At 43.4% G+C, this 72,089-nt stretch overlaps 1 protein-coding gene across 1 annotated transcript; it reads right to left on the bottom strand.

Moving 5' to 3' along the window:
* Positions 1-41,242: 41,242 nt before the first annotated feature.
* UGCG (UDP-glucose ceramide glucosyltransferase) lies at positions 41,243-71,672 on the bottom strand. Its single transcript, XM_059833947.1, has 9 exons — positions 71,575-71,672; positions 51,186-51,327; positions 47,482-47,584; positions 46,484-46,585; positions 45,989-46,101; positions 43,942-44,120; positions 43,432-43,518; positions 42,813-43,002; positions 41,243-41,447 (listed from the first exon to the last, which is right to left on the bottom strand). Exons 1-9 carry the CDS (start codon positions 71,670-71,672, stop codon positions 41,277-41,279), a joined length of 1,185 nt encoding a protein of 394 aa, XP_059689930.1. The 3' UTR covers positions 41,243-41,276.
* Positions 71,673-72,089: the final 417 nt, after the last annotated feature.

The raw sequence follows: 72,089 nt of genomic DNA, 5'->3' as shown, positions 1-72,089 counted from the left end.
GAAAACCCTCTTTTCGTTTGCCTGTTGCTGTAAATGCAGGCACTGAGAACAGCAGCACTGAATCTTCACTGGAACTGAGCATAACAGGCTCTGCATAAAGTGAAAATCAGCCAAACTAAAAATTACCTTAGGGCACAGAGCTAATGCATCAAAAAATAATTGTGTGCATTCAGATCAGTGTGTTTCGTATTCAAAAATTACATGTATAGGTTGAGAACCATTTACCTTTTAACAAAATCCTGGTTTGCTTAACCCCTGCCTGTAATTAAACATTATATATGATGATGATATTTCCCACTAGGCTGGACTTTTTCCTGGTCCGCATAAGGAAATTTGTAAATATTTGCTGAGCTTCCTAGCCTGAGGACCCAGACTTCAGGTCTTCAGCAGAAAATGATACCCAGATTTGCCTTGAGATAGAGGTCTTCAAGATGTTCTGGCTTCCAGAGAGGAAAGGATAGAATTAGTGCAGGAATCAGTCTTGAGTTTACTTACCATTGATACAGCCTAAGAGATAGATCTAAATCGGTCCGGCTTCATGCTGATTGTTAACCACTTTCATGCACCTCTGCACCACTATTTGGAAATTTCTTTTTGTTAAATCATTGTTTCATTTGTGAAAGTCTTTGTAATATACATTAAGAATGGAAAGGATATATAGTATACATCAGAAACTGAAAGGAGTTAATTCCTTGTCAAACTGTTTCTTTAATGCAATTTAGAAAACGGTTTCCTTTTGGAAAAGCCTGGTCCAATACACAACCAAAGGGTTCTGAATTGCAAATGTACTCAAGGACAGGATTCTCAGAAAAGAGAACTTAATGTACAAGCACATAAATATTCATCTTTGTGCCAGTGTGCACATATTAAACCAGTGTTTTCATGCAAAAGAAATGTAAAAAATGCACATGCACATTCAGGTTCCAATATGCTTTTTCTTTTGCAAAGAAATGTTGTGTTTTGTAGTGTAGTATGTAAGGGAACTGCTTGGGGTTTACTGTCTGTGCACAAAGCCATTTCAAGGGGCTGCTAACTGTAGCCATTTGTGAGGGAAGATTAACTGACTAAAATTGGGGAAATAAAGTGTCTTCTATGCTTTTTCCAGAGAGGTAGTCACTACCTTCTTTGTTTTTTGATTTGCTTCCTTTCTCTCAACCCAAATCAAAAATCATTCAGACGGAAGATCTTACAAATTGCCTTGCTGTGATTTCTGGGCACCAGAACTTGCATAGCTATTCTGTGGTTTTGTGCTCCTTCCACGTGTTTCTGTATTTTCAATTGCTGTCCTCCGAGTTTGGCCCACGCATGCCTGAACTCGCGTTACCTTGGCACAGCGCAGCCCTGTGGTGAGGGTAACAGGGACTCTGCAGTGAGCTGTTTATCTGCCCTCTATTCTTGCCAGATTATATTGAATCTGGCACCTGTAAATGGTAACGTGAAACTGCTGAACACTGCGACTGCATCATGGCTGCTGTCGTAGTCCTTCCTTCAACTGAAAAAACACAGAGTGGCGACAGCTCTGAGGTACACAGCCTGGACATCATCCTGAGCATGTTTCTGTCTCACACAAAATTTGTTGGTTTGTTTATCCGTTTTATAGTTGATTAATAATGTGGAGATAGGTCACAGAGCACAAAAAAATCCTTACTCAAGTCAGCTGGGGCATGGAAAAAAAGTCCCTGTCCATTTCTTGACCTCTGTGGCTCTTCCTGCCCTCGGGGATGAGTGTTTCTCCCGTGGACGGGTTTGCAGAGCTGGAAGCCACCCATCCAGGCAGGCAATCCTTGCACAGCCCGGCTGTGTTTCCCTCTGGGACCTGTACAGGTTTCCTCTAGCTGCTGACTGCAGAGCTGCTGTAGATGTGGTGTAAATACAAACTGGTAATCCCTGCTGGTGGATGGAGCTGCAGAAAATTCAATGCTTTTTCAGGCTGTCTGAATGCATCTGGCACAAGTGGAGCCAGGCAAGCCCTATGCTCATGCTTTGGCTTTCCATTCCCAAAATCAGGGCACGATGACCTTGGCCCAGGTGAGTGGGTGATCATGGTTTCGACAGAACATGTGGGCTGTGGTGAGCAGGTAATCCCGGCAAACCTTGGAGTGCAGGAAGCATCTTCAATCTCTTGATGTCACAAAAAATCCCAGTTAAAGCCCTGCGGGTCGTGTGACCTGTGCAGGTGGAAAGCCCAGATGGTGTGAGAGCAGCAACCTTGAGATGCCAGTCCATATTCAGAGCAGGACGTTGCAAAGCCTGCAGGCTTCTGAGCAGGGGGAAAAAAGGTCTCTGTGAAGCTGTGAAGCCCTCTTTATCCACTTGTCACCGGCAGCCCCCACTTTTCATGTCAAGGTAGAACAACCAGTCCCAAGCACTGAGAAACTGGCATAAGAGGGACAGAGAGGGCTGATGGTAGCCGTCACAGAAAGTTAAAATTCTGGTTAAAAATAGCAGCTTTGGTTGAGTTTCCACTTAAAGAACTTGAAGTCAAGCCTGATAGAAGCAGACACTCTCTGGAGTTAAATAGGGAATATAGGAAGAGCTTTCATGCCACCATAGAAAAAATAAACCATACTAGGGTTTGCTAGTAACAACTCTGATGAGGGTGATAGGGCCAGCTGGAGTCCTCTGGCCATTGCCATTTTCCCATGGTGCTTGACACCAGCTGTCACATTTGGCCAAACCATGACCTGATGCAAGTCAGTGTTGCCCCATCACTTCAGTGGCAATAAATGGCTTCGATCAGCAGATGGCCAGGGTCGGAGGCAAAGAGCTTGTGCTTTCCCTGTAAATCAAAGGTTTACCCTGGGGTATTGGACCAGCTCCTAGAAAACAGGTGAGAAAGCCAAACCTGAATGCAACTTTCTAAGACCCCTATTATGTTTCAGCCTTTGCACGGCTACCTCTCTGATCGGTACGCTGCACATACCAGTGCATGAAGTGAATGCAGAGTGGACTTTACGTGGCATGTTCCAGTGCACAGGTTTCTCTGGCAGAGGCAGATAGGATCACAGGGCAATTCAGGTTGGGACATCCTTGTAACACAGCTATAGCGTTCCTCCTCTCCTAGCTGTCTGAGCATAAACAATTTCAGTGTGATCCTGTGGGGCTCTCATTCCCAGAAGGACTGTAACCCAACATCACACAAACACTTTTTGTGTAGTCTGGGCTAAACCAGAGCTGGATGGCACACAGCCCTTGTTCACCGCAGGGGATTCCCTGCTCTGCCAGATGCACTTATGCTCCAGAGACCTGCTAACAACAGCTCTTGTTCATGCTGTCTGAGTGGAGCTGGGTCTTCCACAGCCCTGTCCACCCTCAGACATCACTGGATGAGTTTCATACCATGCTTACAACAGTGACACAGCAAAGGGGTGGCAGGAACTGGGTCCGTGCCAGGCCTATGCTCCCTGAGCAGCAGTCACCAGCCATCAGGATGGTGAAGTTAATTGTTGCTGTTTGCTCGCTTTCTCCGTGCTGGAAATTTTAGGAGCAGATGGATGATCTGGGCAGGCTTCCAGACCTGTCCATGCTCTGACCCTCAGGCTCTTGCAAGTGCTATGGGAAACATGGGAAGTATAATGTGCATCTCAAAACCATCCAAAAGAAAAGTAGGAGCCTCTCCAAGGAGCCTGCAGAGCCCCACACGCTGAGTGGCCCAGCTCTTTGCACTTGTTTGCCTTAAGGATTTCACCAGGAGGATGCTGCATGGAACTGACCAGTTTGGGTGCCACTGCAATACTGGAAGTGCTGGGTTTGTTCTCCCCAGGAAAACTGGGCTTGCTGCCTCCTTGGGTCACCCACAGTCATTGCCCCATTGCAGATACCGGTGGCTGTAGGCACATGCAGCAATGGTTTTCCCAGACCATTGGAGACGACCTCAGCATGGAGCCCTGGCTTGCTCTGGGCTGGATGAGAAGCACTGATCTGGAGCTGACAGGGCCATTCCCAGTTCTCTGATCTGTTCATTCCCCTCCAGTCCCATAATCAACCAGCTACGAACCTCCTCCTTGCAGTACAGCCCTGTGAGAGTAAGACATATGCTTTTGAAGCACTTTGCTTTTGCCTTCCTCCATTGCTATTTTTCAGCAAACAGACAGCTGCAGATATGCTGGGAAAAAAGGACTTTTTTCCCCCAGCACGTTTGGTTTTATTTCTAAATTTCTAAATTCAAGAGGATGCCTAAGTTAAGAGCACACTAATGCAGCTCTCATAAACTCTGTTGTCCTTTGTAGGCTTCAAAACCTGAAACCTTGAAGTATACAAGAAAAAGAAAATTAACTGCAACCGTCATGTCTGAGGGCAGGAGTGTCCTCTGCTTGCTCACACTGTTCAGGCTTGCCAGTTAATAACGTGAATTGAACCCATTGCTTGCATTCCTGATACTTCCACAAACACTTGCTGTATTTGGCAGGTCACTGTCGTTATCCTTCATGCCAAGGGGGCAGGGGAGAGAGCAGGCAGGATGCCTCCCCATTGTGCTCACTGTGCGGAAAGTCTTCAGAGAAAAAGGAAAGTAGTAACAAAGCAATTAAAAGAAACAGCCAAGTGAGAAAAGTCGTTGGGGAGAAAACAAGCAAGAGAAGCAAATCAGTGATCGGAAAACTGCAGCAAGCACATGCTGGTTCACAGCGTCCCAGGCCAGGGTGCGTCTGTTGCAAATGTTGGCTTTCAGCCCCCCAAAAAACCACATTATTGGCAGATCTAGAAAAGTAACTGAGTGAAAATCCCAAGACAATGAAAACTTTGTTTACTGGCACGTTTAAATAAAAGACAGCTCATGGTAATGGCAGCTGGCTTAGCAGAGCAGTTTATGGATTCAGTGTTGAGCATGTGGTCAGATGTTTTGCTGAAAGAGACCAGTGCTAACCTCTCTCCTGAGGTCTCAGCCACAGCAGCGTCGGCAGTTTGGAGATGACTGTTTTGTCCCTTCCTGTGATATACTAGTTCTGTGGCTAAAGTGGGGACTTCCCTCTGCAGGGCCAGCAGCTGCAATGAGCAGTAATACACAGATGTAACATGCATTATCTGCTGTAAGAGTGAAACAGCACTCAAAATACATCAACGTGACTGTCTATGAGGAACACGGTCCCTACTCTGCTTTGCTCAGCTCAACATAATTCGGCATAAAGTATTTCAAAAGCTGTATAAGGTAGCCTGCTTAGACAGGCAAGTTAAGGAAGGGCAGGATCTGGAATTCCCGTGGATTTGCATGCAGCAGATGAAAGCAGAAGTGAGTCCTGCTGAATTCCCGTTAAAATGGTTCAGCCAGAGAGGAAAGATTAACCTTTTTCTGTTGTTCAGCACTGATGATGGAAATTGATCTCTACTGTTTGCAGGGACTGGGTTTATTCAGCTGTTGCTAAAGCTGTTAAGAAAGTGATACCTTTCACACCCAAAATGCCCTACCACCCCAGGCAAACGGCCGGCTGTGTGGAAGCCCATAGAGCATTTTTCACAGAGGGGGCATTCTCCTGAAGTCCACAGCAGGTCTAACCAAATGTAAAGCATTTGCTTATCATCCTGGCCTGTATCAGAAATAGTGTGGCCATGAGGAGTAGGGAGGTGATCGTGCCCCTGTACTCGGCGCTGGTGAGGCCACACCTCGAATACTGTGTTCAGTTTTGGGCCCCTCACTACAAGAAGGACATTGAGGTGCTGGAGTGTGTCCAGAGAAGGGCGACGAAGCTGGTGAGGGGTCTGGAGCACAAGTCTGATGAGGAGTGGCTGAGGGAACTGGGGTTGTTCAGTCTGGAGAAGAGGAGGCTGAGGGGAGACCTCATCGCTCTCTACAATTACCTGAAAGGGGGTTGCAGAGAGGTGGGTGTTGGTCTCTTCTCCCAAGTGCCGAGTGACAGGACAAGAGGAAATGGCCTCAAGTTGCGCCAGGGGAGGTTCAGGCTGGATATTAGGAAAAACTTCTTCACCGAAGGGGTTGTCAGGCATTGAAAGAGGCTGCCCAGGGAGGTGGTTGAGTCACCATCCCTGGAGGTATTTGAAAGCCGTGTGGATGAGGCTCTTTAGTGGTTTAGTGGTGGACTTAGCAGTGTTAGGTAAATGGTTGGACTTGATGATCTTAAAGGCCTTTTCCAACCTAAAGGATTCTATGGTTCTCTGATTCTCTGATTCTCTGATTCTGTGATTCTGTGATTCTATGATAAAGTCATTGCCCTTGACAGGCCTCAGCGGAATGACCCCTGCATCGCAGCAGCATGCCCTGGCGACTTGCTGGGGATGGGAAAAGGGTGTGCTCAGTGGGAAAGGTGGGTGCAGAGAAGGCAGAGGGGGGCTGCTGCTTTGCTGCAAGTAGGCATGGGCAGCAAGGGTGTGTGCCAGGCAAGGGAAGGGGTTGTCTGGGGGAGCAAGCATGTCCAGGGGCTGCACTGGTTGGTACACACCCCACCCTTGTGTATCCGTGCTTACCAGGCACCTCCTCGAGGGAGCAGCCATGGGAGGGGGTTTCCAGCTGTATTTGTGTTCCTGGCTCCCTGCAGGAATTCGCTTACAATTGAGAATGAGCAATGAGGATCTGTACCACATCACTGCCTGAGAGAGGGAAAGGCTCGCCAGAAAGTAGCCGTGCCGGACAAGTGCCTGAGCTGAACAGGCAGTGGAGAGACGGAGAAGCCCACACCTGTCCTCTGCCCCAAAGGCAGCTATTCATGGCTGTGCTGTGACTTACCTTTCCTGCAGCCCCGCAGGCTCTGGCTGTGTGCTGCAAAGAGCCTCTGCGGTCAGACTTGCATAGTTTTGCCTGTGTCAAGCTTGCTCACCAGGTACTGCTGTCCTGCACTGGTAGCCACCAAATGCTTGACAGGGATAACAGTGTTGGGCTCTGCAGCCTTCCTATCACTGTTTCACACAGCAGAGCCTGGACTGGTATCCTCACAAGGAAAATAACAATTTGCAGGCAGTCCACGCTCTGTGGCAGGGAGGGAATCCTGCCTCGCTGAGGATGGGGAGACGTGCGTGCCCCGAGATGCTGTGTCCCCCCTTCCACCTCATTCACCTGTAAAAGCATCTTGTCCATCGCCTTGGCCCCAGCAGCATTGCTGAGGGTCAGGGTGGGGGTGCCAAGGAGCTGCTGTCTGCCCGTGGTGGCACAAGGGGACCCCGGGGAGCCGGCATTGCTCCTGCCACCCCTTCCACCTTCCTCCTCCTCCCCAGGTTAGCAACCCCAGCCAGCACAGCTTGCTGCCCTCCCTGGACCCCGCTCCCTGCTGCCCCATCCATCAGGGAGGAGGTGCACATAGAAGAGCAGCGACAGGGAGGGGAGCCAGGGAGCTCCAAAAAGCACAGAAATACATACATGAAATAGCTCAAGTGAATCCTGAAATGCTGAAGATTTATTTCCCAGTTTCTTCCAAGCCTTTTTGTTCTTTCAACCTCCCTCCCTCACCGGGGTAAATCAGGGGCTTTATGTTTGTATTTGTGAAGAAAAAGCCCGATCATTCCCTCTCAACCCAGTTTTCAAACACAACATAACGAAAAAAAATCTCTTGCGCTGATCCTGGGACACATGTTTGTGAAGGGAGGTGTGTGTGGGAGACAAGGAAAGCAAATAAGTACAAAAGGAGAAAGAGGACGACGTGAGGAAATGTGTCATGAACTGTTTCCTCTTGGTCCCCTCACAGATCCTTTCTTTTCTCTTTTTCTGTCCCTTATAATTTGAAAAATCTCATCACAATAATGGATTGGGGCTTAGTCAAGAAAAGGGGCCTTGGAAAAAACAATAAGCAGTTTTAGAAAGATCAGGTCTTTCTCGTTAACACAATAATTCACATTTCTTTCAGGCTAATAAACTCTCAATCTTTTGGCCTTAAAATCTGTTTTGTACTGCATGCATTAGAAACAGGAAGTTAAAATTTGGCAGATAACAATACTGAGAAAAACCATATAGGTAGGAAAATCAGAAATATGACAGGCAGAAAGGTTTGCTAGCCAATCCATGGTATAACTCAGGACGGACTTCTGAATATTTAGCATTGTCTAGACCAGTTGAGATAAAACTTGTGTGCTTTAAAGAATGAGAGGACATTCGCTACCCCCAAAAGTTTTCAGGTGAAATCAGAAACCTGACGCAAGCTAACCCCTGACTATGGAAAATGGCACTGTTGCTAAGCTTGTAAGCCTCTCCCTCTTTTTTGTCAGTGTTTGTGTTTCCTTTGAGTCATGCCTGCAACTCACAGTGAAGCATCTACACGCTTGTGAATCACAGCAATAAAAATAAATGACCAGGAAGAAAAATTACCAATGCAGCACGGCCACCGGCATTGGCACGGAAAATGGTCTGTTCTCCTAAGGGTAAGCTAGCACAGTGCTTTAAAATCTCTGTAGAGATACCAGAGCTGTTTGACCCCACTGCAAGAAATCCCTGCTCATTTGCTCGTGCCTGCAAAGCACCGTGCACGAAGGCGGTGTGGGGACGGGGTGGGCAGCAGGTGGGCACGCGCTGGCCAAGCAGAGCGGGTGCATCCTGCCCAGTTCACCCGACACTCCCTGCTCGCTGGCTCCGAACCCAAAAATACTATCCTTCCAGGGTCGTCTTTTCCTTGGGCTTTCAAAACTCCAGCCACGGTCCCTCCGCAGCTCAAATGCTTAACTGGCAGACAGTGTTGTGTCAAAAACCTTGTGGTTATGTGGCATTGCCCCTTAGCATGTGTAAAACTGCTACCTTGCTGTTCGGCGCTGGCAAAAGCTGCCTGATAACCTTCTTGCAGAGGTTCAACCTCTTGGGATCTCCACGCATGGGAACACAGCTAATTTCACGGGGTGGTGTTTACATACCACATCAGAATGATTTAAGCAAGCCTCCTTGTCTGTTTGAAAGTCAAATAGTTTCATTTCATAACACTTGTCATTTTATATAAATAGAATTGATTACCAACTATTAATGCGTATTTTTTTCTCCCCCTCTTTGGACGCTTTTCAGCAAAGGCACAGATGACTTGGTGTCCCCCCCCCCCCCCCCCCCCCCCAACAACAACTTAGCTGGTTGATGGACAGAGCTAGAAATAATTTTTCAGCAGCAATCTGGCAGATAAGACCCATACCTCACTTTGGAAAGCTGATGCACACAGGACAGGCACCCTAGGAAGCCAGTGCCTGGAAATGGTGAATGATGTCACTGATGTGCCCAGCACACACTGCAAACCCAGGGTGCTGGCACCCAAGTCTGTGCTCCTTGATGTGGAGTATGAAGTCCCCAGGTTCCTAGCAGCATCAGGTGTGGACCAGCTGCAGCAGAACATGTTGCAGAGCTATGCATACACATCTGTGTAAATAATGCCATGCAACCCTTTGCTGACACCATCAAGCTGGGCTGATGGTTTCGCTGCGCTCCCTGGGGGACATCTCCATTATTCCCCTGGACCAGTCGTGCTCTCCATGTCAGGCAGCTTTGCCCCAGCTGGAGAAGCTCATCCTCTCTTCCCCTAAAAGGTTTCATCCTCTCAGGACACTGTCCTGGGGCACTTCTGCCATGGTGCATGATCGAGCTTTCCCTCTGGAGATCTGCCCATGCACCTCAGGCATGCTACCCCCAGCCAGGCAGCCAACAGCAGAGCTGGTCCGGCAGGAAGGTGTTCGCTCACTCTGCACCAGCTGCTCCGCTTTGCATTTCTTTTCCACAATTCTGAATACATGTTGACTGAAGTCCTTGCTGAAAACACCATTTGCCAGTGGAAGATGCTCATGCCCATTTTGGTATCTTTTCTGATAAAACTGCTGATAAATATGGACAGGGAGAGGCTCAGTTTTTCATACATGGGAACTGATTATATTTCAGCCCAGTCCTGAAAACACTACGGAGGAGGAGGGGAAAGAGGGGCAACTGAGCCCCCATGCCCACCTTTGCAGCACCAGTGAACATGTGAGGACATATGTAGTCGGTCTCAAACTCAGCATAGTTTGTGCTGTGAAATTGCCAGGCATGTAAGTGCTGCACGCTGTCACGGCATGTCAGCAAGCCTTGTTATTTCAGATCATCTGGGCAGTCATTTTTATTTTAGCTGCTTCTTTAAAATCAGTTTTAAACGTCTTCATGTCTATTGTGTTTATACAAGGAAGCAGCTCTGCAAAATACTGGTGCTTCATAGAAACAGCTAAAAGCTGGTGTTTCTGTGAAATGCTGAGGAAGATTAATGGGGCAGGCCCCAAGCTGTTTATTACAGGGCCTGATGGTTCTCCTAAACTTTAGCTATCCATTTGACATCTCCTGTGTACGTGGCATTTGTGTATTTTAAAAAATTCATCGGGCAACAGGAAAAAAAAAGCTTTGCAAGTAATTGTTTTCTGAACACACTCCATAACCATTCTCTAAATAACTATATTTGTGGTGAGCTATCAGTGAGCACTCCCTCCCTGAATCTAAAACACAGCTTACTACTGATACCAGAGAAGGAGGAGGGTACCATGTTATAGTTCATAGTGTTTTAGGAATGACAAAGATTATTATTGAGCTTTTTTCCTTCCTCTGCCTCTCCCTTCTTCCATTTTTCTCAGCTTGCAGGAACCTTCTAGGTGAAAACAACCAAAATCTGAACTACTTCTGACAGAGAAACTTCTCCCAGCCTCCCACACTGCTGCTGCAGGCACCAAAGAGGTGGAAAATAACCTCAGTGAGTAATCAAAGGATTGACAGAAGAAGAAATCACAAGTAGGAAGGTCAGAAGCCAGGCTGGGATGAGTGCATCCGGCTCAATAAATCTCCACCAAAACAAAAGAGTGGCCTGCTTGGTTTGTTTGTTTGTTTGTTTGTTTGTTTCTTTCTTTCTTTCTTTCTTTCTTTTGTTCTTTCTTTTCCTTCCTTCCTTCCTTCCTTCCTTCCTTCCTTCTTTCTTTCTTTTCCTTCCTTCCTTCCTTCCTTCCTTCCTTCCTTCCTTCCTTCCTTCCTTCCTTCCTTCCTTCCTTCCTTCCTTCCTTCCTTCCTTCCTTCCTTTCCTTCTTTCTTCTGTTCCTTCTTTCCTTCTTTCCTCCTTTCTTTCTTTCTCTTTCTCCCCCCCCCCCCCGCCCCCCCCCCCCCCAGCACCCTGAATCAAAGATGGGCTCAAATTCTCTGGAGAAATTTGTCTTTCTGTTTTGATTCAAGCTCCTGGTTTTGAAGCAATAGTAACACAAAGTATTCCCACAACAAGAGTGCACGGTCTAGTACTAATTTTTCTAAATGGTAACTGCTGAGACTTACTATGTTCTTGGCACTGCTTTATGCATAAAGTCAACACTGAGGTTCCTGTTGGCCCAAGTCCCTTTCTCTGAGCGTGGTTTTAGTTCATCAATATCCCAATGCTGAGCAACGAGCCCACCAGTAGGACTCTGTCATACGTTCAAAAGACACTTTGGAGGTTTAAGGAAGTTTCAAAAAATTTTTTGAAGGAACACAAGTGGAAGTCATCAGGTAAACCCTTGGTAACTTGGTGCTAGCAAGGAAGCAGTGCTGTGAGAGGAGGTACAGGGGTTCGGGCAGAGGTGTACCTCCTTTTCTAGGGTTTGCTGTATCAGAGCAAGCCCTAGCCACCCATCCAGAACTCCAAGTATCTCTTTTGGGAAGGAAGGGCAACACCTGGGAGCTGACTAATGGGAGCCAGGACCAAAACTCCACCTGGATTGCCAGAGCCTGCTCCATTTTACCACTCTCCTGTAACGTACAGAGATTGAACAAGCCACGAGCCCCGACTCTTCCCAACCTGATCACCGGCTGAGCATGTGTTTGAAGGCTGGACTTCACAGCAGTACGGGGGCAGGCCAGGGGTTTTCTTACTGACACAGAAACATCCAGGCAGGTGACGAAATGCCAGCACTCATCTGACGCCATTCCAGCGTAATGGTTATTGCACAGCTCTGACACAATGCTATCTGCCTGCCAAGGTGCTGTTTTTTCAGGATTACTTGGAAGACACCTTTGCTGTGGTATATTGTTGCTCTAGAAAACTGCTTCAAAACACCTGTGAATAGGGAAGATGACTTGGGATGAAGGGCCCATGAGGTAAGCACACCGTACTGCTGCTTGTAGCTTTGCTGGAAAATCACTTAAGCCTACTTCAGGGAAGGGACACAAAAGCAGCGTTTGTTCAGCCACTGTGACAGGAAAGATGGGCAAAGTGTGTGACAGAGACAGCCAGGAAAACTCCCTTGCTTGGATAAGAGTGTCAGTGCAATTACTCTTTATTATTCCATCTAAAAAATTATCCCTTTTTCCTACAACGTGACTTCTCTCTCTCTCTCTCCATCCCTCTGACATATGTTCTTCCTGCTTCAGCAGAGTTACCGTGACTTCAGCTGCCGCCTCTGACCTGATTTGAATCATGAGGCCTTTAGCTGGTAGTCTGCCGTGACTGTTTTGCATCCTTCACCCCTTTGCAGACCACAGGGGCCATACTAGCTCAAAGCACAAGCTGGAGCAGCTCTGTGATCGCTCCAGCTTGCAGTGGTGAAGCCACCTCACCAAAAAGGCACTGCACTGCTACAGCACACAGCCTTACCTGGCCCCAGGACACAAACAGCAGGACGGTCAGGGAGAAGTGGCAGATGACCCACAGCAATACCTCTGGAGCCACTGGGAATGCTGCAACACCAGAAAATTCCTGCCTTGCTGCTTAAAAACACTTCCAGACACTCCTCCTGCACCACACGTCTCTTAAGCCTCCAGTGCATAAACCCACAAAAGGGAAAGTCGAAACAAAAAAACCCATCGAAACTTGCGAAAAATCCACCATGTGAAGTTCAGCGTTTCCCAACAGATATTAAGAAACATTTGTCTGATGAAAGGACTGAACAAAAGCATGGTGAGGCCTTCAGGATTGATTTAGGGAGCACTTTTAATTAAGCAATTTTACTGACATCCCGGCACAGGCTTCCAGACCTGGGTCTCTCGTAGTTTTTCGTAAGAACTGGCTGCAAGCCACAAGCCCGGGATCCTGCACTTGTGCAAGCAAGAGGTTTCTGTGTTGGCACAGTTCCGAGGCCAGAGCTTACGGTTTTCCTGAGGCAGGGAGCCCTCCGGTGAGCAGACCCCAAGCAAACGGGTGGGTGAGACTCCCAGGAGGTTCAGGGCCAAAGGACAGGCACCGAGGCATCATGTTTTCAAGGGGAAGTTTGCTCTTGTTATTGCTTCTCAAGTGGTCGGTGTATTGGTAAGGATGGGAAAGGATGGGTGGGAAAGGATGCGCGGGTGTTGTCCGCACAGCAGCAGTGCTGGAACACAGGTCGGGCACACTGTGGCTTTGGTCTGTGCTGTGGAGGGGCTGCAGGGATGGTCACAGGAGGCTGCTGAGAGCCAGCATGCACCCACCCGCTCCGCAGTCAGCTGCCCCCCTGCGAACAGCCAAAATCCCCCTTGTACCCTCTTGCTTTTCTCCCTGACCATCCTGCTTCTCTGCCTCCACATCACTGCAGTGACACGAGCTTCCCATGTGTGGAAAGGAGGTCAGTTGGGCAAACTTGTTCATGCACAGGCCCCAAAACCCAGACACGGTAAAAATGGTTGCTGATGTCTGGGGACAGGGAGGAAAGCACTGATACGTCGTACAGCTGAGTGCTGTGTGCCCTCAAAGCGTGGCACAGGTATTTCCTGCTGCTTAGCCTCCTGCAGTCCAATAACCAAAGGAGATCATCTGAGCACTAGTGGTCTTCCACAAGAGTTGAAATGAAGGCAACCTGGGACCTCAGCATTACTGTTGGCTGTTGCAGATTGGTGATGCTGTATGAGCTGTGCTGCCAGTAACAGTCCTGGTTTCTTGGTGCTGAAACAGACTGTGCTGATCTCCAGTCTCCCTCATCCGTCTGATACACCAGGGCCCATAACATCGTGGCTATCTCAGGAGATCTCAAAGGATTATTTTTGCTGCTGTTCCTTGAGAGATCTTCAAGCTGTCAGTCCTTCTTTGGTAACCCAGTGCTTGGAGGAAAATAGAGTATTTCTTGGGCTGCAGACACACCAAGGACTGAAAATGGGTGGCAATACCGTTATTGCTTCTGCCAAGGCTGCACCGTCCCGCCCCCATGGTATTGGGCCATGGCACTGAGCCGTGCTGGGGAGGTGTTAAGCCAGTACAGAGGTTGTGCCACTGATAATCTGTTCTTGTGAGAGAGGCGTCCAGAGGCATATGCAAAATGTTGATGCTGAAAAAAAATAAAGTGAGGAGGAAGGGATAACGTCAAAGTGCAGCAACTCACCTTTCCATGAAGTCAGCTAGTCTGAGTCAGGTAAGTCCTTTTTCCAGGTGGGGCTTTCCTCCAGTGTGCCAATTGCGCATCTGCTGGGTTGCATCAGTTCAAGCAGTGGGGACAAGGGTGTCCATATAGGGCGCTACCAAAGTAATGGGAAAAAAGGCATCATTATTGTAATGAGTTGTAGGCAAACTCATTATCCATGGTGGGAGGTTAAGTGATGTTGTACAGAGACCAGAAATATGGGCTTTGTACATCTTTTCAGACTGTTTTAAAATGTTTTGCCTGCTTAAAGTGATACGGAATTTCCTGTTTTCAGTACTCTGGTGTGTGCTGACTCACAGGTATGTGGACTTGGCATCATCTGTTTCTGCATTAAAGAAAGACTTTTTTCTCACAGCCAGGTAAGATGCTGAGGAAAGATTGTGGGAGAGATACAGAGCAAAGCAATGTTTTGCCAGATTTCCTTTTTCAAGGCATGTTGGAGTGATAGTTACAGAGAGGCAGCCCAGCCAAAAAAACCCCCAAACACCTATTTTTCACCTTACTGCTCATCTTCTACAACAGACTTCCTAGGTACCCTGGGATGGCATTTGACAATGTGATCACATGCAGATGGTTGCAAGGAGGCGGGAGCGCAGTGCTCCCCGAACTCCAGTCCCCAAGGCCACAGCACAGCATACCAATGAAAGGCTGGGAATGGGACTTCAGGGGGACAGCTCACTCACAGGTCTGTGTCACAGCCCCACCGTGCGAAGGCACCTGGAAAGGTGGAAAGAGGTATGGTGTACGAGAAGAGCAGGGCAAGCGGTAAGCCACAGCAGGGTCCAGGTTTGTATGGGGACTGGCAGAGGGAAGGTAAGGGTCCTGTGGCCAGGAAGGAAGGTTGGGGTGCAGGTGGTGACAAGTCTCTCCTTTCCGCCTGTGTGGATGTTGTCACCCGAGCCCATTGCTGCCACCCATCTTCCTTCTCTGCCACAGATGCCGGGGCATGGGGCACTGCATCCCTTCCCCGAGTGCCACCAGACTGGGGGTGCACCTCTTCCACTGATCTGCAGGCAGGTGCTTTAGCAGCTAAGCTGAAGTGAGTCCTTTGGCTACAAACACCCAGATCCAGGGATCTATTTTCCCTCCTGTTTTATTTCTACTGTTTATTTCCACTGCCTTACCATTTAGAAGGAAAGTTTTTGATTCATTAGAAAGAAAGAAAGAAGGAAAAAGAAAGAAAGAAAGAAAGAAAGAAAGAAAGAAAGAAAGAAAGAAAGAAAGAAAGAAAGAAAGAAAGGAAGGAAGAAAGGAAGAAAGGAAGAAAGGAAGAAAGGAAGAAAGGAAGAAAGGAAGAAAGGAAGAAAGAAAGAAAGAAAGAAAGAAAGAAAGAAAGAAAGAAAAGCCTTCACTTCAGAAGTCCTCAGATTGCTTCTGTATGCTGAAAAAGAAAACAGTAGGAAAAACTCATATTTACTCAGTGGTCCCTTTTCTTCAGTTCCAAGAAGCTCCTTGTGCAAACAGGTACCCAGTGTGAGAACGGGACGAACTGATGAGCTTCTGAATTGCTGAGAGCTATCATCATTGCTGCTGACAAGTATCATGAGCTGTGAATAACTCCTGGATGCTGTGAGCCCAATTCTCATTTGCATTAAGGATACCTGAAGCCATTTTGTTGGCACATACATTTTTTTCTGTGGACATTCATCACATACATGCCCAGTTTGCCATCTCCTTATGCTGTCAAAGCGGTGGAAATAGTAGGCACATAAATCAGGCTTATAGGCTCCAAGATTCATTCATGGCTTTCACTGTGTCGGAATCAATGCGGACTGACAAATGCAGTAACTCCCTGAGCAAAAAAAAAAAAATAAATAAAAGGAATAACCTAGTTTGTCTTCACCCATCTCTGGAGTTTTCTCAGAGAGGACAGAAAAAAGGGAGTCACATTGCTCCAAAGGTTAAATAAATAACCCGCACCTTACTTTCCTGGTCAAGTGCTTACGTTTGTTATACCAGTGGGTATAAACTTCTCACCCTAAACACGGTGACAGTGGTGAAGTGGTGAAGTTTCCAGTGGTGAAGGCTGATCCTTGATTGTTAGCTCAGAGGTGGTTTGCAGTGAGCGGTCTTCCTCCGTTCATGGAGGTATCTGGCTGTGCAAGAGGGCAGTCTTGGAAACAGCAATGAAAGGCATTTTTCTCCAGATTTCCACAGGCTGAGATCTTCTCCCAGACCCACATATACCCTGGCAAGGTGAGATGTCAGGCCATTAAAACAAGTTTAAGAAATCAAAGAACAGAGAATTAATACTGTAAAATACTCTGTTTACAGGTTCTCCTGCCTGCTAGGCAGAGTAAGGCAGAAACTGATCTGAAACCAATTTTCATGTTGTGCTATGAATGCTCCTAATTTCAAAGTCCATTAAGGTGCTTGTAAGTAATGCCAGTATTGCCAGGAGAGCACAATGTGTTTGATACTTCCTACTGTAAGTCCAAGCAAAATCAGGCAGAGCCTCTGTGAAAGCTGCTCTCTGCCTCTAGAGAGCAGTTGTTCTGACCGAAGGCCAGATGGGATCACACTGCAGTGCAGTGGGAGTCTGTGTGCATGCATCTGGCTGGTGGAAATGTGAGATAATCTGTTATTATCTTGACCTGTAATAAAAGGACATTACACAATGTCGTTCTTATCACAGGCGGCGTGTGTTCTCTGACATTCACAGCAGCTTGGCTTATGCTCAGCGATTCCAAGCAAATGTTGCAATTGACTTAGTTCATTTTTGTGCTCAATCTCAGAAACAGCAAGAGGGCTTAGTCAGTTGTTGATGACTTGTGCAGTGTCCAGGTTCATGCTATCCAGGCTCCTAGCGTGGCTGTTCTTATTAATAATAGTATTACTTTGGTAAGGAAAGTACAATAAATGAAGAACCAAATGCTCTGAATTGTGCCACCTGTGATACAGCCATGAAGTAATAGATGCACCCTGCCTCCAAAATGCATCAGACTAAAAAGATAGCATGGAAATGCAATAGTGGCAGAGAAGATCAGCAGAATGAAGTATGCTTTGGTTTGTCTGAACATGAGAGAAATAAAGCAATAGGCACCAGGGGCTAGAGAGGCAGAGGAGAGAAGAAGAACTATTTCTCCAGAGTAATACAAGGTTACGCCTGCTGCTAATGCAGTAAGGTTTATCCCGCTGGAGTTTCTGTGAAGTCATGGGGCATCCTAGAAAAAACAGGGATTATTGCAAAGGGAAGAGGAGTCTCAAACAAAACCTATAGAAGATCCCAGAGGTGCAGAGCAGCCTGACAAGACAGTCTCACAACATATACAGCTGCTGCAGTAGTCTGAGTCTCTCTCCCTTCTAGGTCTGGTCCATGTGCCCTTGTCCAGAGCTACCACAGCTGCAGACTTGGCTGCATTTTCGCAATAGCTCCCGTCTCGTATTTGCGATTTTTGTAAAAACAGCCACTGCATGTGTCAAGTTAATCTTAGGGACCGCCTCAGGTCAGGTCTGGTTGGAGGTTGAGAAGTGGAAGAAGAGTTATGCAAAAATGCTATCTGAGCAAAAGGTGGTTTTGGAGCACGACTCCAATTAGCCCAAAAGAAGGGGTATGTTTTCCCAGGTGCAGGAAATGCTCGGAGGATGGTGGTAGTCTGTTATGGAAATAATTTCACTTTGTGCTGGTTTGATGTCTCAACAGGTAAGGTAAAATTATGCCTTGTTCAGGTTGATAATGGTCTCTTGTAATTTCAATCAATAATTCATTCTAAATGAATGCTAAAATAAATATTACCTATTTTAGTCTCATTTCCCCTCAGAAGACATTTCTTCAGCTTTATGGAGTTTGGATTCGTGACCCTTATTTGCTTCAGATGCATAGGAATTTTTTCACTTTGCATTTTGCCCTCAACTAAAAAGCCCTCCCTCCTGAGACTGCAGAGGGTCACGGGCAAATAGCAATCAAGTTCATGCAATATTTATCACACCTGCATTGCTTCTGGTGTGCTCTAATGTTTTTGCCTGTTAGCTGTAACCAGACACTTCTGTCTTTCTGCATGCAGACAGTAATCTCTGCCTGCTGGGAGAGAGAAACGCCCAGAGAAACGCTACGCCACCTGAGCTGCTGGGACTATTATTTTCCAAGGCTAGTGTTAGGTAAATAACAAATGCAGGTGCCCATTTCTGTAGGGGCTGAGGATCCTTCTTGTAGCCATGGAAGCATCATCTTGCTTTTTCGTGCTCCTGGCAGCCTCTGTGCAGGTGGGCGGTGGGACCAGCAGAAAGCAGTCTTGCAGAAGGCAGATGTTGGCAGCTGGCAAGGTGTGGGGAGGATAAAGGCCATCCCAGCTCACTGTAAATGGAGGAGAGGAAATGTACCCATAGCTAACACTGCCTTGCCTGAAAAAAAGACTGCAGAGCGCAATTGTTAAAGGTCACACATCACATGTTGGTCTTTCATCATGACCAGAGGAGCTGGCAAGCCCCAAAGCACAGAAGGGCAGGTGCTGAACGGAATGTTTATAAGCATATGATGGCAGGGTTGGTTAATTGCTTCAGTAATGACAGCAAAGCCCACAGCCACGTGAGGAGGGATCCTGAAGCACGCACAGACAGATGCATGTCCATCACCAGTCCCCACACAGGACTGTGCTCACTGCTGCTTCTACGTGGGTAGCTCTCCCCTGCTGCTCACACCCATCCCCATGGAAAGGAGGATGCAGTCAGCACTGTGACATGCAGCAAGGTTAGTCTCTGAAAGCCAGAACCATGCCATGGGCAGAAGCTACTGGAAGAAACAAGAGGTGGGGTAAGGTAGTTTGCAAAGCCAAAGCCCATGGCTTCATCCCTGGGAGTCCCACCTCCTTTGCACTCGCTGTTAAAACTAGTAAAGCAGCTCCACCATCAACCTGGTCTCTGAGGGACTGCTCTCCAACAATGGACGTAACCCTGAAGATCACTGTGTGCCTGTCTCAGCTCCTCCTGCTTCTGATTCAGCACACACTTCCCTTCTGCGCCTACCACGAGATGCCAAAGGATCCCCTGCCCAGAAAACCAGGGGCTTAATTTCCCCAGTAAGCCTGGCAAGCATGCCCAGATTTCCATTAGTTGACAGTAAGTCGTCATTGCAGAAAAATCAGTACAGGACTGTGATGAGGATTCAAATGTCCATGACTTAAGCATCGGCTTGTTACGGAAAGACTGAGATTACTTGGTGGAAATTATACCCAAACTCTCCATTGATTGCCAGCTGAAAAAAAACTGTGATTCTCCTCTGAACTGCAGCAATACCTAAACAGCAGACAGGGCAGATAAGGCCTAAACCTTGCAACTTCATGTGAAGAACATTAACATTTGCCAGCTGTACATGATCCCTATTAACCTTTGCCAGCTGTACAGAAAGGAGCTGCATTCATGGCAGCGATATGTGACAACGTTATCACTTACAGGAAAAAAAGGAACTGACTGATTTATACTGAAAGCATCTTGTTGAAATAAAAATGGCTTTCAACAGAAGATAACAAGATTTCTATCATAATGAGTACAACACCCAGATTGAGTCTTAAGGTCAGCAAGCCAATGCCTTTCTGTCCTGGAGCTGGGTCCTCAGAGGAGCAGCAGGCAAACATAGGCACTTGCAGGTGGTATTTTGGAGGACTCCATAGAAAAAACAGCAGAGAACAAGGGAGCACAGGAACACCAGGGAGACCACAGCACAGGGAGACAAAAGTCCCTGCCACCACAGAAGAAAAGCCTGCAGTGATATGATTTGCAAACTACCTTACCACTCTGCAAAAGGCTCGGGTGACAGTCACTACCTGGATTGTGTCAAAGGTTAGAGGAGGCAGCTCTGGGAATAAAAATTACGTGAGGGCAACTGCTGTCATTGCTCTATCACATCAGGGCACATGATCTCAAAGGTGAAGATAAGGTTTAACTAAACTGTGAAATGCATGAATCCAAATAGTTGTGCAGTCTAACCAGGCAATAAGGAAAGCTGCAGCCTGTGCAAACAGGGTATGACATTTCTATCATCTCTCCTGTCCCAAGCACATAATGAGCACAACACCCGTCTGAGTCTTAAGGTCACCAAGCCGATACATCTGGAGCAAAGTTATCTCTAGGGTAAGTTCTTCTTCTTGTACCAAAACACAGCCCCCCCAGATTCCCTGGCTACTCAGCCAACGAAGTTCAGCTATGCTGACCACCACGTCACAGCTTCTGGTTGCTCCACCTTTACCACTGACCCTTCCATCCCTGTCCATCTATTCCAAACTTTTTTTCCCTTGTTCCAACTTACATACTGACTTCCCACCTCTTTCCCCTTCTAGATCCACTCGGCAGCCCCCTTCAGCTTAATCTGCAGTGTTACTTCCCTCTGAGTAGTATCAGACCCAGCTATCACGTTTCCTTGCAACTACATGATAAATCATCTTGAAACTCTAACATACAGAAAAAAGTAAAGGAGAATAGAACACTACTGAGACATAAACTCAACAGAAACACAACACAGTCATCCAGAATATCAGTGGGCTGGATCCTAGCACCATTGGTGTTATGTACAGCAGGGCTAAACCTAATACTGTGAAAGTTTCAGAGGAAATAAAAGGAAAATCAGACCTTGCTTTACACTCTTATGACCAAGTGCTCGTTTTCCCACCCTTTGAGCTACCTCCCACCATGCAAACTGAAGGAAAGAGAAGGCTGAATGCTCTTGCCTCTCTCTGGCCAAGAATCAAGTAAACCCTCCAGATCAGATCCTTTAGTTGAGAGGAGGAATTCAGGGAATTACTATGCTCACTGAACTAAAATAAACATATGTGAGCATATATATATAAGTATATATGTATGCCTCTCTGTGCTGGTGCAGGTCTAAGACCTGAAGTTTATTTTTCACAGTGTTTAGTGTCACCCATCAAGTGCCAAATGAAGTTGTTTTAAATTTGAAGTTTAAAACAGCTGTCATGAATTACCCTGGTGTAAATGGCACTGGAGCATTGCCACTCCAGAGCAGACAAGGCAGCCCATCAACCTCCAGTGAGTGCATTTAGACAAGCAAAACACAGTGCAGCACACAGCCAAGCTGGCTTCATTGTCAGCCTCTCTTGTTTTTTTTTTTTTTATTGTGAAAGCTAATCCAGCACACATGTGACGTATTCTAAAGGAACACAATGAAAATGTGTAAATTCTGCTTAGACAAAACACTCGTTCTTGAATCAGACAAAGGGCTGTCATTTAAACCATTGTTACGGCAGCCTGCAAATACATTCCTGACTGTTTAAAGGCAAAATGCGAGGCACTGAAGGCAAGCGCTTTCCTGAAATGAACCAAATGACATCTGTGGTCACAAAATTAGCAAATCAGCTACCACCCCATGATTTTTGTGAGGAACGTTAGACGCTATGCTCAGAGACAGAATTGCAAATTCAGACGTCAGCTGTGAAAGATACATTTTCCTGAGGCTTTTTTTTTTCCCAAGGAGATTGCACTGTCTCCAGCCCTGTGTGTTCTACGTTTCCAGATATCAGACGTGGTGTTTTCAGTTTGCCCTTTGGCTTCTCACGACAGAAGATCTAAGCCCTTCTTTTATTCCAAGTCACTGCAGATTAAAAAAAGGTGTGATTTAAATATCACATAACTAAATCAGTGCAAGACTCCCAAACTGACATTGTGGAACAGACATAAAGCTTCCTTAAACCCACAAAATCAAAATGAGCCGAAACCTTGATTTACACTGAATTCAGAGCATTCAGCTTCTTAACCACACTCAAGTACATTAGAGCGAGCTTGAGCAGACGAGGTCCAAGCCTGAAAGCATGCGATTTAGCTTTTGACAGGAGGATATTTAGTGTGCATCTCTGTAAGGTAGGTCAGCTGCTGTAGTGACAACCAGCCTTGCTGCTCCTGGCAGCCCTGTTCTGGACGACAGCTGACACTTCAAAGGCAATAACCGGTTGCAATAAAGTGAATTGAAACCAATCCCTTTAAGTACAAAATTGGCTACACCTGCACAGGTGTGTCCCAAGTTAGGCTAGCTATGATAATCTTCACAAGTGGCTTATAGCTGCAGCCAGGCTGGTAGCTATGTCAATACGGCTGCATCAGCTAATTGCAAAAATAATTTTTGTTTCAGTTGCGCATTCTACAGGAGCTCCTCAAAAGTGAGGGGCTGCATTTGAGCAGCACCTGCAGAGTGTGCAGATGAAAAAAAACACCTGTGTTTTGCCTCGGACACCCTTTTGTTCTGGGTTTGCTCTGTGCCGAGCACTCAAAAGACCTGATCCACGAATAGGGCTCCCTGCTGTGTGGGAGATAATACAACAAACCATAAGTCAAACTACTCCTTTCACATAATAAGCCAGGACTTCCTCCAGCCCAAAAAGCTTCTGCATTTCAGATGTGTTTCAGGATGTCAGACAACCAAACACACCATGCATTTTCAACTCTTCTTCAGTCTTACTCCCATCACTATGGGAGAAAGATCAAGGCACAGCCCCTGTCCCAGCTGTGGGACAGTGCTGGTGCCCCCCATAGTGCCCTGCGCAGGACAAAGTTCCTCACACCAGCACTGCCTCACTGAGCAAAGGTGTTTCTTTGTTTTGCATTTTGATGAGCACCTTCACCAAGGAGCACCATAACACCTCTGAGCACAAGACTCGCGTGCTGATGCTTGGGTCTGGCAGCATTTGATTGATTTGGAATTATAGTAGCTACATTACAGTAGTGGTTTTCAACTTGTTTTTCATTTCCAAAGCTTCTAGGTTTTCTGACAGAGGCACAGACTTATGTCCAGCAAGTGAAAGCCTTTAGCAATAGGTTTCTTCCGCTGATTTATTTTCTGCTGGCCTAGCAGGCTGAAAACCACCAGCTCAGTGTAGAGTGTCACAGAAACCACAACCTGAGATTTACTGGCAAATGGAACGGTGAAAGTGCCTTGAGAGTGAAACCCTCCACACATGCAACATTTAACTGTATTCAGCAGAAAGGCAGGTTGAAATAAAAACCAAAAACTCATGCTGCTGTATCCCCTTCACTGGACTGAAAGGAGAAGAGAAAAGAAAAGGTCCCAGCTGCTGTCTCGGTTGGTTCATGCTTTTGGTAGCTTCCAACGCAGGTTTCTTTACCTTTCCTTTCAGGGGTCCCAGTTCCAGAGAGACATGGACACACTGGAGAGAGTCCATCAAGATGATGAAGGACCTGCCACATCTCATCTATAAAGAAAGGCTGTGAGATCTGGGACTGTGCATCCTGGAGAAGAGCAGGCTCAGGGGCGATCTTACCGATATGTACAAATACCTGCTACGGGGTGCAAAGAGGACAGAGCCTGGCTCTTTCCAGCGGTGTCCAGTGACAGGACAAGAGGCAATGAGCACAAACTGAAACACAGGAGGTTCAGCCTGAACGTCAGCGAACACCTCTTCATTGTGACAGTGACTGAGCGCTGGCACAGGTTGCCCAGAGGGGTGGTGGAGTCTCCATCCTTGGAGATACTCAAAGGCCATCTGGACATGGTCCTCACCACTGGCTCTAGGTGCCCTTGCTTGGGCAGGGGGGGTGAACTCCAGAGGTTCCTTGCAACCTCAACCATTCTGTGTGAACACCCACTAAAGAGGAAGATGCTAAAGCTTGGGTTCCTAGATAGTCACGCAACTCTGTCCATACACAGCAAACTTGATCACTGAGAGGATGCACCACTGGTTTTACAAAAAGAATGTATGAAAGGGATTGATTTTCACCCTTCCAAACTCTTTCTTACACCCTGATGAAACACAGGTGTATGAGCTGCCAATGCAGAGATGAACCTCAAAGGGGCACCTTTGCTGGAGAGGACATGTACATGCAATGCAGCTGTGCTGTGTGATTTCAGGTCCTGGCCACCTCGCTGCCCACCAAGCCAGGGGAGTCAACCCATACCAGAATGTGAGCATGCAAGAATTAACTGGTCCACTAACTCCATGCCCTGAGGATGTATCAGACCCTCTGTAATAAGCAGGGCAGATGAGGGTGCAAGGGTGTCTCTCAGCACCTCACTTAGACCATAGGGCAAGTGAGATGCTGTGAAACAAGGCAAAGGGAAGTCACTGAAAGAGGTAGTGATTAGGACAGATATACATAAAGCAAGTGAGAGTCCGAAACTGATGTATCAGTTAAGGGAACCTAGGGGCTCGCCAGCCACCATGGCCCCCACCTACCTGAACTGGCACGGTGGTACAGCAGGTTTTCCATAACATAGGTAGCCCAAGGGCAAAATAAACAAAGGTCTCACTCTCCTCTGGTGTCGGGCAGTGCTTTATGGGGAATAAATCATCTCTGAACTGCTCCCATACCTATGCAAGAGGAAGCACATCTGCGAAGATAAAGGAGAATAGAAAGAGGAAGAGGATAGGGAAGTTAAAAGAGCTGGAAATAAATGCTCAAATAAAGTACTCAAATCAGCATTCAAATAAACGCACAGGACTGTGCAAGCTACTCTGAAGAAACCGGAGTCAGCTTTCAACTTTTATTTCCTCCCCTCTCTCCTGCTGTTCTTTACAGGCAGCACCACAGCCTGAGCTGCAAGAGGACAGGAGAGATTCTCCTGGGAGCCCCAGTACAGAATTGGAGAATACTCTCTTTTTAAGTAGGTGACAGAATAACTGCTGAGCACTGTCCTGCACCCTGCCTTTGAGCAGTGTCCCCAGGGTGGGTTACCCACGGGTGGGAGAATGGGGACCGGTGTGGCAGGGGGACTGCACGGCCGCCCACAGGGCACTATCAGGCCAGCTACCACTGCTCTTTAAATCCCTGCATGCAAGAGGAAAATAAAGGCCCATCAAGACTCTTACCCTTTCCTCTGCTGCGACTGTCTGTCTGCTGTCAATGGGACAAATGGGACATCAGAGGACAGCAGCCTCCTCACGGGTACTTTGCATAGGTGAGATGAGGGGAGCAAGGTAATCCTGAGCATACCTGGTTCATAAATCTATACCAGATATTTCCCTGCGCAACCGTTTGGGCTGCTGCACACACACATGCATTGACATGAGCAAATACACACCTCCACAATGCCTGCTGTGGTAAATACCCCAGGTAGCTACTGAGCCTCCACTTGAACTGGGTGCTAATCTTTCAAAGGGAAAAAGTTGAGACAACTTTGCAAAAATGTAATTATCCTTTTATATCAGCCACTAATCATAGGGACTGCTTTGCCAGATAATTTGGAGCGCTAAGAAGAGATGAAGTTCTTTTTGGAGACATATTTTACATGAATAGTGCTTTATCTGTGCTTAAAATACCCAAAATGCAATAGCTAAATATAGGTATACATATGCATTTGGCTTTACGTAAAGTTTGAAAGTATATTCTCTCCAGAATTTGAAGATGTTAAGCCGTTAGATGACCTGAAATAGTCTTAAAATTCAGAATAAACATTATAACATAGGAAGAACAAAAAAAAAGAAAATTTAAAAGTCAGAGAAAAGTGGTAAACCCAGCACAAAAGTAAGCATTCTCCAGAAACCAGAACGTATCTCTCAGACCATCAAGCCAGGGTCCAGCTCTCAGTAACAGACGGCAGCAGTGAGTGCTCTGAAGTCCCGTTGCATTTCTGAGCACTTCTAGCACTTCTCTGCAGACGAATCAGTAACTCTGAGACCACGCTGGACAATGCAAGGATGAACCTCTGAAGGTCAGGCCAGGGGACAATGAGCTCATGCTGTTTATAGTTACCAAACACCTCATGATTTGTAATTTGCCCAAACCCCAGTATTTTTATTCAACCAAAACTGTGAAACCACAGCATAAGCTCCCAGTAGATCCAGAATACGAAGGAACATTTCAGGAAGACAAATGCACATGTCCTAGTTACCTTCCTCCAGCACATGCCACCTCCATGTGACGACGTGTGACAACACACAGTGTCACACACCCTGGACCTCCGTATGAGCCAGGTGATGAGCTGCGGCTGCCAAAGCTGGCAGCCCTTCCTCCCTCTCCTGCAGGAGGGTCAGTACCTGCTGCCGTGCATGGTGTCCCCAGTCCCTTGGGGCAGAGCCAGGACCCTGGCCCCCTCTGAGCAGAGTGACTTCCAGCCATCCTGGCCACCCAGCCCCACAGCACAGAGGCCTCTGAAAACCCTTAGAAAGCCTCATCCAGAAAAAAAAGTGTGTATTTTTCCCAGCATGCACCAGAAAGCACGATGACACCAAGGCAGGAGGTCTGGAAGTTGGTAGCAAAACGGCCCAAAGATCTTTGCATGCTGGGTTTGAGGGTCTCAGCCCACTTCTCCCCCCTCCACGGGAAAGCACGGTGCAGGGCTGCACTGCGGGAAGTGTTTCCCGTGCTGGTGCTCTCTCCCACCGGCTTTGCCCACCCTGCAAGATCCACCTTCTGCACATCACTCCTACCCCTCGTACCAGCCATCCTCAGCCACCGGCCAGCAGACCTCCGTTGTGTTTCTGGAGCTGCAATTTTCTCCATTTCGTTAAGTCAAAATTCTGATTATATCTAACCAGATCTTTCCAGCTATGCTTTTTTAAACTCCTCAGGGCCAGAAAGTTATCCTAAGTGCTTTGCCATTGCTTGGACCTTTGGAGGGAGGTGAGGGAAATAGGGGATTTCAAGACTTCTGGAAAACAGCAACTTTACCAACTCCTTTCCAAAAGAAGTATGCTTTTGTTTCTCTTTTTAAGTGAAACCATTTGTTAAATTACTCATGGCAGTGAATTTTAGGCTTGCTCATTACTTCATAGGAAGAAATCCTGGGAAGAAAAACCACAAGGAGGCTAAGGTATTTCCTCTCTTACAAACCAGCAAAACCCCGACTTGCAGACAAAAATACTAATGCAGATAAAAATACTAATGCAGATAAACATGTAGATAAAAATACTAATACTCCGTTTTTATACTAAGCCATCTCAAGGCACCAAGGTTATGATGGTTGCACCACTAGAAAATTGCACCACCTACAAATTTTTCCATAGCCATCGCACACAAGCAAACTATAATGTGTGGAAGGAATACATCTGAGTGGTTTGCAAAGATGTGCCAATGCAGTACGGGGCAGGCTGCCTGCCTGCCTCCATACAGCCCATCCAGTGCTGCAGAGGCCTTCCTGTAACCCAAAACCAGAGTGCTGGATGCAGCTTCCGCCTGCCTGAAGTGATCTTGTCTGTGGCAGGGTGTCAAGAGAAAATGACCCTCTATCACCATTTGCAGCACAAAACAATGGGCCAGTTTCCACATGGCTTATGGCCGCTTACACTGTCAACAGTGTGACTATTTACAGTCCAGGAGAGATGGGAGCAAGAAGCCTGAAGACCTGCCTGCAGTGTGCCCAGGTTTTCCTGGTAGTAAATGCTGACGGAAATCTAGAGCATATCCACCACCAGAGAGATATTGGGAAGTTTTTTATGAAATGCCCCTCTACCACATGGAATTGTTAAGCATTGTTCCATAGGCTTGTCCCAGGTCATAGCTGCACTTCAGTATGCAAGAGTTTCCTTTTGGGCTGCAATCCAAAGGTTTTTGACAGATCTGATTTCATGTGGAAGTTGCAGGATTCTGCAGATTTTTGTGCTTTTTTTGTGCATTAGTAGAAACATTTCTTTGAAACAACTTCCGTGGAAGGTTGTCTCAGCTTGAGGAATCATGCTGCAGGTAGCATCCGTGCCTGCATATACCACATACGTCCTGCTTTCATCCCTTGCACAAAGCTGTCGTTTATGCCTCACCACATTGTAAAACTGGAGTAGGACAAGACCGAGGAGTGTTTCAAGACAAATCGCACTAAAGATAGAGACATGCAGGCTGCTTCCTTTCTCAGGCAGACTATGTTGCTTTTCTCTCTTTGCCTTTTCTTTTCCTTTCTACTCTACTCAGCAAGGTGAAATCAATCAGTGCTGCCAGAGAAACAGAAATCCAGCAGGCAGCAGCGACTGGCCATGGAATTGCATCAGTTTACATCAGCCAGACTCACTACTTAGGGAGATATTTTATTTTATACTGGAGCCTCAGATCTGAGCTCCCCCTCCTTTCTCAGGCATTTGCAATGGAGGGGATCTGAGTTTAGCAGTTCTGCATTTCTGGGCAGCTAAAACAGGAGAACAGCTCCGTGGCAGTAAAAAGCCTGTAGAAGAAAGCTCTGATAGGGAGCAGATATTAGCCTGTTTGTCCTGGCTGACTGTCACAACGATTGGAAAACTTATTATTGCGTCCCTAGCCACCTTTGCTAGTGTTCAGACAGTAACATCAGTGATGGGTCAGCAACCTATTTGCCCACCAACAGAAGGGCTGTACCACAACATTGCTACCAGGGCGGTACTCAGCCAGCAAGTGCAGCTGGCTGTGGGACGCTGCTCACATGCCCATGAGTTTGCTGGGCTTTAAATCTCTCCTGGTAATTGGCAGGTTCCTGGGATGTGAGGTGTTGCCCTGCAGGTGCCAGCCCAATAGACATCCTGGGAAACCACACCTGGAAGACATTTGCTTCACACAGCTATACCTGACCTTCAGGCTGTGGTCAGATGCTCTCTCTCAGTGCTGATAGCGTCCTATTTCCTCTGGTGTCTGCAAACAGTTCATGCTCCAAAATGCAAGTCTATAACGTCCCAGAAATCTTGCAAGCTGATCAGCAGCTCCAGAGAGGTGTGAACATTCTCCCCAGCCGTGGGGATTAAAGGCTCTTGGCACTTCTCTGGAGACACACAGAGCTTTAGAGGAACTGGGCTTGAACAAAACAGCTGCGCTATCTAGCAGTGGGTTGGATGAACTCTGCTGAGCATTGCTGTTTCCTATCCGGACTGCAAGGAGGAGATGAGTAATGTGTACACAACAAAAGCAGCTGGGTAGAGCTGTAGAATATTGGTCATGTGCTTCCCCTAAATGGCAGCACTGCCAGGTCTTGCATTAGTCCCACAAACCTCACTCTCTTCAGTATGCTTTGGAAAGCCCCATTTTCTGGAAATGGCATCACCTTCTTCCTTTCGGAAAAACAAGAAAAAGCAAAACAGACCTTTGTAGTATTCAGCATGGGCCAATTGAATATCTAGCACTGCTGCAATTTCTCTGAAACGAAACAGTTGTGGCAAAGGCTGTGAAACATCATGACGTCATTTGCCGCGAGGAGAGGTCACTTTTTTCCCCTCCTTGGCCTCACAGGAGAGACCTCCAAGAGCATGAAAAAGTAAAGAGCGCTTTGATGAAGGTGACTAACAAACAGACTTACTCCCCTTGCTAGGAAGTCGCCCGTTTGCCAAGAACCCCAGAGAGTGGGCAGCTGTTTTTGGGACCACGCTGCACCACAACTGGGGCCACAGGCAGTTGGTAGCTACGTAGCTGGTGGCTACAAAGGCTGCAGAGGTCCGTGTTTCACATCCCCAAATGATCAGAGCTAGCAATAGGGTAGCTGTGGGCACACAGTAAGGAACAGGGTACTCTGTGATACAGGAGTATGGGTTGCTCCCAACATTTACCCCCAGGATCCTGCCCCCCGCATGACTACAAGGCAGCTGCCTCTGTCTGCAGCCCAGATTCTCATCTTCCAGGCTACACAAGGCTTACATTATAGTTAAACATCGAAGCAGCACACCCCAAGGAATGGCTGTTTGCTTTGGGCTGCCGAAGCCGTGCACCCTGCCACCCGGTTGGCAGTGCCCGCATCCCCAGCACCGCACTAGCCATGGCACTGTGTGTCCCACAGGCTCCACTCCCCTGGGTCGGCTTTCACTCACCCCAACTCGGCTTTTAGCAAAACTGCAGACCCAACGATGGCTGAACGGGAAAAGGGCTAGTAATGAGAAAAACAACGGTATGCAGTGTTACTAGAGGAGGCTTTCAGAAAACCTTCCTGTATTAAATAGCTGTTCAGCTATCAAAGAAACAATGCAAGAAACAGACAAGAGAACAGTGCTATCTGCAAAGCTCATCAAAGTCCAAAAGCTAATTCAAAATCCTTTTATGGGGATTACCACTAAATACCCAGAATAAAGATAATACTAAAGACAGCCTAGAAGAAGAAGAAGAAGATGGTATGTGGCACTGGTTAAAGGCGCTCAGTTTCAGTCTGCCTCTGCTCAGGTCACAGTTCTGAGGTTGTTAGGAGCAAATTACACCACGTGGGTCGCGATGATGCACAGTGGAGGCTCTGGGTCTTCATGGCATTTACTTAAACATCAGTGAAGCCTGAAGGTCCTGAGCCTGGTCCCTGCTCTCGCACAGTGCAGCCACCTCCATGGGCACACAGCAAATACCACAGCACAGTTTTCTCACTATACCTTGTCCCAGGCATGAGTGCAGTGCCGTGGTAGGTACGTAGGCATTTGCCACATGTGTTTCCAAGGGAAAAAAGTGTTCGTCTTCCCCTGTGGCAGTGTCCAGGGACTTCTTCCCGTTTCATCAGCATATGGCACTTTCTGTGCATCGTTTTGGCGGGAGGGCGGCCACAAAACTTTGTGCTCTTTCCTGAGCAGGCAACATGGCCTGAAAGAGCAAGTCCAAGGCACGCACACAGTGACTTAAATCTGGAGGAGACAGTTGCAAACACAGAGCCTTGAGAAATGCCAGTCTCAATAAAGGCATTGGTTACGAAACAACAATTTTAGCTAAAAAAGACTAATTCCAAATAACACTGCTGGCAAATACCAGTATAACCATTCAAACGAGACACAGGGAGGACACATCCACTGCCTTATGCATCATTATGTCAGTCAAATCAGAATAAAGAGTGTGGAAGATAGTAGATTTCAAACTGGCAGCCTTTTATCCTTTTCCCCTCTCTTTTGCACTGGAACAAACAAAGACAGTGAGGAGTCCAGCCGTGTGGCTGCTAGATAAATAAAGCTTCTCAGGAACAGGATGTACCACCTTGTGGAAAAATTCAAGGCTAAGATCTCAGTTTGCTTTTATTTCTGTAATATCTGTTACTCTGCTGAAAGAGTACTGTGTTTGAACAAAAGGTCTTTCTAGCAAGTAGGAGTGCAACCACCTCCAGACAGCAGACAGGCAAGCATGCAAATGACAAACTTTTTTCATTTACTAAAATAGAAGTATTATATATTTAACAGAAAATAAGGGTGAGGAGGTTTATTAACAGCATATTTTCATTTTTTTTTCTATTTACATGAACAATCGTATGCACAAACAAGCATGCCTTATGTTTATTTAAAATGACATAAAATACATCCTCCTAAAGAAAAAAAATTAGGAGTTAATATGAAAGTCAATATATTTAGTTTGAAAGTGAATATATTGCATATAAATACAATATGCACATGCTTAATGTTGCTTAGCTAGCTTGAAGCTAAACTTAATCCAATATGCAACTCAAATTCCCACAGCTTAATACATTTTATGACTGAGCTGCATGCTTTAATGGCCATTCATAAAACCTAAATCACTTAGCGCAACATCCAAAAACCAGCACGTGCACTGAAACCTGGGCTAAGCCATTAAAGGCATCACTGTTTGAGGGTGTGAGCTGGTACTGCAGCTGGTACTGGCGTTGGTGCTGGCTGCTGTGGTTCCCCTCCTCCTGCCAGCCACCAGACCCTTCACTGAGCTCTTCCACCCCTAAAGCAACAAACAAACAAACAGAAATCCCCCAAACCCAACCCTGACTACTTCCCCTTCTTTGTGACTGGATTTCGTTTGCTGAAAACAGCTTTGCAAAGGCTTTAGCAATCACTGTGCCAGCTCAAAGGAGGGGCATTCAGAAACTGTCTGACCTCCATGGCCTCTGCCCAGCTACGCCCATGCCTTGAAGCCAGCAGGTACTCAAATTTCTTCAGCTAAGGGTCTGTTTTCAAGGCATGCCTGCAACTTGCACAGTCTTGTCAAGCTCAGGAGCCTGTGCCCCGCACCTCAGCCCACTGGAGGACCAGCAGGCACGTTTGTCTAAAACAAGAGAGCTGCACTTCTCAGGGACACACGATAGGTGCCGGAACCACAGCAACTCTTTGCACCAGCTTTCTGAATGCCAGGATAGCCAGACAAAAGCACAAAGCAGAATACACTCAGACAGCAGCTGAACCCTCTGTTTTATTCCCCAACTTGCCTTCTTCACTGCTGCGATGCATCTCCAGAGCATCCAGCACCTCATTCCAGCAGCCCCTGGCTCTGCCTACCAGGTTTCAGGCAGTGAGCTCTGGCACAGAGGCTGGACATGCCCTGAACCCAGCAGAAAGCCATGCTACATCCACCACACATGCTGTCGGTTCCCACCACTCACCGTCCCACCAGGCACAGGAGCAGCAGGACCAGCTGGTGGTCAGTGTGATGGTGGCCGTCAAACCACCACAGCTGCCTCTGCATTTGTGCTCCAGTGAGCAGCAGGTTCTTCCCACATACATGTCCTCCAGGAAGGTTCATGCCAACAGCACATGCATGGTTGGCTTCTGCATGAACTGGTACCTTCTGGAAACGGAGAAGAGCAAAGATGGAGAGAGCAATGTTGGTCCTTGCACCAGGCACACAGAGGAGGACACACAACTCGTTCCCATAGACGGGCTGTTGGGCAGGGAGCAGCAACCTGCATCTGCACCTGGCTGGTAAGGAAGATAATGGGAAGCAAGAGGAGAAAGAACAAACCTAGAGGTAAGATGATGGCAGTGGGAAGATTGGGCAGGCAAAGGGGGAAGCCTGGCAGAAAGACCAGGGGCACCAGGACAAAGAGGAATGCCTGGTGTGAAGGACAGTTTGTTCATTCCCTCACCCAGAAAAGATGATTCTTATCCAAAATGCAATGAATGCACTCAGAATCTGCGCCCAGATGCATACATCAGGGACATACAAACCCCCATTTATTTTCACCCAGTTATTTCAGGAATGAGTGATGGAGACAGCAGTCACAGCCAATGATTACAATCAGCAATCCATTTGTATTGTTTCCGTTTCAGACCGAGAAGGAGATAATTTGCTTTTGGTTCAGAGCAATAGAATGCTAATTTCAGATTCATAATCTGAATGCTTGGAGAGAGCCTCAAATGCTGCTCCCTGGCTGAATGCACCTATTTGTTTGTTAACACGTAATGCAGACATGAAGATTTGGCAGCCCTGACTGCCTGCGTTACACTCCTGAAATGAATGTATACTTTACTTGAAGTCTGGGTGTAGGCAGGAGAGCTTTATTAGGAAAGTCTAGTGATGCCTAGAGTACTTTGAGTTCCAGTTCTCATCGAAAGTTGAAATTCTTCAAAAGCCCAACTCCAGTCAGACTCTCAAACAGCACACAGTAGCCAGAAATTAAGTGTATGAAATCCAGACTTGGTGTTTTGTTTTCTTTTGGGTTTGGTTTTTTTCTTTTAAATCTGGTGCAAAAATGAGAGGCTGCATAGTCATTGATTCCTGCTGGTAGGAAGTATCAGAAAACATTCAGCTTCTCCCGCAGCCAGCTTTGCCTACAGTTAATTAATTAACATGGCAAAAGCAAAAGCCAAAATATTCGTATGTTTTAAACAGCTGATTGCAATAGCTTGCCAGTTAGGCAGACATAGGGCACAAAGGTTAAAGAAACATAACTGAGAGACCAGTTATGCACCTACTCTGTACAAAGGAAAATTGTAGGGACACGGAAGGAGGCAATAACATAACTTGATTTGTATGACTAAGACTTGCCATCAAGAGGACTCAACGCACTTGCTACGAAGGGTTTTTATCAGAGATCTGACATATATTATGGTATGCATTACTCTGGCATACATGCTCCCTTTTTACAGGGTGCTGATGCACATACAACAGGCAGGAGGTTGTGCTGTCACCCAGAGGGACCTGGTCTGGCTGGAGAAATAGGCCAACAGGAACTTCATGAAGTTCAACACGGAGAAGTTCGAAGTCCTGCACCTGAGGAGGAACATGGATACATGGCCTCCGGGCATAACTCTGCTGCTGGGCTTAGCCTATTTCACAGAATCACTAAGGTTAGAAAAGACCTGTAAGATCATCAAGTCCAACCATCAACCAACACCACCATGCCCATTAAACCATGTCCCACAATGCCTCGTCCACACGTTCCTTGAACACCTCCAGTGATGGTGACTCCACCACCTCCCTGGGCAGCCTGTTCCAGTGTTTCACCACTCTCTCAGTAAAGAAATTTTTCCTAATATCCAGCCTGAACCTCCCCTGGTGCAACTTGAGGCCATTCCCTCTTGTCCTGTCACTCATCACTTGGGAGAAGAGACCAACACCCACCTCTCTGCAACCCCCTTTCAGGTAGTTGTAGAGAGCGATGAGGTCTTCCCTCAGCCTCCTCTTCTCCAGACTGAACAACCCCAGTTCCCTCAGCCGCTCCTCATCAGACTTGTGCTCCAGACCCCTCACCAGCTTCGTCGCCCTTCTCTGGACACGCTCCAGCACCTCAATGTCCTTCTTGTAGTGAGAGGCCCAAAACTGAACACAGGATTCGAGGTGCGGCCTCACCAGCGCCGAGTTCAGGGGCACAAGTGCAGTCGTTTTTGCTTTACAGACTTGCTTTTATTACTTTATACGTTGATAAAGAATGGGTCCACTGTTCAACAGCAAAGGACTGCCTGAGGCAGAAATGCACCAGCTTCTTTGTTAATCATAGAACAGAGAGCTGGAAATGCCAAATTTCACTTCTGGTGCTCATTTCAGCTACGGCTTTAAGCAAAATGAAATCATCTCTCTAGCCATCACCTGCTGCATACAAAAGCAATCTGTTTGACCAGCAAAGCATGAAAATATTATGCAGTTGTACTCTGGCTGCACAAAGACTGCCTTCATGAAAGTACCACTGGATGTCAAATATTATGGTTCACTCCTAGCAGAGTTAGTATATTGCTGACGCATTATCATGAAATCATCGATTGTGTCAGTCCACATACAGAAAAGATACACTTTATATTCACATGCAGTCATCACTGACGATGTGCTACGCACCTCTGCTCTATTGTCATCATACTTGTAGGGGGATGCCTGAAACACACCAACATTTTAAGTCTGTGCTATTCTAGTATCTGAAAGTAAGAGGGTTGCTAGTCCATATTACCAGGGTTAGACAGGTTGTACTCACAGGATAACGCTCCTACCATCTGCCATGTCCCCTCTCCCTTCCTGATACACTGTCTGCTTTAGCCAAATGGACTCCCCAGGTCCCACAGCATCAGCAGGGACCCTTCACAACAGGGAAATCCACCAACAACAATTTCAAGAGTAAATGTCGTTATCTCAAATAAAGCCCATAGCTGCAGCCACTCCCAAACTTGGGGAAGATCCAGATCTGTCTGCTCCAGCTGTAGCTCCCCCCCGACTCAGCCAACGGGCCAAGAGTGACAAGCCAGCCTTATCCTACAAGTCATCTGCAGGAGTTTGCATGCAACTGAAGGCATGGGGAGCCATATGAGAAGATCCCTGAGTGATCTGTAACCAGGAGACAATGGCTGCAAGTTCTCATGTCTTGCTACTCAGCTGCAGGGTGGACAGCAACCACCGCTGGCTTGCTTTCCTCCTTTGCCAGCTACTGGAATCCTCCTTTGCAAATTGGATACTAGTGCCAATGGCTCATGATTTATTTAACTTCGAGCTGCTGGCTTTTTATATTAGAAACATTATTTTACCTGTTTGGTCCACTTACAGAAAAGAACAAGCTTGTCAAATTCAAGGCTTCTTGCAAAGTTTTATTTTGGTATTAGTACATATATAATTATATATAAAAGTTCATATATAAAAAATGTATGAACATATAAATTTATATATGGAATTGTACATATGTACAAGTAGAAAAATAAACTTAAATATACTGACAGAATCCCACAAAGGCTTCATAGTTTCTCCATACTTTCTCATTTCCACAGGGTTAGGGGGTCACTTTTGAATGTGTTACACTGCATTTTACACGTGTACCATACAGGTCTTCTGTTGTCTCAGCACCTCCCCCAGTATTTTGGTATCAGAGAAAGGAAGGAGCCATCGCCACCAAAAATAAACTACTGTTGAATACATTAAAATACACTCTTCCAGGCAACAGGCAAGCCTTAAAAGAGGAAAAGGTACTCATCATAGAGTAAGGGCAGGGGGGTAAGACTAGCAGAGCTTTAGATTAATTTGAGCTCACTGCAACCCTGTAGGCAGATCTAAGTTTAACATGGGCCCAGAGGATGCAAAGCCCAAGTCAAGAACAGTAACTCACTTCAGGTCAAAGCCCAGTGCAGAGATGTCTTTTGACAGCTCCTGTTTCATGCTCCCAGTGAGCTTACTAGCTTCCTGCACAGGCACACGAGCCTGACCTCTCCCATTCACCCACAAGTTGGCTGCCTGTAACATGGCCATTAATTCCAGCTGGCACACAGGTTTGGCTGAGTCCCTTCCTGCCTGTCAACAACAGGGAAAAAGCTGGGGGCATGTGTGGAGGTATGAGACAGAAACAAGCAGCAATCCACAAACTTCCATTGAATTGTCTGGTTTGCACCTCTTAATTATCTACAGTCACACCAACCTTTAGGCAAAAACACTTACAGCTGATTAAGATCAAGAAGAGGAAGCATATTCTCCCCAAAAGCACAAACCATACCTAAGTAGCAGGCCACTCAATCTGATGAGAATTTAAGAAATAAAGCATTCTACAAGCTGTGTTGGAGAGTATTAGAAATGCTACTTTTCTTTTTTTACAGTCTCTTAGTTTACAAGAATAAGCTGATTAGTTATTTTAATCTAAGCTAAGTGTGAAGACAAGTATCTCAAACACCTTTCACTGAAAAGGCTAGTTAGACACGCTTCTTTCCATATACAGACTGCAGGGCTTCAGCACAGTTAGAAGAACATTTTATTTACAAGACACTTAACCTGAAACTGCTTTTGAAAAGCAAACACACCAGACATAACCTTGCAAGGTTATAGCTGAACATTGACAAAACCTTAGGATCCACAAGACTGCCTGGTTTGCTTGTAGTTGAACAAGATGGATTTGAAGGGAGAACTGGACACTGATCTGCATGTAGGACTTGAGAACAGAGCCAGCAGTCAGCAGAAACTGCTACAAAAAAGAAATGTTTTCAGCAAAGATTTGCAATATAGTCAACAGCAACTTTCTGCATGAAACCAGACTCTTCAACACGAAGATGGCTGTGGCTAAACTGGCCTGAAGTGCTGCATTAAACTTTGCTTCCTTACTGAAAGGTTCAAATGCTAAGGACCAGAAAAATAAGCACTGAAAGCAGAATGTGGGGAATTTAACCATAACAAATACCACTTGTTCTCAATCGTCTGATAGCTGGCAATGGAAATTTGTTTGTGCAATGCAGAAGAGGTAGCGACCTTTAAAGCTCAGGAGCTAAATGCTCAGGATCTACACTATACACAAAGCCAGTGGGGTTTGGTTCTGTAGGTTTTTTGGGGTTGTGTATTGTCATGGGGTTGTTTTTTTGTTTTTTTTTGTTAAAAGCACATCCCAGATCACTCATTTGAGTTACACTGCAGTTCTGCAACACTAAGGTAAGAATCAGACATGCCTTCTCCAAAGCCAACATGAAGGTGGAGATGACTTTCCTGGGGGAAGTTCTCATGTGCCCAGATATGCAGCAGTTACTGTTGTGGGGCAGTTCTGTCATGAAATTTAGTTTATTTTAAGAGCTAAGAAAACACCTTTATTTAAACTTGTGCATTCACTCTGAATACCCAAGTTGTAGACCCATGCAGTATAATCTGACAATTAATTAGAAGCCACAGTTCATGCATTCTCAGGCCCAAAAGCTCAATTAAGTTTGAAATTATTGCCATTCTATATACTGCCATCCTCTCCTCCAAGTGTTATTATTTAGACAAGCCTACAGAATATTTAAGCTGAAGTGACTTTGTACAACTGTAAAAAGTTTATCTATTGCCATACAAAACTTTAGGTTTCCTTAGCCTCAATAGCCAGAAGTAGTGTCACAGCTGTTGGGAGACCAGTTCAACCCAAGAATGGCTGCAGCCCAAACCCACCTTAAAATTAGATTATCAGAAATTAGGTGCGAGGATTAAAAGAAGCCTTTAAAATGAATGAAACTGCTTTCAGAAGCGATATATGAAAGCAGGTGCTTAGAAGGAGACAAACTTTTCCAGCTGACAAAACAGACTGAGAGGAAGTGCACATAGTCAGCAGTCAGTATCAGGAGACAGAAGAGTGGCAATGAAAGGAATTCAAGTGGGAGAGATTTCATTTGAAAGCACAGAATAAAATAAAACATTATTTAATAGTAGGCAAGAAAACAATAAAAGGACTCAGGGAAGGGGATTTAGGTATTGTGCTGTGTGGCTGCAAATGTGTCAGGCACAAAATACACTCAGGAATATTTTAAGTTTCTGTAACAGTTTGAGTGATTCCAACAGTGTTTGTTTCTGCCATGCTTCCCAGATTCCAACAACTCTACAATATACAGTGTCTCTCATTTTCACAAGAAAATCTTAATAAGTGTTAGGGAAGAGATTAAGAAAAAGCCAAGTCAGATGACAGAGCAAGCACAGAGTGCTTTGTTGGTAGAGCACCTCAAAGCAAAGTATGAACACTACTCTTCTACTTTTGTTTTGTGGCAAAGATATCCATCTCTAAAATCTGAATCTAGTCTGACGAGTTACAATAGAAAACTATCTGTTCAGTTGTGAGGGGTTTATACAGTAAAGTTATTCTAAAAAACTACAGATGATTCAGTATCAGATTTAGGCACATGTGAGTTAACTTCAGCAAAATATAAAATCTAAAACAGATAGTCCAGGTGTAAAAAACTCAAAACAAAGACACATCCATTTATTGCTGTGAAGATTAATTAGAAACCAAATCTATCAAAACTGCCATAAATACTTAAAGCTCTCATGATACAGCACCATTGAACAAAGGGCAAAAAAAACTGTATTCCAAACAGATTGTATTCAAAATTTATTTTTAAATAAAAGGAAAAACAAGACAATGATTTTAAATAAACATGGTATATTCTACACATATCTAAATCAACACAACTTTACATTAGCCATTTTAAACTTTTCAAAGTTCTGTTGCAGCATCTTCTACAACATTTGACAGTGTTGGTTTTCGTTTTGTAATCAACAGAGCAGTACCCAAATGAAACTATTTTCTTAAGTGAAGCTTTATTTTTCATGACCATAGATGGCTCTACTAGTACAAAAGCACCTGTTAAACAATTATCCCCACCTAATTTTTTTTAAAATGAAGTCTGTTCAGCCGATTTTTTGGTTCTGTTCCATTGCCTGCATAGAAATCAGCATAAAGCTAAGTTGCAAGCTAAGCTTCACTTTAGCAGTGCAATGAATGGCATCAAACTTCATGAAACAAACGGAAATACAAACATTGTCAGCAAAATTCAGCTATGTAAAAAACAATATTAAAACCAGAATGTTTTTGTGGGTCACAACTAGACTAGCTTTCAGTGTGCAACTTTCCTCAGGAAAAGTGCTTCTCCCTGATTCACATGAAAAGAATGAAGCATGCATCAAAAGCCTTTGTTCATACAGAAATGCCCATTAACAGGAGTTCCATGGTATCATAAGGCAAAAAGAGATATTAAGGTGGATGAAGCATTTTGGCCCAGAGTATGTTTTACGACACAAACATACACATTATACTTGTGTAGCATATGACAGGTAAGGGATTGGCTCAGTAAGGTAAAAATGTCCATTTTTATAAATACATGTCATTATTGCTAATATGCTACACGTTATCATCCAACTTCTAAAGCTGCTTTGTTGGCATTACCCTTGTAATTAGCAGCTCACATTCATGGTGACAATATGCTATTCCATCTGAAGAAAAGTAAAGCAGCATAAATACAATTAGGAAAACAAAAGGCTTATGCAACATCCCTCTCTAGCTTTGCTGTGTTTCTTTACTTAAAAAGTGTTCAAAGAAAACAAGTCCAGTTCACCACAAATTAGGAAGTCTCACAACAAGGTTGGAAACCAAGCCACAGGGAGCAGAGAGGGGAAAAACACGGCATGCATTATAATCTAGTCCTTTTAGTCATACCACTGGAATACAAAAGTCCAATTTAAAGGCTAGACTAACAGTAGCTGGCAAAAAGCCAAGAGTAGACTTAGTTTGATATTTAAATTAAGATTACAGTTTTAATCAGTAACAGCAAACTCACCCAGTCTTTTAATATATTCACAATATCTACTGCAATTGAATGCTTAATTATGACTAGTATAGGTATGTATGTTTGCTTTAAAAAGATATTAAATACCTGCATCATGAAATTACATTCTTAAGACATTGTGTAAGAAAATAGCTCATGTGAAATGTTTCTGAAATGTATTTCTGCTCCCTTCTACCACCTACTATGTGTGCCCCCTGCCCACGTACCCACCCCCCTCCCCCCCATCAAAGCATTCACACACAGGGGAAAACGAAAACCCCTTAAAAAAGGATGGAAATATTGAAGGGGACCAGCTTGGCTAGTTATAGCACAGTGCTTAACAAGGTTCAAGACAGAACCAGATCAGAGTTGGCCAAAAGATGCCCACAATACATGCCTGACCAGTAATTCCTTCCAACTCATTCTATCAAACTCAGTCCGCTTTTGGTTCATTGCAATCACTAAAGTATTTCACATATACATATAAACACAAGACTCCAGCTTTACTTTAGTTTGTTTTTGCAAAGCATTTTTTACCTTTCCATTCATTTTGTTCTGCAGCAACTACAAGAGGTAGGCATAAAGCATTTAAGAGCTTCTTTCCCAAGATCCTGTTACTAGCTCAATTTAGTGGGATAAAACAGAAATCAGCTGTACTTCTATGATTTTACTAGGTACAGCCTTGTACAATCCAGCTGGAAAATAGCTATGTGAACCCTGGATTTGCTAGGCTAGCACACCATGAGTAAGAAGCTGTTCATATCCAGGAGGATTTTTTTTTTTTTTTTTTAAAGAGTTTACTGCAGAGCATTCCTAAAGAAAGTAGATGTCAGGACCAAATCTCTCCATTTCTATTTGTACATAGGAGCAAGGTACCATTTGGCCAAGACTACAGATGTATTTTCACAGATGCAAGTGCCATGCAAAAATAAATTAAAGAACAGATACCAAAACATACAAGTAATAAAACTACTGAAGGTAGATTTTCTTAAAAGTATTTATATAAACAATTTATAATACTTTTCTTCCCCGCCCCCCCTTCTCTTTTTGACATTCACAGTTACAAAGCTGTGGCTATACATCAAGAATTTCTTCTGCAGTGCCTCCACAACGTAATCTGTAGCGTCCTGTCCTCCAGCTAATAGTGGGGTCCCACAAAGCAGATAGGAAAATATAAATTGTCATGGATTCTCTGATGAACCAAGCTACTGCATAATCAAGTTTTGAAAAACACAGGGCACCACCCTAGGAATATAAAAAAAAAAATAAGTATTTCAACATACCGATTATTCAAAAGGAATTTTAAAGTAATTTAAAACATGTGTGTTACAGATAAATCTATTCTAAAGCTTATTAACTTATCAATAGCATTTTTTTTATAAGCCAAGAACATTTGCCTGTTCAAGATATGATTACCCATATTAAACATGAGGAGCTTGGCAGAATGACCTAGAAGGTTTGAAAAGAGACTTGTATGTAGAGCAAAAGGCAAGGAAAAGTGCGACAATTTCACTTTTTTCTTTCTGAAGCTTTGTAAAACTGTGTTCAAGCAGACACTGGGGTTTTGCTACAAACCCCAGAAGACCAACATCTAGACAGAACACTCCTTCACATTCCCAAAGGAATGAAATTCAAATAAACAAGCCTTCAGCCTATTGCATAGGAAAAGTGGGACTAAGAAAAAAAGCCTATAACCTCTCTGTATTTTCTGCTCCTTTGAGAATTTCCAGCTACATGCAGAGCTGGAAATCGAAGAGGCTTCAGAAGAGGAAGAGTAGGCACAATGTTCTTTTAAATGCTGTGCATGATGAGAAGAGTGATCAGAAAGGTAACTGTTAAACTGACCTTCTGGAGTCCTACAGAATCAACACAAGGACTAATTTTTTTTTTTTTTTTTTTTTTTAATTTCCAGTATGTGTTAAGACTACCAAAAGAATATTTTTCAGTATGATGAGAACTATTTGGTAAGTTTGAATACACAATTATAGATCAGATTTGGATGGAATATGGTCACAGCAGAAGGTAGTCTATATAGTTCCTACAGCATTAGAAGAACAAATGCTGTTCTGATTTGTGACATCTTTCTATAGTAAAAGTTTTTTGAGGCCTCACTTCTAGTCATGGAAAGATTTTATTTTATAAGTAGGCTACAGCTGTCCTGTAAGTCCATTATTACCAAAATAGAGTGAAAAATGTACTTAAGAGTACATAGACACCTTAATAAACATAAGACAAAGCGACAACTAAGATAAAAGAAAAAAACATAAAGTCCCACAAAGCTGCTGTTCTTGTACTGTTAAAAAAAGCTTAAAATTTCAGATATGCCTTGGTAGAGCAGACTGGAAACATGAAGATTAGAGGACAGGTATGCAAACTTTCAGAGCCGAGGTAGAGGCAGGTGCATATAGAAAACAAGATTACAACCAAGCTCACCTACTCTTTTTCGTGCTACTGTAACTGAAGCTGGAAGACTGAGAAGTAACAGGATTTGCCCTGTTATTTCCTCATTGTCAAGAGAATTACTTTGTTCTTACAATTAGGCTTAGCTTTTTGCTGAAGCAGATGGCACTAGTAACTTTAATAACCTCCAAAGAAAATGAAGCTACATACCTGAACACCTTTTAGTTGAATGTAGTCAAATATAAACCATGCCAAGCAGTGACACATGAAAAATACCATTATATCCCATCTAAACACATGATGAGCTGCCCATCCAATAACTAGACTGGCAACAAAGCACTCTGAGATTGGCTCACAAATTATTGTGGCAGGCAACATATTAATTCGCAGTTTGGCCCACCTAGAAAAAAAGACAAACAAATCAGTTCTGACTATGCATTACTCTATGTCCTCCTCTTCCACCTCATCAAACGATGAGCCATCATGGTCTTTTCTGCCAATGTTTATTCTCATTTATGTATTTTTTTATTAATTTACAATATTGCAAAAATTCACCCCTTCAAAGATACTGCACATAGCATTTAAAAGGTACTAAGTAGGTTTTTTTAGGGTTTTTCTACTCCTTCTATCAGTCATACTTCTGTGGAAAGTCAGTGCCTCTCACCCAACACTAACAAGATGCACGCGCCAAGCTGTGCATTGAACTTCAGCATTCTGGACATTAGATCAAGTTAGCTTGGAAAGTGTATTCCCTCTCATTATCAGGTCATCCACATCAGAAGCAGGTGACAGAGGTGAGTGTGAGAGGAAGTAAGGATTAAAAATTTACCTGATCATTCTGGACTGAAACTGAGAAATAGAATATGAACCAGAGTTTTGCATTGCAACTTGTGTGGCCATTGCAAATTTCCAGCCCCTGGAAAATGAATGTATTTTTATAAGAACATGCAGATAAGGATATACAAAAAACAATTAGAGGACAAACACCCGAAAATTTTATTAGGCTTGAAAAGTTTCTTTAGCATATGTGCCATATTATTACAATGGGTATAAGCAAAAATATAAAGTGTATTTTATCAAGTCTCTTCATTGAAAGAGAGCAAACACCACTTGAATAATACTTAAACCAAGTTCTCAAACTTTTTTCTAAAGGAATTGACAATGATATGGCTTAATTATTTCTAAAAGATTATATTGATAGGACAAAGCACATGTCATAAGCGTGTTTGCTGTATACATGTGAAGCTGACCTGAACACCTATACTTCTAGCATGCACCACGTGTTTAAAAAGATTTAAACTGCACTTAAAGCAATAAGCTTACTTCAGAATCATCTTACCGGTCAGCTATAGCTTTGGCCATAAAGTAATCTTCAGCAATATATTGTGCAAAAGCTATCAGTCCTCCAGCTTGGTCCAAGACATCCTTCCTCATCAAGCACGACATTCCTGTTACACACTTAAAGCCAGTTAAGTTGGCTGAAATATACGACCTTGGATGTGAAGTTCCAAAATAAACCTGCCAAAACAAGATAAAGCTTTTAAAGGTCTGCACATATTTATGCAATTACTACTCACTAACAACTTTTTCTCCAAAAATGTCTGGAGGGCCAAAAGTGCTAGATGTGGCCAGTTATGACAGTGTATTTGGAAAGATCTTTACCACCAATCAAGAAATCTAGTCTACCACCCATTCTGAGAAATCTAGTAGTGATATTGGCTGTGTTTTCACAAATCTGTAGGTGGCTTTTAAATCCACATATTAAACTACCATCTTTCATTTGGTATTTCAATCTAGTTTCTTGAGGTTGTTCTCACGGAATGCATATATTAAAAATCCATTAAGTAACTAACTAATCACTAGTATTAATCTATTACTTGGTGATAGCTGACAGACATGCTGTCTCCTTCCTCTTGTAAAGATTAACTGCATTACTGCGTACATGGTCTTAGAAACTTACTATATGGTTGTACAGAAGCGGGGGAATTTTGTTTACTTAATGTACATGCAAGAGAAATAGCAAAGAAAAAACTCAGATTGTAAGCGAGTGTTTTTCCAAGATCAAATAACTTAAAACTAGGAGTGTTCTGTAAAGAGACGGTGGGAATGAGTGCTAGCTCCTCTCACTACTATTCTTCCTATAGCTTGCCTTCACACTGGTCTTATTAATAGAGTAACTAATTCAAGAAAAGGCATGCTCATCTTGTGGTATATTGGATCTGGAATATATCCAGGAATATATATCCAGGAATATAGGAGTTGTAATTCTTGCTACTTTAGCATGTTGCAGAACTATGAGTTTTGTGCTATAGCTCCTTGGTCTTCTAAGAGAAAATTCAGACTTTGTGTCACATAAACCACGTGAGCTGCCCTCTCTTCAAGCAATGAAGGAGTACTGAATTTCACTGCACTTTCATCTCTCACATTTCTGCCTTTGACACACATTAGTTAGCCTTGGGGCCAAAAATGCCTTATACATGCCAATAAAGACAAAAGATAGTTGTTTAAATTACATGCCTTGAGACACAAGGAACAAACAAGAAAACTCAAACCTCTTCATTCTAAAAAGAGAACTTACTGAGGAAGAACAGAGAGAAGAATGGGACAGAATGAGTGACATGAAGATGGTGGATAGGAATCAACTGTTCACTTTCTCTTCCAAAACAAGTATTAGAAGACATGAAATAGTACTATAGAAGAACAAGGGTCAGAACGAACAATGTGGTGGTTCCTGTAACAGATAGTGGATCTATGGAACCTCCTGGTAAAGACAGTTATAGAGGTTCAAAATCTATATGGACTCAAAGAAAGAACAGAAAAGTTCATGTAAGAAATCTATTCTTACTAAAATATAATATATTACGGATTAGTAAATACACAAGTCTACTTCCTGCTCAGGAAGTCTCTCAGCTGAAAACTGCAGGAAGTTGAGACAGTTTTACAGGAAAACAAGATATAAGCCTTGCTTGTGTTCTACTCTCCTCAAAGGCTCTGCTTATAACCCCCTGCTGGAGATAAGATACTGTGTGAGATAGACTTTGCTCTGACTTGTCATGGCCATTTCTGTGTTCCTTTTCAGACATCAAAATACAACTAATGGCCCTTTCTGACTGAGCACTAGAAAGAGTTCTTCAATTTTAATAAATTTTTAAGTAAAATCCAACATTTTCATCCTGTAATCTCTATTGTTTGTAAACTTAAATATTAAATCAATGTTCAGAGCACCACAGTAGAATTTTGGAGCACTTAAAAGTTATCCTAGATAATTTGAAGCGTGACTGCAGCTGAAAATAAACATTTCTTCACTCAAAAGGTACAAGAGGCATTATACAGTTTTTAAACAGCAAGGTCTTTCAAAAAAAAAAAAAAGACAACACTACACTCACCTGCTCAAGGGTAGCAGCAAAACCCTGTCTGTCCGCAACATACGGAAGCCCATGGACCAAGCCTACTTTTTCAGTCATTTGATTGGCCATATCTGTCAGTGTGTCTGGCGTTACTAAGTGACAAATGGAAAAGAAACAGTTCATTAAGCAATTCTGTCCTTAGCAGGCTTCTGTACAGAGACACTAATTCTCATTCTATTACCAATATCAAGAGCACATACACTTCGAGGCACGGTATTTTGGAGTATAATAATAGTGATTAACATCATTATTATGATCAACAACAAATACAATGGAAACAGTTTGAACAGTATTTTTTTGAATGGAATTTTCACCTTCAATTAGAGATTAAACATTTTTATAGCATGAAAACATTTTTCCAGATTTCTAACTTTCATTTCTATTTGTATTCTCAGTCAAAATAATCTTCAATAACTGCTTGCCTACAGGGAATAAGAGCAATATAACAGTCAGCACATTACAACACACACTTACCTCTGATTCCACTATCACAAATCCATATGAGATCATATTTGGCAACTTCATAGCCAGGCATTAGGTTGTTAATCTTGGGATTGATGCCAACCTTCTTGCCACCTAAAAAAATACAAACATCATACACAAATAATGTATGGCCTTTTTTTTTTTTAGATTTCAGACTCAATACCCAAAATATTTCGATATATTAACTGAAGAACAGTAGATGTTTACCCACCAATTCTTAAAGTCCACTTTTATGAAAAGTATTTAAGTATTCCTTCACTTCTGTTTTTTAGATTGTACTACAATTATGCAGAGAATTAAAAAGGAAAAAAAATTTAAATGCTTCCTCAAAATGGCAGGGTAGCAATGTTAATGTAATAAAAGGGCAGTAGAACTACAAAGTTTATTCTTACATTCTGTAAGGTAAATATTCTCTACCTCTTATTTCTTAAGACTACTGTTTATGACCATTATACTCTACAGCAATTTTAGCAGAAAAATTAAAAAGGAGCAGAATAAATTGAGACACACTCTTTTGCTCCTAACTGACAGACAGGGTTCAGTTTGTTTCATGTCAGAGATAAAAAATTGCATTCTACTACCTAGTTCTAATATCCCTTCCCTCTTCTAATTCAAATGTAAAGTGAAGAGAGCCCTATAGTCTAAGCTGATGAAAAAGGACTGTTGCAGGACCTCAAGCTCAATTACAGCCACAACTCAAAGTCACTTCCTGCAGATTTAGTTCAGTGCAAATATAGGATTTAAACTGCTGTATTTCAGATTTAGAAGGGAAAACCTGGGGAGGTTGCATAATTCATTCTTCCTAGAGGTTTTTTTGGTCTGATGTCACAGACTGTGACTAAACTCACTTCTCTACCCCAGATGATTAAGCTACAGAAACAACATGGGCTGAACAAGATGACTATTTTTTTTAGAATACTGTATATGGAGTTGAAGACCTAAAAAACATTGTACAAGTAAAAGTCCCACCTTTGAGTTGCACTGCTTACCTATGAACAGTCTAGCATCAACATTTGGGTATTTGCCAAGGAGTTTTTTGCACACATCAATAGCTGGATCATCGTGATCTTGTACACAGAGCAGTACTTCATACTAGTAAAAACAAAAAATGTATATACAGACATATATATTTACACACACTTAATATCAATATAGTCTAGGAGATAAAGCTTAACAGTGTACCAAACTGAAAAAAAACAGAGCACTGTTATAGAATTAAAAATAAAAGCAAGGGGGTTGTTTTACAGCTAAATAAGACAATTTTTTAATGTGCAACCAAGTACTTGTGAAAAAAGAACCCTCTTGTACTAAGGAACATTAATTTTCCTGTTATTGGAAGGGTTGCTATTCAGCATGAAGCAAGACATCCTGGTACACAAGGTAAAATTTTTATTTCCACTTCCATTTTTGTATTGAAGATTCATGTGTGAGCAATCTCATATTCAATGAAATTACAGCACACAAAATATTAAAGGAATGTTGTTATGATATGCTTGACTACATACCTCTGAACTATACCTTCCTTTCTTCTTAGATGCATAGGCAGAACAGAGTTGGAAGACAACCCACAGAGACCAGTAGATGTATGCTTAATTGTACAATAAATCTAAGCTGAGGAACATGTATATGTGTATGTAATGTACATGTATTTTCCTTATTAATAGAATAATGGTTAAAAAATCAACAAGAGGTAAGGGAAAACTGTAGCTGTTTCAGCAATGCTTGTTACACATGAGCTACAAACAGTGGGTAAAGAAAGAGCATTTTAATAACTCAACATTTTGAGACAGCTTTGCAAGCTTTGATGGAGGTATTTCTGTTTTAGCATTAACAGCAAATTCCTTGAATACTCCTTACTTGATATAACCTTCCTCTCTCCCTGTTAAGATTACTGAACTATGACAAGTTATCAGAGCTCCAGTCCAAAGACTAAAATTCAGAAAATGTAAATTTCTCACCAAGATACCTAGAAGCCATTTTTACAGCCCAAGATTTAAAAATTCAAACTCATTAAAAACAATTTTTGTGGACCTCACTTGATATAGCAGTTGTAAATAAGAGTCCCAACTAGCAATCAAAGCAGTTCTTGCTCTCCCTTTACTATTCTATCACCTCACTCAACTTTATTTTCAGTGAACTACTTAAGCAAAAAGTAATCTGAACTTCGAAAGCTGCCTGTGGGCTCAATGATGACAATCTCTGACGTTCTTGTTCACTAAGAAGTATTTCATATGACAGAAGACATTAAGTTAAATAAATACATTCTTTCAAGAAAAAAATGGTATTGTTAAACACAAAAAAACCCCCAACAACTCTAACCACATTCAGAATATTGTGGAAACTTAAAATCATTAAGCACTAAATGGGAGTTGGTAAGACTTGGTCTAGAGCTACAAATTATGAGACAAACACATCTCTACCTCTCGGAATGCAAACTCAAAGCCAGTTTGCCTAAAGAGCAAGCAGTATTTGATTCCTATCATTTTACCAGCATGGAAAATGGAATTTAAAGGGTAAAAAGACCCGTTTCATTAATCAGACAGGTCTTTCCACCACAATAGAACAATCCTATCAGCATGAACACAATAGAAATTATCAACTGAAGAAATTAGTTCTTTATTGCTCATCCAATTAAATATGTAAAAAGAACAACTATTTTTGTTAGTTATTAAGTAATTACTCTTCGATCCACAGTTGCAATGACACCTTATATCCCTATTCTCCAAGAAATTCAACCAGAAATAATAAAAAGCTTTGACATTGCAGTATCTGAAAACAGAAAAATTCACACCACAAAGTGGTCTTTGTATGCAATAACAAAGTAAAGAACAACAAAATGTATGACTAAAGCAGAAGAAATACAAAGATGCTTATCTACATAAACATTACAATCAGGTTCATTTGGACATAACATGAATAGAAAGATTTCTGCCAAAATCATGATATACACAGTAGCTAAGAACTGTTCACTGGTAAGAATATTATGTGTAAGTCCTGCAGTTTAGAAGCTGCAAAACTGGCTTCTGTGCAGGAGAAGATTATTTCACACACGGGTTATCACAGAAGAGTATCAGAGAATCAGTATCAGTGCAGGTTGAACTCAGCTTTGCTGGAACAAGTTTAAGATTATTCTTTCCTAATAATTTTTCCCTGGACAGCTGAACTTTGAATACCAGGCAATACTGTTGTTCTAATTTTTGTGGTGTAATGTCAATCTCTTAAACAAAGTATTTTTGTAGTTATTGTACAGAAGTGTTTTCAAACAGTTTGGGGGTCTTGCTTGTACTGTATGATCTGTGCCCCAGTAAACTGAAGCATTCATACCTCCCATTTTCACTCTCCTTGGGAAAAATATTTTTGTAATTATTGTTATCTGAAATTCAGATTTGTGTGGAGTAGCAATATTTTAAGATTGCCACCCATATGATAAGTCATCAGAAGGGTCGAGACTATCTCTCAAAGCAAGATCCAGCATAGCTGCTTTTCTGAATTCTCAAACAAATTGTATTCTTAGTCAAATGTTTCAGCTGCATGATGTTTTGATGCTCATTATAGTCATGAAATAGCTTAAGATATTGTTGCAGTTTCTTTGCACCGTCTGCAATATTGTTGTACACAGCATACCTCATGTATGCTTTAAACTTATCTTGGCCACACTTAATCTTTATTGCACTTTTGTTGAGTTGAAAGGATTCAAATGTTCATGCCTGAAGCTTTTTAAAAGGCCCCAACGTTCATTACAGAAAAACTATCCAACTTTTATTAAGTTTCAAATGGTGGGGGGTTTTGTTTGTTTTACCCTGCCTACTTAGGAGTAAGTTTAAAGCTCTGGTTCAGAATACACAAAGGAAACTTGCTGTACAGCTTACACATACCTTTGACCTTTTACAAGTGAAGCCACAGTGTCAGAAGCAGTTTCAAGAAGAATTGAGAAAAGTTTTTATTAAACTACAAGTTCTAGAATTCAAAAGATATGCCGTAGAAAATGTAGTCCTTTTTCCATCCACAGGAGCATACACCAAGTAGTGAATGATGCGGCAAGCATTTGCAGATTTCTCCTTTAAGCTGTAAGCTCCTTAGAGCAAGGACAGCATCTGACACACTTATTACTTGTATTACAAAGTCAAACAGTGTTCAAGAGCAAATGTAAGCTTTTATTAACTATTTGTTTCCCAACACCAGTAAGTGGCTTGGAGACTATCCTACATACCAACAACTGATGAGGTACACCACCTCATCACTGAGCGATTCTTCATTGCATGAGCAGTCAGTAAGAAGAAAGTTTCAGGCTATCAGTTAAAAGATTCTTTTAGATTCTCTTTTATTCCCTTTTAGAGAGTCTGTTACAGAGAAGTAGTTAATTGGGGAGGGTGTCTGGCTTCTCAAATGATCTTTTGTAGATTGAAGGGTTTCACACTGCTATAAACACCACAATACTGGAATAATGATTAAACAAATCTTAGTGAAACGTAGAGTACATTTCATCCCTAAGCCTTGTCACGTTCCTCTATAGACAGCTTTTTAAAAAGCACTCCGTTTTGTTTGCAGCATGTAAAATGTGTAATTACGCATTTCCTGTGGAAGGAAGAACAATCCAAGATATAATCAAGTTGCATAGTTCTACCCCAAGCTACTTCTATGACTTTTGCAGGCATGGGAGGAAAAAAACCAAGACACTAAATAGTATACATACTTTTGGATAATCCAGTTCAAAGAAGGTTTCTAAGTTGTTGATCAGGTTAGGATCCACACCTTTTAACGGCTTTAAAAGTGAAACACCAGGAAGCTTGCTATATGGCTGTTTATCTGTGGCTTTCTTATTGAGGTGGAGGCGTCTGTAAGGAGAAATAACACACCACCACATAAAGAAAATATGCTAGAGAATTCCATTCAAAATACAGTCAGAACAAGGGAAGTCTAGGAGTTAAAATTGCTGAAAAAAATTACTTTTGGTTGTAGAAACAACAGCTATTTTTATATCTGACAGTTGATGTGTCAGAGACAATGCCTAAAAACACCTTAGTATTGTAGGTAGGTTAAATTCAACCTTACTCAACTTAGACATTTCAAATTAATGCATTTTGCGCTATGCGTTTTGAACAGTAAGAGTATGGTTTTTTTCAAACTACACAGGAGCTAAGATTTTTCTGCCTCCTGCACAGCATTAAAACTCATAGTATTATAATAGGATGATTAGAAAAAACAATTTTCTGTAAGCAAGGCAAAAATAGAGGAGGGTCAGGTGCTTCTTCCTGCATTGAGTTATGCAAAACTTAAAGCAAACGGAAAGCACAGGGGAAACAGTTGATCCTACCAATCAATTTGTTAACACACACCTGCAAGAAAAGGATAAGGATCAATCAACTGTAGTATAAAAATCCTAGAAACTGGACATCAGGCTGGGTCAGAAGCATAAACTCAGAATGCAATTCCAAACAGTCACTAATATTTCAGCAATGAATATACAAAATAAATTTGGCTATTATGTCACAACTCACTAACATGAATGTTTAATCCTACACTCCTGTGTGACTGAATGCAAAATTAAATTCTGAAAGCTTGATGGGCTAGTATACAATCAAATTTGCATCAAGTAAACATATATAATCTAAATAACTGGAGAAAAAGTATTTGCTGAAACTTAAAACTTGCAAATTAGCATATATACTGCATACTGTAGTTCTCTAACATGCAGGGTAGTCAGACTGAAAGAATATTTTACTGCAGCATGTACCTAGTGGTATCAATTCTTAACTTAAAAACTTTCATACTTAAAATTCACAAAATGCTGCCTCAAAAAAACCAAAAATGGGAACAGGGTTGCTTCATGGAGTGCTTCATCGTGGTTAAATGCTTAAAAAACAAAAAAAGTCAAGTTCCTAGGAAGCATGTGCCTGAAGAATGTGCCTGACAAAGTGAAGTTACTGAACTACAAAGCTCCACTAAGAAGAGATTCCAGTAGTTCTCTAGAGATATTTTTTTCCTGAAATGGCACAGTGACATCCTTACATGTGTTACCTCATCAGCCCCCTCCCCAGCATGCTGCTTTCAGGCAGGTTTGCAGCTGGACATCAGAGGCACAAAGCTGTTACAGAGAATAAACGGGCTCACTAAAAAGACGGAAGGACAAAGCAGATTATTTCCTTGTACTGTTATTGAATCCAAGCCTGGGCACTGCAGAGAAACAGAAATAGTCTTGCTGAGCAACTAACAGCCAAGGGACAGTCAAGAGCACAGTAAGAAAAGCAATAGTTCAGATAGCTACCACAGGCATAGATTTCCTTACCAATTTTCACAAACAGAACAGCAGACAAGGGCTTTCATGCCAATAAGAAGGGGGAGTCTCAAGAATGCAACTTTAACCAGGAGGGACAAAAGGTAGATAATGCAAGGGGAAAAAAATACTCCATTTAAAACAGACTGTAGCAATGCACATTGCTTTGTACAGAGGCAAAAGCCTTGATGAAGAGGAAATAAGAGAAGGAAGTGGCAGAGTAAATGGAAAAAGATAAGGAGAGAAACGATGAAGACAGACTTGAGGCAGGACTGTCATAAAGAATAAGCACCGAGTGATAAAACTGCGAAATCTTGCAAGGCATCATATTACAAAGCATGCTGACACAAGATTATGTAGGGGATTGAATTACATAAGGAAAAATCTACACATGGTGTAAGAAAGGGGAAACCTTGGAAAACATGTAAATGAGGCATGCAGCATTATCAAGATCTCTTCAGCTATGAAACACCATATACTGAGACTTTTGACAGAGTACGGCTCAGTATGGTACAACTGTCTCTAACATGCTATCGCCAGTTCATGTTCTATTCATAATGCTGCATGAAACTGGCAGCCTGCCATCAAGAAAGCATTGTGGTATTGTGACACTAAGGTAAAGCAATTTCCACTCCAGTAATTGCAATGCTCTGTTAGACTCTGTGGAGCAAGAAGCAAATTAACAGTAAACCAGATCGTTTTACACTGAGAAGGACTATTTGTGAAGTGGAATATTCTGAAGAAGAATTAAGAAGTTACAACCGAAAAAACCTACCACCACCAGAGAAACAGACCAACCATTATAAAAAACAAGTTACAATATTAAAATTAAGGTTAACATTTAACATGGAAGTAAAAATAGACTAAATTTAAACAACATTAACATTGTTGATGCAGGTATGTTCTAAATGAAGTTGTGTGTTACGTAACATGCACTAAAGCCTCCAAGGTAGAGGTAGGATCAAGCAGTAAATTGGTATCTTTCAGCACTAACTTGTGCTTATGGTGTTTCAGTTCTCTCAGACAGTTGTTGTGATCACAGTGGCCTTCATTACCATGGAGCATGCATGACAGTTCAAAACGATAAAGGAAAGCAATCCTTTCGCAAAGTTTGTATCTGTGGTGGTGTATTCCTTCCCCTCCTCCTTTTCCTGGGCTGCTCTACGATCTCAGGAATTCCAGCTAGGCCTTGGCCTTTGCGCAATGAGTTGGGCGGTTACGCATCCCTTGACTGTACCAGGGACTCTTGCATGGCTAAGGTGGGGAGAAGCACTGACTGTACCAAGGACTCCTGTTACCCAACTCAAGGCGGGTAACGAGAGCCGAAATAATCAGTCAACCCCTGACAGCTTTAGAACAGCCCTTACCTGGACTGTAGCCTGAGTGGAACGGTACCAGTGTTGCTGGAATTCCAGTAACTTTCCAATCATTTGCTGATGGCTAAAGCCAATCATCTTACAAAGCTATAAACAGCGGTCCCAAGCGAAACCCTTTGAGCTCTCCTGGACTGCAGCAGGCTGTGACCAGCATCCCCCTCCGAGTGGGACGCCTCTCAGAGTTTCATGAACTCCCCAGTTTGGTCAAATTTGGAGAACCGACGCCGAAAGCTGGCGACGGGACCTGGGCTGAAACCCTCTTCTCCTTGAGGCTCAACCCTCACTCATTGAGAAATGCTGAGACATTTGAAATGAATATTTCACGGAATTAGAGGGGAATTTTTAACAGGTATACCTTTATCTATCTATCTTTGTGTCTGTGTGTATGTGTGTGAATCAATTTGAGTACTCAATAGCGAGTATAATCCTATCATTCTAAATCTGTAATCAAGCCACTGTTGTGATTGTAGTAAATTCTATCAACTCACTTTGCAAATGTTAAACTAATCCATGACTAAGTGTTGCTAAGATCTTATGATTTACCTTAAACTGTGAATGAACCTCAGATTGCTGCTAAATACATACAATTCTTTAGATATAAACTGTTGACCAAGTCTGAGACTAGGATTAGACCTAGCCACACACAGACTCCTCTCTGAGAAGGAGTTTAGAAAGCAAGGCGGTCTATTCTGAGCCTCGCATCTCAACAGGAGGGCCTCCCTACTCTCTGTATTCCTTTCACTAGATAGAAACTATTGTCCAAGTCTGGGACTAGGGGCAGACCCAGCTGGTCTTCTCTGAACCTTGTGACTCAAGGGATGGATTTCTTTATCCCTTGTATCCTTCCTTTCTTTTAGACATGAACCATTGAGCAAGGCTGAGACTAAGTCTGGATTCAGCCACACCTAAACTCCTCTCTGAGAAGTTTAGAAAGCAAGGGGGTCCATTCTGAACCTCGTGACTCAATGGGAGGGTCCTCTTTACCCTTTTCTTTCTCTGGTCTCTCTGTATAAATCATTCTGATTCAATCCTAATTTGATTTTCCTTTATATGTTTTAGCAAGTAATAGAGTGGACCTTGCCATCAAATTCTGTTAAGTTGCATCTTTATAAACTTCTATTAAAATTGCTTTTGCCAATATCCTTGATGGTGATTCTTTAAGCGGCCTAAACCACTCATTCGTGACAGTATCACATACAGAATATTATATATTACTTTCCATTGAAAGTAGCCCAAAGCAGTCAAAAACACTAACTATACAGACAGATGTACTTGCTTAATGAATTTTTTGCTACCTCTGCCTAATGCAGTAAGCTGCAGGAAGAAACCAAGGAACGTATAACAACTTTGAGCTCTGAAACAGATTCTGGCAGAGCACTATTTAAAGGCATTTTCAGATCCTGTGTGTGAAAGACCAGTAGCCAGATTATCTATAAACACTTTTGCACCTACATATATTAAATGGATCAGCCTGCAATCCCTAGGAAGTGAAACTGTGAAATTCCTTCTAAGCAGTCTGGTGGTGCTATACATAGGTGGGGAAAGAAATAAACAGCAATATGCATAATGGTGTCAGAAGCTATAGTTCAACTATCCTGTATCATGTAAGAGGCATCTGTGAAATTTTCTCAAACTTAGTTCCTTAACACAGTAATAATCAACCCAGAGAAGCAACTGTAACCTAGATTTCTTCTCTCAGCAGAGGAAAAAAAGTATTTCCAAAGACAAAATCCAGGCTACTGAGTTATCACTGCCCAGTGTACTACAGGATGAATTCTTACTAACCTGTATCAGATTAAGCAACAAAACTTTTTTTTAAAGGCCAAGACTACACTTCCCCCACCACCACCACCACCTCATTAAGGGCAGGACAACATTTTGGCAAAAACAAAAAGCTTGCTACAGTAGACAGGCTGCTGGGTCTCTCACCTGAGATAACAGCATACGCCCTTTAAAAGCAGCTGAAAAAACCTAAACACTCTTTATTCACCCATTTCAACCTTCCTTCAGCAGCTACCTTACTCAAAGTATTATTGTATTAGGGGAAGGTAAGTAATTCTTGGTCAGAAATTTGTAACAGATACTTAAATATTGCAAGACAGCACTAACAAGATGCAGGAAGCACTGAAGACATCCCTTGAAGGCTATGGTTTCACAGGCCATCGAGATAAGCTAGCAGATCGTTACTTCTGAAAGGGGCTCTTTTCCTGCTTCTACTTCAGAATTTACGCACTCCCCCCCTTCCCCAGTTCGTTTTCATGTTAGGGAGCTGAACCATCTCACACAGGTGTTTGTGGAGTGTTGGTCTGGTATGGAGTTACAGACAGGAAATCTTGGCTTGAACAGCAGAAATAAAATGTAAGATAATACTGCTGCTTTTGGCAACAGAAAGGTAAAAAGGATGAGCTCCCCATCTTCCTTACTTTTTACACATATCTGGTGTTAAAACATTTTCAGAAGTAGGTACCTTTATCCACAGAAGAAAGAAATTACATTTGTTACAGGTACACCACACTAGTCAGTGCCTAAATACAACTGGAAGAAAAATTGGAGGAGTTCAAGAAGTATTACAGACAACCACTAAATTCATGAAAGGGTTAACAGCAGCCTTGCTTCAAAGAGTAATATTAACCCATATAAATCCTACCACATTAAGTAATGGTATAGGGACAATTCCACATAAGAAGGCATAGATAACTACCAAATAAGTTTCAGTATCTCACAGCAGTAACTTTTTTTTAGACAGTCATCTGACCATTTCACAATTAACTAATCAAGAACACTTTTTATAGAGATATTTACTTTTATACATAAAAATAATACATGCATAATTATATATTCATAGATAGAATAAGATTTTATTTATATATATCAGAGTCATGAATCCAAGACAGCATTTGGCTTGGGAGCTACAGTGCAAGTTTTTGCCTGCCTGTGAAGTGAGAGGGAGGGGGTCTGCATGAGCAGCCTTTGTCATAGCTCCGGTCCACCCCCCTAAGAAGCAAAACAAGACACTTGGGCCTGGAGGCAGAGAGAAGCACAAGGGGACTCCCTGCAATGACACAATAGCCTGAATAACACGCTATTATCAAGTACTTATTTCTCATACTGCTCTACCCAGATTTAAGCACACAGGCATACTACTGTGCATTAAGAGGCCTACTACACCACCACGCCTTTTTAGGGACCTCCTAGACTTTAGACAGATTTGAAAACTGCAAAAAAGAGCAAACAAAAACCAACATCACTTGTGGGCACTGGCCTCCTAGCAAACGGTCAGAATTGTTCTTAAAGCAAGAACTAAACACCTTGATCTTGTTTTCAACCTTCTTCCCACTAAAGTAGTTTTACAACATAGCTGAACCAGTTTAACCATAGACTACTGCTCACAGGCACTGCCTCTTTCCTCCTTTCCCCTCTTTTTGTGGGATGTGCTGTGCTTCCCAGGAGTGCTGACACTTGTCTGATCCCACAATAACCTAGTTCAGATACTTAAACCCCCGCATAACCTGTTTGTAATGTTAGTATTTTGTCAGTTTAACTTAGCAAGTATACAGTTTGAAAGGGTGTGGCAAGACGATCATGCAACTTCACTAGCAGCAAAGATCCCCCAGTGTTCCTTCTCTGTGCTGCCATCAACACCAGTGAAACAAGACATCGTGCCAGTGTCGATGCCCATACAATCCTGCTTCAACTCACTCACTTAATGGAAAGTTAAATCTGTTTTTTTTTTCCCCTCCCGCTTCAGGTTGTCTTCTGCCAAATTAGAGTTAGGGTGCCTTAGGGAATGCTGCAAGAAGCTGCAGAGCATGTTCAAGAAGGTGGCTGTGAATGTGCTGCCAAGATCATGGGAGAAAAGGAGGAATAGGGTGTCCTTCCTCATCAGGCTTCAGTGAGCTTCCAGAAGAGCTGAGCTGCCCATGGATGAGTAGCATAAGCCCACTCACCATGGAGTCAGCAGAGGACCAGTGTCAGCACAAAGGAAGCATCAGGGGCACACCATCTTCCTCTGAAAGTGGGTCAGGCCCCTGAAAACTCTTTCACAACCAACTCTGCATCGCAGTTTTCCTTTACAGCATTTACTTCCTTACAGCTTGCTCCCTGCCCCATTTGCCTGTCAGAAACAGCTAACTAGAATTAATTACTAGTAGAAAACTGCCAGCATTCACAAGTGACTGTTGAAGTAATACTTAAGGCATGCCACCCTTCTACTGCTCTTGGCTGAATGGAAGACATTGCCCCATAGAAATGCACTGGAGCCAGTTCAGGACACCTTTGCTTGACTGCTGGCCCAGGTCAGTCCATCCCACCAGCCAGCCAGGATGCTCTTAGGGAGACAGTCTTCCTCATCCTCCACTCTTGCCACTTGCTTACATCCAAGTCAATGGCCATATGGACACATGGCAAGTCAATCCACCAACCTAACAGTTACACAAGTGTCAGACCCAACAACAGGGAGGAGCAGAAATGAACAGCTAGGGACAAGTGAAAAGGACTTAAGAGGAAACCCTAATGTCATTTTTAGTATGACAGCAATTGTAATTAAAAACAGTTAACATGTCACTTGGCCTTGACAAAATGCTCAGAGATAGAGGGAAGCAGACAAGTCTGAAAGAAGGAAATAGTGGGTAAGACACAGGTGCCCACTTTGTAGTACAGACTTCTTGTGGCTGTCCGCCAGCAGAGAAACAGTCTTAGGTTTGTGTGCCTCCAAAAAAAAACTGAAGACAAAAAATGTAATCCTACTGTTTGCATACTAGAAGTTTATCTTGAAAAGCATGCTGCAACTGGTTAGTGCTTCACCACATGTTTGGTCTGCCTTCTACCCTCAGCTGCCATTTCATTCACTTTTCATTCATATTTTCTCCTATACTATACATAACCCACAGACAAAAAAAAAAGACCTTAGAATGTGGTAATGCACTGAAATCACAATGGGTAGTGGAGAGGAAGGGGAATGATTAAAAAAACCAAGCAACCTTAAAAAGCTCCAAAATAGCAAGAGTCAAAGCTTTTCCACCAAAAAAAAAAGTCAAACTAAAGATCTTGAGAGGGAATTGAGTGAGAAAGAACCCAGGTTGTGATCATTGTAATTCTTCAGAAAGTAAATGTTCTCAAAAACCCAACATCAATTTGCTCTTCTAGTTTTGGGAAGTTGTAGTACGATCAGTGGCTAGTAATAAAGACAAACGAAATCATACTATGCAGAACAGTAGAAATCTTATATAGTACTATTTCACATTTTGAATTTGAAATCTTCATACACCACTGAAATTCTTTAAGAAGCATCTTCTAAATGTTATTGCAAAAGTCACGTTCAGTCGATGCCATCCATAACTTGATACAGTCTTTTTTTAAAAGGCGGCGGGGGGGGGGGGGGGGGGGGAAGAGCGGGGGAGTTTAAACTTCTTTCAAACATGTTTCGGAGTTTTAAGTAGAAAAAACCCTATCTTTCAGGAAGAAGAAAAAGCAAACACCACAGACCTCAACTTAAAACAAGCACACACACCCTTTTTTTATCTAGAAATTTCTCTCCTACTCCCCTCCCTGCCCCCACACCTGCACGATAAAAGAGAAACAAACAGGCTGCCATACAATAGATTGCAGTTAAACCTGAAGTAATGGGAAGCCCTTTACTGTCCGAATCCTAGATAGCTTACAGTTCAGCAAGCTGAAATGAAATGTGCTTAACAAAAACACAGCAAGCTGCCTACAACACAGCCACTACTGGATCATACTAAGCATTAAAATGAACACACAGTTCTTCCTTGTAGTCTATCCTTGTAGCTGCAATTAAAATACCAATTCATTCCCTGTTTCTGTTCTTCCACAACCTCAGCCTACTGGTGGCTGTCAGTGCCACAAGGTAAGCTGGATCAGCTTGCTGATCAAACAGAGAACTATCCCACAGAAAAAGCTAGCTTGCTCATCTGAGTCACCACATAGCCACATGCTCACTAAAGGCAGTTTAGAATGGCAGAAACGTTTAGAAAAGAGTAGGGGGAGGAGGGGATTTGGATTATCCCTTTGAGCATCAAATCAAGAGCCACTGAGGGATAGAAATAGAAATGCTTTTTGATACAGACTCCTTGCAACAAACATTACGCACCTTCAGAGAACTTCATCCAGCATGATTTGTGTTTTATTTATGAAAGCATCTCCAGTGGATGGCAGTAACTCTGGGACAGAAAACAAACCACCGCAGAGCGCTTTTAGTACAGGATCAACCCGTCAAAGTTAAGTATGGGACATTTTAGAACACAAAGCTTTTTAACATTTGTACTGTGAGACTATTCAATTTGTTTTTGTGACTTACTTTGCAAATCTATAGGTTTAAAATAGCTCAGCCCTATTCATGTCATAAGGCACAAGTTTATCTAATGTTTAGCAAATTATGCTGTCATTTAATGTGCTTCCTACAGAGCCCAGGTTGCTCCTTCCTGCTCCCTTTGTGCCAAAGATCCCTGCCATCCATCAACATCTTCCAGTTTCTTCTCCCTAAAAGCTTCCAAAACAGTTAACTGCCAGTAACAGAATTGGGTTAATGACTAAACAGAAACTACATTAACGAATCATAAAGCAAATACCATACCAGTATTTTTTTCTTACTTTTCAGTAGATGACAAGCCATTTTTTATTTAATTAACTCAGCTGCAAGCGTTTCCAGAGTACTAAACAGCATACCACTGAAGCAGAAGCCTTACTCAAACACCAGCGCACACAAGTTTGAACACATAGTCCCAGACCCTATTACCCCCAGTTGCAGTAATGAAAAAAGCTGTAAACCTTGTCTGGACTATACAATTGTCAGGGAGACAGCGTCACTGCTCTTGTGCTGCAGATGCCCTGGAGAGCTTGAATAAGTTTCCTATAAGGAACAGCAGAAACCGAAGAAAGCAATTATAAAAACCTTTGAAATAAATTGTTAGGTTAAAGTAACACTTCTACACTCAACATCATATTTGACAGCATTTCAGAAGGGCAATTTTTTTATATTTCCAACAGATAAAAACCAGAAGAACTAACTTGGTAAATTTCATCTGTCTTCTCTCTAAAAAAAGCCAAACCACAACACTTGGTTTATAGACCATCTGAAAAACCATTTACCACCCTCACCACTACACAATCTACATAAAACAATCTGCTTGGAAGCTGTTATGAAACATATGTATCACCTCTCAAAAATGCTTGTGGAGTATCTTAATTTTGAAATATCTCATTAGTATTTCAAAAGATTAACAGGTACAACACTTGACACTGTATTTCAACCACCCACTGTACCACCAGTGTAGCAGGCAGGGGGAAAAGCAGCAAAAAACCCACAGACTCCTGCAGCCTGAAAATCCTGCCTACTCCCCCCTCTGCCCTAGCCCATCATAGAGATCTGTAAGGATGAAGGCAGGAACAATTTCGCACTTTCTAGTTGCTACTCCTGTTATTATTAACATTTAACAGTTCAAAATACATGTTTTCATGAAGGCGAAGTCTGAAAGTTTTCTACCTCTTTTTAACCCAGAATCTTACTTTAGCATGCCTTGCAAGAAAATGTGTGTTGAATTAAGGTAACAAAGTATTTCAGTAGAAAGTGCTTAGGATGTCTGCTCAGTAGCAGCTCAGTACATTGACTGAAATCTGATTTTCAGGAGCTTGATTATTCTATGTCTAACAAGGTCTGCATATGACTGGAGAAATACTTTTTCTGCTTCATAATGACGTGTAGCACACCACCCATTATCAAACCAAAGCAGCAGTCACCTGGGAAGTCTTACTATACAGGCATATTAAACCAACACCTCAAAACTAGCACTTAATAAAAATAGGACACTTGCAAACAACGTAAAAATGAATGTTTATGTTCATTTACAGATTGCTCCTCATGGACTGTACTACTGACAAAGCTGAGATGAGCCCTACCAAGGGGGGGGTGGGTAAACAACCCACAAAACAGTCTTTGGTTTACAAAAAGGTGTTTCTGAAGAGGGGACAATAACTCAAGTGGTCTAAAACACACCAAACTAACTATCAGCACAAACTGGCAATAAAGTTATATTATTAGTTATCCCGCTGTTTTAACGAAAAAAGATTGGTCCACTAGAAGCACCTATCAAGTGTTAAAAAATTGCTTTAAGAAATACAACAATTCCAAAGCAAAGAGTTACAAGTAGCACTGTCAAGATAGTCCTAATCTTTCACTTAGTACAATGCTTCACTTTGGCTTTCTATCTTTGTCTAGACTTGTAAACGTGTTTTTACCTTACTTGTCCAAAGGACACCATAAGAGTTCCTTTATGCATGCTACAACTTCAATAATTTGACTCAAGGTATGAATTCACCCAGGCCAACTATGAAAAAGTATAGTCTAGCCCAGGTCCTCATCACCTATTGTGAAAAGCAACATATTTAAGAAAATGCAAAACTATTCAACTTGCAATTAGCAAAATGAAAAGCTTTTTTTGACGTATAGCAAAACATTTGTCACAATAAATTAATCAATCATTTTTTTATACCATAATATTCAGTAAAATGCAAAACCAATATTAAGTGTACCAAAACTACAGAACCTCATTTCAGTTAAAATAAAACTTAAAAAATCCCAGTGAACTCTGACACCACTATTTGGCATTACGCAATTCCCAGGGAGTGATGGACACAAATACTGAAGGGTGCTCTAGTAAACCAGTAAAACTAGTTACATACTTAGCATGCCACAGAGCAGTTCTGACAGAAATTTCACAAATTAATTTTTAAAGTAATTTATTATCATCTACCACTCTACTCGCCCACCTTAATCGAAGGTTATGCCTTTATGGAAACATGGTTCATGTAAAGCCTCAGCTTCTTTAAACTTTTTTGAAATCTTCATATCCTGACAAAAGCTGACAAAAAGATTATATTCTTCCTCATCCCAACACTCAGCTTCTTCCACTCCAGCTGACATACAAGCCTGGATGCTTTTTTGCCCTCTAAGAGGTCCATGTGCTCCACTAACCTAACCCATTTCATTTCCATCTTACATACTCTGAATCTTACAGACTTCTATCTTTCCCGTCCATGCAAACCACTCAAACAGACGTGGTTTGTTTTCAAAGCCCACTTGTCACATCTATTGCACCATCTTCCCTCCTCTCAACATAAGCATACCATCCAGCCTGCCACAATTCCTCTCCTTTAAGTTTACCCTAGACAGTCTTTAATCTAGGCTTTTGTTCCTTGCATTCTGTTAAATCATTCATGTTCAGAGCCGCTACTACCATACTGTCACCCGAAAGTTTATAGTCTGTATTTTATCCTCCTGACTCATACTATTAAAAAAATTGGCCTTCCCTAACTGCCTCCAACGTTATGGGTTTTCTCCCACATTGTTATCACTCTCGGATTTCTGGTTCTGCCCTGTTTAGCTTTCCCTAATTATTAATCTTGTAATATAGAAACTCATTCAACCACAATCTTAGTATAAATAACTCAAAAATTAACTCCTGCTTTCTCCAGATCTGTCTTCCCCTAAGGATTACCTAAATTTAAGTCTTGTGACTACACAGTGTCAGGTAAATTTCAACTTGCTTAAAATAAGCAACATACACAACTTACATCTTCCACACAACCTTCTTCTCACTTGATCATTCCCTAATAGTCCAGGCAGCAGCCTGGGTGTCATCTTTTACAGAATCTCAGAATAGAGGTTGGAAGGCACCTCTGGAGATCAGATACTCCAACCCTCTGGTTCAAAGCAGGATTAAATACAGTAGGTTGCTCAGGAGCATACAGTCAGCCTTTCCTGTCCCCAAGGATGGAGCCTCTACAACCTCTCTGGGAAGCCTGTTCCAGTGTTCGACCATGAAAGTCTTTTGTTTAGAATGAGTCTTTCATTTGAATTTGTGCTTGTTGCCTCTCATCCTGTCACTGGGCACCACTCAGAATAGTCTTGCCCCATCTTCCTCACACCCCTCCAAATGCCCAAAAATCAGGTATTTACAAACATTGATGGGATCCCCCCCCAGGCCTTCTCCAGGCTGAATAGTCCCAGCTCTCAGTCCATCCTTGTGTGCTGGATTCTGCAGTCCCACCAACACCTCTGCAGCCCTAAGCCAGACTTGCTCCAGCATATCCATGTCTTATCCTGGGGAGTCCAAAACTGTGCACTGCACTCCAGACATAGCCTTACTGGTGGCATGTAGAGGGGAAGGATCACCTCCCTCAAGCTGCCAGCAACACAGCCCAGGATGCTCTTGGCTTTCTTTGCTGCCACAGGCACTTTGCTGTTCATAATCAAACTGGTATCCACCAGCACTCCCAGGTCCTTTTCCGCCAAGCTGCTTTCTAGCCAGTCAGCCCCCAGCCTGTGCTGATGTGTGGAGTTATTCCTGCCGGGTGCAGGACTGGGCATTTTCCTTGGTTGAGCTTTATGAGGTTCCTGTCAGACCATTTCTCCAGCCTGTCCAGGTCCCTCTGAATGGCAGCACACCCACCTGGTGTATCAGCCACTCCTCCCAGTTCTGTATCATCAGCAAACTTGCTCATATGTCCCATCTTCTAGAACATTAATGAAGATGTCAAACACTACTGTCCCCAGCACTGACCCCTGATGATTTTGTGCATCTCAAACTTAGCATCCATTCAGTGGTTTCCATCTATCACAAGCTATCATTATCTTATCTATGCACTGTGCATACAGCAAACTGCTAAAATTTGGTGCAGCTTTGAGTGGGGGGTTGTAACTGAACCTTCAACAGGCATTTCCAGCCTGAAGCACTCTGATTTCCCTCACAGTGCTGAAAAACCTGACTCTCACCTCTGCCTCTAAATTGTTAGAGAAAAGTGTCAGTCACTGTGTGTTCCCATATTCTGTCATTTTCCTGTGTTCCTCCTCAGTAACTGTACTTGACTTCGTATCTTTGCATTGCTATCCTTCATATTTGCCTTTGCTACAACACTGTCATTCACTTGCTGAGTAAACGTTACCCAAGATCAAACAGAAGTCTCAGATAACTTTCCAGATTTTCATGCTTCTTCAATGTCCCAGTTTGTGGTCAAACACCCAAGTTTTTTTTGCTTGCTTTTAACCCTCTAATAATTTTTGCATAAAAAGATTGCTGATACAGATCAGGAGCTTGCTCCATTCCCTGTTCCACATTAACAACAGATTGTTGTCTGTGCTCATGTATAAGTTACGAACATTTTACATCAAGCTTGTCATCAGCTACATAACTGGAAAAACTATTCACCCTGAAGTAGACAACCTGCATGGAAAATTTCAGCGTAAGTGGTTCAAGTTCAATAAGGATTCAACTAAGTAATGAAGACAAACGCAAGAACAGACGTGGCATTCTGCACGTGCTAGATGTCTTCCAGCCACTTCCTGGAGAAGCTCCAGTACAATCACGCTTCTCCGTTTTCTGTTTGAGTTTCATTATCAGCAAGAGGGAAGGGTACCTCTAATCTCAGAAACAAGTATTTGCATTATCTCCAAAGTCAATCAAAATGTTAGTTCACTATCAAGTGTTGCCAGCCATAAGTAACAGGAAAGTTCTCTAAAGATCCCCCTTTAAATTAGATCTACGCCACATTCCCTCCTGGTTCCTATCTGTGACAAGACTGCCTGTGAAGCACTTCCACAAACCAAAAAAAATGTAACCCTATGACACTGAAGTGAGTAACTACTATTGCTCCTAACAGCTACTTCAGGCAATCTATTGCCAGACACTGGCAGTGGAAAATATAAGACAGCCCAAAGGAAGAGACAGCCCCACCAACAAGTAAAAAGGTCAAAAGGAGACAGCAGAAGACAAGCAAAGATGTCAGAGAACAGAGCAGGGTAAGCCTGAACACAAATCATGGACTGACCAGCAAGGCAGGGACAAAGAGAAAAACAGGGTGACAAGACAATCAGACAGGGCCAAGAGAAATAGAGTATTATTTTTTTTTTTAAGAATGAAAGGTCACAATTACTATACAGCAATAGATTATTAACCAGAAGATCAAAAATTACTTCACATAAAAAAAACCCCAGAAATCAAGCATCAGCTATGCGAGGTTTTTTGTTTAGGTTTGGAAGCCATGTTTAGACAGCTCTTCAACATTGCAGAAGTACTTGAGGAAACTTGAGTTTTATGCATCTGTGCAAACTGAATTTCCTCCTTGTGTGTATATGCATTACACTAAGGCTATTAATTGTTTTTAGTTACAGTCAGGTGTTCTATTACATTTATATGTTTCTGAAAGTCTTGGGTTTCACTCAGCAGACAAGGCACAATGTGCCCAATTACATCCAAATGCCACATGAATGCAGAATTATTATTTCTTCATTGACTACTGTAACTTATAGACAAATTATTTAAAAGCTAAAACCAGCGTTATGTTTATCAATTAAATGGCCTGCACTGCCCTTCCCACTTACACCTGGGAACCAAGGCAACGAACAACCTCAGTATCAACTGACTGTAGATGCCTTCAAGAAAGAAAGTGATTTACAGAATTGCCACTGACAAGAACAATGGAGACTCAAAACCAGAACATGTCTCCATGAGTCCAGTTTTGTGGACCAGGTAAATAAACCAGCAAGATATAAACAGCTTAAGAGATTTACCAAGTGTTTTCTAGGAACTCTGTGGCAGAGGCAACGTTGAGTGCAAGTCACCAAAGATTGATTTTGACTTCCTTAAAAGCCATTCTGTTGCTTCTCCTCATTCCCAAAATAAATTTACAATACACACCTCTACTTGGTGTTCAAGTTGAAATAATCATCAAGAACAAGAGAGAGTTATTCAGAGAAAAAATATAAAACATTTCATTCATTTTTAGACTAAAATCTGAAGACATGGTAGGGAAACTGAGATCAATTGATTATGCTTAAATAAGGCATTTGCTAGGTTCTGCAGGCTTCGCTTGCCAGCTTTATTTTAGAAAGAGGCTCACCGTGTTCAGAAAGCTCCTATCATTATTAAACTAAAACAATCTATATTGAAATACAGTTAAAACAGCAAATCCACTGCCACAGATCTTGCTAGCCAGTGATTCAGAATTACAAGATGTGTTACGAGTGTCATAAACCCCAAGAAAACAGTTTTAGTTGTGTTTCCTTTTTTGGTTTTTTTTTTTTTTAATTATTTTTCCCTGATTTCATAAGACTTCTGTTCTGCTCTTTGCATGTCCTTAGAATGGAAGTTAGTAAAAATCATTAAATAACTATTTTAATAGGCTGCAAAAATATCAAAATTTACTCCTCAGTTTCCTGAATAACACTTTAATACTATAAATCTTTTTTTCCTTATTAGCACATCAAACATACAGTCTTCCATTTCAGATATAGCTATACATTTGGTTTTAGTTATCAAAGTTCATTTTAGTTGCACATACAACTACACAACTTCAGATGGTTTCAGAGTCAGTATATCAGGTAAACTCCAACACCGAACCCATCCTACTGGATCAGCTGGTGGCTCAACTCCAACTGAAGCGCCTGTATCAAGCAAGGAAGGGTCTTAGTCAAGGTCCCGAGTTAAGTATAAAGGATAGCAACTCAAACAGGTCAAATATCACAGCCTTACCTTGCAGAGTAATATATATGCAAACTGCACTTTATCTAATTACTAGCTATATAAAAATCTACCCATCCTATTATACTTATTTATAAATCAAAACCATTCAAAGTGGGGAAGGCAGTAGGGGAAAGAGGCGGCAAGAACCATATTTTGCAAATGCAGTATAGAAGAACAGACATTCTTCCTCAATTGGAACCTTGTAGGTTTTGGATATCTAAGGTACTGTACATCTTTCAAAGCGATTACAGCCCAAACCAACACAGATGAAATGCTGTCATGACCTTAACAACTGCTGACAGCACTTCAAGACAAAACAGCTTACTTGAATAATCCCATTTATCTACTTAATTCACACATGTTCTAAGTATTTTGCTAAATCAAACATCTAAAATACCAATGCAGAACCACAAGAGGAGGACTGCCTAAGCCACAACAGCTTTGCTGACATGTTTCATCATTGTCTTAGTACTCCGGTGGCAGAAATCAGCCCTTCCAACTCACCATTTCAACACTGCAAGGTGCAGTGGAGATTGAGGACAAACAGCCCCTACCCCAATGACTTTAAAAAATGTTAAACCAACAATACCATCCATAAAGAGAAAACAGGAAGACTAATTAGCTTCATCTTTCTTCTTCACTTCCTGTAACAGTATAGGGTAAGTAGCTTTCCGTGTATGACAAGTATCACTGAATTCTACTCTAACACTACATCCTCCCATTGACATCAAAAGGAGTTTCCGTCTGTAAGTGAAGACCCCTTCATACCTCCGTGGTCTAGGAAAGGATGCAGTGTGCTGTGCCCACTGTCCAAGACAAAACAGTCTCTGAGATGAGGGGCACTAGTAACACTGTCTAGTCACCAGAGCTGTCAGGCCATGGTACCCAGCATGGGTCCATTCCCCATAAACATGCTCCAGCAGTCGAAGCAAACGTAGTTACCTCCTTCTGCTAATTCCCTTCACAGGGCTATCTCGCTTGCAGGACCAGGCCATTCCTCCACATACCATTCCACCACAGGTACAGTGCTTACAAGTGGCACAGGCTCCAAACTCACAAGAGCAGTGCCTTCTCCAGCCATCAGCTATATCCCACCAGTTTCCCAGCACCACCACAGATGCAAGGGCATCTCCCTGGGATGGCTGCTGGAGGTATCCAGCACTTCTTTAATTTCACTACAAGCAAAGGGCAGCTGCGTCGTCACACTATGGGAAGCAGTGGTACTGTTTCCACAGATCTGCCAAATCACCGTAACTGGGGCGCCTCCTCCACAACAGCCTGCCAACCCAGCACAGCATGCCATTTGGTCACTTCAGTGCTACCAGCTGCTCACCTCCAACCAAGGGCCACCTTTTCGCACTGAACACTAAATAGGCCTGTTACCACCAGCCCATTACTCTGACAAAAACAGTCAGCTCCTGGGTCTGGACCTGCTGAGATGGTATCTCAAGAGCTCTACTGGAAGCACGCTTTTCTCCAGGGATCTCACAGATTAGGACAAGACCACCCCAATTCTTACCCATCCCCTTCACAGCTGGCAAGTTTTTGACCCGTTAACACGTTCTTAGCATTAACTCCCCATACACAACATGTACATTTGCAAGAAAAATTCTTAATAACAAAAAACGCAACTCCTTCCAAGTTTCACACCACTGCAAATACTGCATCCCCAGGCCACACCAGGTCCAGCTGCTACCTGCATTCCCCACCAATGACTGTTACAGGCAAAACAGTCTCAAATCAGGGAATTCTACTTACTTTAAATTATTGCCAATTAACAGACAATTAATTACTGATTTCGGTACTGAGAAAAAAAGACAACTTTTAAGGAAGCACCTTTTGCCCTCCTTCCCCAGGCTCAGCTTCAGTCTGAGACCTTTCCTCCCCATCTGTCTATCTGAATTGCTCTTGTGTTCGCTGCTCCTTACACTCGCCAAGCCCTTCAGCGAGGCGATGCAGAAGGCAAGGATCAGTACGCAATGGTTTTTCTGCCACGCCTTGCTTCTTACTCATTTTCCTCCACTGCTGGTTGCTTCTTAACTGTTACTCTGCTCCAGCAGGTGTACTTGCTCTGGAGTGACTTACGTACAGGTTGCAATCCCTTTGGCAGGGTCTCTGCCCCACTATGGGTCTGCCATGGGCTGCAATCTCCTCAGGGGTGGGTCACCTGCAGCCCCTCAGGGTGTCCCCACCCCAGCAAGGGTTGTCCACAGGTCGCAGTTCCTGCAGGAGTATGTATACTTGCTCTGGCATGGCTTAACTGCAGCCCACAGTCCATTCAGGAGTGTCCCTGCTCCAGTGTGCAGCCTCCACAGGAGGCAGTCCCTTTGAAGGTGTAGCTCCTGTGGCATGGACTGCCCAACAATGTCCTCTTCCTCTGGTTCTCCTTTATTCCATCCTCTTATGTCCCTTAGGAGGAAAAAGGATGAGCTACACTGTTTATCCTCTCGCACGTCTTCCCCCGTATCTCCATTTGTGTCTCCTGCCCCTCACAGCTGCCACTCTTTCTTAGAGATTTATGAGCAGCAGCACCACACACGCTCATCTGATAGGTTGAGATTTTAGCATGCAATGGGCTGTCTTCATCAGCTTCAAAGCTGTCCAGAATCAGCTGTGCCCATGGTAGTCCATGGTCTCTTCCCCCACCAGGCACCCTTGCAGCTCCCCAGTGCTAAAACCCTGCCATTTCTGCCCAAGACAACCTATACAGCTAGTTTTCAAGAAAGAAGGTAATTGTCTGAGTAAATATAAAACAACCAAACTACAGCGCAGAAAAATTATTAGAGCTTGTAAGCGATTTCACATTAAAAAAAAAAGAGTACGGCAACCATGACCAAGGGCAGCAGAAACAAATCTCTAGCAGCCATAAATTCAAGAGGAGCTTTGCCTTCAACAAGGGCTGAGGTTTATCACAGATACCTATCAGATGCATGTAGAACAGCAAGAAAGGAGAACAGAAAAGCACAAGCAAAGCAAACAAATTCAGATATTTTCTAATCCCTGTAGTGATGCAACAGTGGCCTTTTATTTAAGGGAGTAAAAGCACCATCTTCTACAGAAATAGAGGTGTGTTCTTAATCTTTTCCCCACATACCCACAGACAATTCCTCTGCCAGGCTCAAGCAGGAATCTGCTTTGTTTGTCAGCCACCAAAATGCAAACACTCCTCACAAACTCTTAAAGTATTTTTCCTTGGAGTTATCCAAGAAGGGTCTGGACACACTATATATACTTCTTTTTACTAGTACTACCATTATTTATCACAAAAGAGCGTGCTTAGAACTAAAATTCTGTCTGGTCAGCACAGGATCCTGTGCTACTCCGGTTGTTGTGCTGTACGCTCATTGCACAGTCAAAAAAGCACACATTTTACAACTGCTGTGCACATTGCACAAGCAGAAAAGCCCCACTTTACAGGTGTACCAGCAACCAACAAAACCCAAGTGCTGAAGGCAATGGAGCAGAGGCCACGGTGCAAAAGCAGGCGGCAGAAGTCTAGAGAGAACGGAGTTTACCCGAAGACCGATGGCAAGTAGCAGCTACGCCCTGACAACAGCGACCCGACCCCCGGGATGCGCGCCGGGCCCCACGCCGGGGGCCGCAGGCGGCCGGCGCTCCCACTACGCCGGCCCGCAGGTGTGCCCCTTCGGCCCCACGGCAGGGGAAGGGAGGCGGGAGGCTCCCCGCGCCTGACACCCCTGGGGGAGAGGGGGGCAAGCGGTGCCACCGGCCCGCGGGTGAGGCGGTGCGGTGGCGGGGGCCGAGGCCCGCTGCCCGGCTCCTCAGCGGCGGGGCCGCTCTCGGCGCGATGGCGGGCGGGTGGGGTGGAGAGGGGTGAAAGAACAAGGCCGGCGCCATCGCTCCCCGCGCCCCGAGCCCGCCGCGGCCCGCGCTTACGTGTAGATGATGGACATGAAATGCATGAGCCAGAGCACGACGAAGAGGATGAGCCCGAAGATGGCGAGTCCCTCCAAGGCCAGGGCCAGCACCGCCATCCCCGGGGCGCGGCGGCCCGAGCAGGAGCCAGCGGCGGAGCGGGAGCGAAGCGAGGGAAGGCCGCTCGGCGGCCTGTCGGCGTGCGGAGCGGCGGCTCCCGCGGGCGGGCTCTTGAGGTGCCGCCTGCTGCTGCTGCTGCTGCTGCTGCTGCTGCTGCTCCACCGGCCCGGCGGCCTCTGCGCCGCCAGCCGCTCGCGCACTGACGAGCCACCGGCCCGGCCTGCCTGCTGCCGCCCGCCCCCGCCTTTCTGTCAGGCGCAGGCCCCGGCCGCCCCCCGCCCGCGGCTGGCCCCGGAGAGGCGGGGCGGGGAGTCACGGGGCTGGTGCTGGCGGTGGCGGCGGGGCGAGCGATTGAAGCCGTTACCGCGCCTCCCCTGCCCGGGACGGAGGGTAGGGGTCGGCCCGGCCCGGCCCCT

This window comes from Gavia stellata, chromosome Z, assembly GCF_030936135.1.
Source record: "Gavia stellata isolate bGavSte3 chromosome Z, bGavSte3.hap2, whole genome shotgun sequence".
Classification (NCBI taxonomy): domain Eukaryota; kingdom Metazoa; phylum Chordata; class Aves; order Gaviiformes; family Gaviidae; genus Gavia; species Gavia stellata.
Note: the sequence above shows the minus strand (reverse complement) of the source record. Positions and strands in the feature narration are given on the sequence as shown.

What these genes read in the sequence shown, in the direction of transcription:
- UGCG (XM_059833947.1), bottom strand. Translation starts at nt 71,672, where the DNA reads ATGGCGGTGCTGGCCCTGGCCTTGGAGGGACTCGCCATCTTCGGGCTC. An exon ending in TTGAACTGGATTATCCAAAA is followed by an intron (nt 47,585 to 51,185) that starts GTATGTATACTA and finishes TGTTTTTACTAG; the next exon opens with TATGAAGTACTGCTCTGTGT. An exon ending in GCCAAAGCTATAGCTGACCG is followed by an intron (nt 43,519 to 43,941) that starts GTAAGATGATTC and finishes TTCATTTTCCAG; the next exon opens with GGGCTGGAAATTTGCAATGG.